We start from the raw sequence: 72,089 nt of genomic DNA, 5'->3' as shown, positions 1-72,089 counted from the left end.
TGGTCACTCGTTCCTCTTGAGCTGCGAATCCGGGACTTTCAGTTCGAATCCATGGCAAGACAAAGGGGAGGATCCTTTTCTATTTGACTGCCTGGCCAGTTCATTGCCTGCTTGGTTTCCTCAAACCACTTACCGGTAAAAAGAACATAGCCAAGCCAATTCGGCTATTTGTTGGCATTCCATTCCGAGTGAGAGTTCCTTTCCATCCGACACAGGAAAGCAAGTTCCCTTTCCATCTTAGTTACGGGAGGTCACGATCCAACACAGCTGCATTTCTCATTCCAGGAATGAAGACAAGGAACCATGGACTGAGAACTTCGTTCCTTGCTTGTAAGCTCGATCAATGACTAGGCATCTTCTAGAATTGATTGATTGGGAAAGCTGGTTAAAAGCAAGGATTTCTGTAGGACGGCCAGTGCTTTCAATTAGTGGTTTCACTTTCAAGTAGTGGATCAACTCTTTCCTAATAATCCGAAAAATCAGAAGCAGAGTAGGAAAGCCCTTTTTCTATGGTATGGAGAAGGAAGCGGAAACCACCATTCGAATAAAGGGCGGCGGATGGCAATAGATAAGTAAGGGTTGGCTAAGCACTAGCTACCTAGCTAGAAGAAGAGAGCTAGGAGCTAATAGGATAGGAAGCTACCTAAGAACCGAGCTACTAGGAAAGAAGACAGCTAGCAGCTAGGAGAGGAACTCTAAACTAGCTACTAGAGGAAGTCAACATAAATCCTAAACCTAAGGGAAATAGATTCTCTCACTTGCCCAGATAGCCATTGATCGGAGAGAGGGACGAATACTTCAGTCTTTCATCAGGTGACTAGTCATGCAATGAATAGTTAGCCTTTTTTATTTTATACGAACCATGTCGTATATCATTCCCACCTGAGATATTGAGGTTTCATCGGGATCGATCATGGGAAGCGGATAAGTCGAGTTGTCGAAGCCCTCCGTTTCAAGTAGATTTCGATATGCAGTTATTCCCCATTCATCCAGCCGGAACTAGTCCCGCTTACTCATCCATCAGGGGTCAGTCAAGTGCTTGATGACAGGTAGAACCGGGAAAAACACTTTGCAGTAGCAGTACACAGGTCAGAACCCAGCTACCAGCTTACACCTCACCCGCTACGGTCACGGGGATGAGGCAGGGACCAAACCCGGTTCACTTATAGGCGGGTACGGACTAGGACTCTAACCAACTTAGCGATTTCCCGCCGAAACGCTCTCTCAATGAGAGCTCATACTAAAAATAAAAATGAAAAGCAGTGATACAGGTTTTTATTCCAGTGGAACTATTGACCGAAGAGCCTTACTACCAGAGCTAGTAAGCTAGCGGAAGAGCTCAGCCTACGATAAGCTGATGAAGAGCTACTATCACCAAGAGAGGGATTACAACCTTTTCCGACAGACTGCTCGAATGGACAGACTCATTAAGAGAAGTGCGACCTCAGCACCGCATCTATCGACCGGGCTAACTGCCCCCCGTTGACTCCCGTTTCCCGATATACTTATTTTGCATGAGCCTATTCCTATCTATAAGTGAATTCCCTTTCTAGGCCTAAAAGAAGGTCTTTTATGGAGGGTTCATGTCCCTATAGTGACCTATTGCACCCCTTGAACTTGGGTTTCACACTAATACTAATGAGCTCTAAAATGATGCTTGGGGATTGCTTCTGCCCGTACTGTGCTTCCAAGCCCACTACATCAGTCTAGTTTAAAAGCAGCAGCTAGCTTTATTGACTCAACCAGAGGAAGCCATCCTAATAAGGAGTCATACCTCGTTGCTCATGTTCCTACGCAAAGCAAGGGATCACGCAAGCTATGAGATGGAGCGGATGGTAGTAGGAAGGATCAAAGTATACCAGCGTACGAGTAGAGATCCTTGAAAGCTCTACCCGGAAGTTTTCCCCGAACTCATGAGGTTCGGCCCACCATTCCTACACTACCTCCCTCATATAGGGAACGCACTGTCAATTCAGATTGAGAGCAAGACCTTTAATCAATGCAATTCATTGGTTTGACGATGAAATGAGAAGATCATTTTTGTGGATTGGATGATGGGACCTGGCCGATCAATCGCTGAAGCTCCTTCTTGGAAGCGGAGAAGAGAGGCTCATTTGCCTTATTCTATTAATGCGAAGCCCTCCATTCCTGACCAAGGATCGGAATTCGCTTTTTTCTTTCCTAGTATAGTGTGCCGATTAAGCATCCCGATCTCCAAATTAGACTGTTATCTCGGATCCCGGAAGCTCGGATTGTGCTTCTATATTCTATGTTAATGACAGAGCCACCAATCAGCCCATGAAGACCCATCCCTGGTTGTATGATAGACAGATTCTTCTGTAAATGATACGAACTGATGGCCTACACCTACAGACCGAGCTGACAGAGCTTAGGCGATGATTGAGAACCTCCGCCGAACCTTTACAGAGCCTGCACCGGACTGGTGTGAAGCAGTGGCAAACCAAAATACCCGAGAAGTGTCCATCGCGAATTAGACCCTTACATTTCCTCAGATGGGAGTTCTATAAGGTAATACTCATTAACATCTAGTAAGAGATTATTAAGGCCATTAGCTCCTTCCATCCCCAACTGAGATGAGACTACCCACACTGTGCCCTCGATTCGAACCAATACCGCCATTACTGCTGTCAGCCAAAGGACCTAACGAAAGCTGTTCCATAGATAGAGGAAAGTGAACAATGCCTCGATATCTACCACACATTAAGTACACAGACCGATGGATGATCAGCCAGATCCCTCATAAAGACCGAATGAAAAAGAATAGAACGGGGTCTTTTTTTGCCACTATCATTTTTAAAATGAACCTTTAAATGACCCTCAAAAGTCAGTAAATAGATCCACCCGAAACATATAAAATGCGGTGAATCCTGCTGTAGAACAGGCTATTATTGATTTGTGAATACAACCAACTATCATTAAGAAATTCATCTTTGGAAAAAGAAGCAAGAAGAAAGTGACTTGCGAATGAATGGAGTAATAAGTGAATGGCTCAGATAACTCTGAAATGGGAGATCTTGTCTTGCCCTGTCATATGCTCAGCGACGGTCAATTCTCTTTACAAGAAATTCCATGATCTACGACCAACCTTCCTTCTTTGCTAAAGAGTAGGAGTCCAGACCTCCTTCTGCGTCACATCTCTCCGCTCGCTAACCAATAACAAGAAATGAGGAAATTTATAAGATTGAGTGAGATCATCTGTGATCGACGCAAATGTCGCCTTACTGACTGGGCCAATATTCATGTTCAAGCAAGATTCTGTAATAACTTGTGGTTCAAAAGCCTAGTAAAAAACTTGTAAACTACCAAACTAAAAAAATGACAAACTTAGGATGAGCGGTATAATGTTAATATGAAATAACCTGGGTTCTTTTCACCTCGATTTATCTCCTGACTCCGCTCATAAAGCGTTCGTGAAGAAAGGCTAGCGTGGGGAGAGAGGCCAACGAGCGGCGGATATGCGCTGATTGACTCAGCTGCTGGTCATGAGTTGCTATCCTTCATGGATGGGCACTCTATATATAATATAACCAAATCTTCATTGCTGAAGAAGACATCCACAACTTTCAGATGCCCTGGTCAAATCGGCAAAGGGGAAGCTTCCTTCTCTTTTCTATGTTCGATCTTGGTACCTTAGTACCAATTCGCACCAACCCAATCTCTTTTAAATTTAAAGGATGCCATGGAATCTCCTCCAACAACATATGTGAAAAGCGGATTTCGAAGTGAATTACCTTCTTATTAGAATAGTTACGGCAAGGAGGAGTACTTGTTTACCTTACTGGCCCCTCAGCATGAGACTGGGAAAATCCCAAGATCCGGCGGGTCTTATTTTAAATAAATTTGGGTAAGACCTTATTCCTTCTTCTATACAAAAAATGAGAAGTATAGCTCCAATCTTTGACCGGTGAGTAGCACCCCCGCTAAGCCTAATCGCAAAGATTTTGACCTCCCTATTCTACGTTAAGAGCGAAGTGCATGGGACTGACGGGATCCCTCGCTCTCTTTCAAATAATCCAAGTTTCGGAAATAAAGGCAATGCGGCGTTAAGAAAGACAGGCTCGATAGACCTATAGCAAGTAGAGAGTCAGATAGTGGATCTTGCACATCGGCCTTGAGATCATCCAATTTGGGTGGCGCTCAGCTTCTTCTCTATCTGTTCGAAGATCAGCCGACCTCTACCAATCAAGGGATTCGTCTTGCTTATGTGCTTCCTTATCGCCTCCCTTATCGCCCGCCCCCTTTTTATAGACCCCCGACGCGAGACTCCCTGCCCGATGCGACCCCCATTTCCGATAACATTTTTTTCGCGTTGGCAATGTAGGGCGGACTGATTGGTTGGGGATACATCAGCAACTACAGGTTCTGCCACTCTCTGGTGACCGCAACAGGTTCCGTTTTTCCAGTTTCGCTTTACTCGATCAAAAAAATCTCATTCTACTCCTACATCTTATTATTGTGCGCCTTGTGAGCGCCTTTAAATGTCTTCTTCCTGTCCCTTGCCCGAAAGTGACCCATTTCTTCAAGTCATTCGACCTGAGAGATCATCCATATGGTGTCTAATCATGTTAAGTCATATTTATCATTATTATTGATAGGCTTGTGCGCTATAAAGACCCTTAACTAACCATCTCATATAAGACGAAATGACTGGAGTCTCTCAACAATAACCTAGGTATAGTTCCTGCTCTCTTCCCTCTTTAACAAGTAAACGACTGTCGAGACATCCGAGAAGAAAGACAGGTCTGAGACAGGTTGTGGGAGACAAGACCTCGTGAAGAAGTTTGGACACGCTTGTGTGCGTATGTACCCAATTTCTCACTCACTTGAGTACTCTCATGCCCTTCTACCGAAACAAGAACATCCTTAAGAAAGAAAGAAGAACCCATGGGAACCTCCGCTCTTTTCATTCTACAGCTAAACAACTGATCGAGAGCTTTGACGATGTCGAGCTCATGCATGTCCCAATACAAATGTAATTCTCCGTGAAGATGCGTAGTACCAAACAAAGATTGTAGGTAGCATGAGGGGTGGGCACCCGGGTGAATCACAAGTTGCCTCTCGTAGGCGGACTGGATCACTAAGTTCTCTTCTAAATATGAATATGAATGATTTTAACTATTTGCCGTTTTTCCCGCAAAAAAGCTCATTTTTACCGACGTTCCCATGTCGGATAGTCTTCCTACGCCTATTGATGAGCAGTGAGTGGAGTTGCCACTTTCTTCAACAGTAATAGAAAGTCCAAAGTAATAAAGCGAGAACGCAACAAGGATTCGAAGTTTTTCAACTTCAACATTACCTTCCCTTCCTTCAAAAGCTGGTGGGAGTATGTATTGCCCTAGGACAGGAGTTGATGAGCTAGTAGAGAAAGCGGGCATCTCAGAGTTGCCCCATAAGGAGGAAGGCTGACATTAGCCCTACAGAAGGCATTCGAGACTGCTTCACCCGGTCCCCGGCTACCTTAGGGCAGTTAGAGCATACGAAGGAAATCAGATCTGTTTTCCACAAATATCGTATATATAGTTGCCCCTTTCCTCCTCATTCTATGCAGGTAGGAGTGTACCCCATGAATCATTGATGAGATTCTGTTCAGACAATTCGCTTTGATCGTAGGCAGGGAGGTGACACACCAGATTTTTGACAGCTGTTTCGGCTGATATTGGTTTGAGTTTTGAGATTGTGGAACAGGGCCCACACTTACATATTTTAGGTGACCTAGCCCTACAGCTGGCACTACGAAGTCGAGAGCTGCAGATCGACAAACCTCTGCCCGCTGCCCTACACTCGATCTATGGTCAAGGTATGTGTCGTAGTGAATACTCTTCTCTACCGTGAAGTGATTCATACCTAAAAAAAAATGAGAAAATCCAGTTGTGGATGCCACTGAGTAAGCAAGCAACCTGCATTTCTTGCCGTTCACTCCGGTATTCCGCTTTCTGATTCTCCCCCGCCAAAGATAGAGTCTCCATGGTCGCGCGTTCGAGCTCACTAAGTTGGATTGCCTTCTTTCCATTCCGCAGGGATGGTGTCCGTCCCCACTCAATCCCCTATTGCCTCAAGCGTGCTTCCGTTTCCTGGTCTTTGAGTTCCCAAAGTGGGTTTGGTCTGGTCTCTCAAAGTTGTGGTTTTTCTATCGAAATAGACGAACCCTGGCCTATTTCGACGTTGAGAAAGGGTGCTCCCAAGCCCAGTAATAAGAGGTTGGATAATAGGTTATCGTACTGTGACCTAGACCCCCAGCCTCCTACCTTCTAGCCCCTCCTAGCATAGTTGAAACCTCACTCGAGCAATAAGGATATTAAAGAGCTGCTTTACCACAGGCGAATCGTGGAAAAGCGCGTGAGAGAAGGAACTACGTGAAGACTTGATCACGTAGGTTGCTTGGATTGGAAAAGAAGTCCGGGTTCAGTCAATCAACAAAAAGCCCGGTCAGAGGAAGAAGTCAATGATGGCATTGTTGATCTTATCCCTTTCCGTCCTAGAGGACATAGTAAACCTCCTACTATAACTATAGGAAAGGGCGGAACTTAGCTCAGCACTAAGCAATCTAGGGAAAAGAAAGCTAACTACCACATACAAACTACCTAGGCCAGGAAGCTATCCTAGTCAGGTCTTCTTTCCTCTCCTTAACAGTCGAGCTTTAACTATTTCCTTTCAGTCTATTAGTTACGAATATTCTTATCCTATAGTAAGAGTGATCAATATCAATGAAGGCTGCTTCGAGCGGGCATCAGTCCTATCCCTGGAGGGAAAGCATACTTAGCATCAGTAGAAGAAGAAAGAGGGGAGTTGGCTGATAACATTAAATTAACTATTTTACAGGTTCAGTCATTTGCCTTAGCCAAACCTAGGAAAGAGATAGCATCAGCTCGGCGACTAGAAGCAATATTCGAGTAGCTCTCAGGTATTGGAGTCCAGAAACTACCGCATCTAGCTAGGAAACAGCGTCTTTTTCTCCTAAAGCCCGATTCCACTCATAAGAGTGACATAAAAAGGATCAGACTTGAGGAAACACCGTATTTTGGGCCTAAAAAGGCGCTCCCAGAGGCTATCATCACAAAGAAGAAAGCAGTTAGTTCCACTAGTGCGCAGGGAAGGTATCACCCTTATTCCCATTCACAAGCTAACTCCATAGGGAATAATCTTGGGACAACCATAAAGGAAAGCTAGCTAGGCAGATAGGAAGGAAAGAAAGAGCGGATAGGGTCAGCAGAGAGATCGGGGGCACTTCACGCTGTTATTGACGATGCAGAGCTTCCTACTTCAGACTAGCTCCTAGGATAGCTGCCTAATGGAAGATAGGATACGGGCACATCCAGCTAATAGAAAGGGCAGCCCTTATCCCATGCCTTCCTAAATCCTAAATAAAGGCATAACTAGAGTCATTCCTCTGCTAGTAGGAGCATATCTGAGTACAGAAATGATTGTGTAAGAGAATAGGTTGTTATTGGTCGGTCCTAAAGGTAAGAGTAGGTTGCTCCTCTGTTCCCTACTAATTGCGTAAGAGCCTAGTTTTCTCTTCCCTCTGGGTGAGTCGCTTCTTTCTCCAGCAGCTATTGCTAAAGTCGGGTTTGGGTCTTCCCCTGGTGGACGTAGGGGCATCGATCGACAGGGTGCTAATCTAATAAGGGCTGGAATAAAAACCTCATCCTCCATTCCCTCCATGTCTTCAATATCAGTTACCACAAACTGTTCCATAATAAAGTAAGTATCCCTCATTGCACTCTGTACTGCTTCCTTCAGCTCACCAACTGTAGCATAGGGTGGAACCACTATAAGCTCACCAGGCTCCCTCGTCAACTCATATTTTAGCTCTCTTGAACTTGGCATCAATCGGCAAATGAATCTCAGAAATTGATCATCTTCATCCTTAAAATAAAAGGTCACTCCTTCACTGCTTGCTGTCCAAAATTTCCCGAGTCGCCAACTCAACCAATTTTGATTCCGGGTAACCCAATACAATAGTAGTACATTTGTATACAAGTAGACGACATCACTGTAAACATCAGCCCCAGGCACTAGAGCAGGTACTGGAAGTGGCTCAGGAACTATTTCAGGTTCCGGTTCATTGATCAGAACACGATTACCAAGCTCATGAATCGTGTATTCCAAAACCCGAGTGGATGGGTTCACAGCACGACAGACAATGTGACTTCCAACGATTACATTGTTCATTGATTTCAGCACATAGTCGAGCAAACCCGTATCACCAATGTGCAGCCGAGCTGCGTCTCGCACTTCCTGCCGACTCATCCCGCCATGGCTAAACTTGTTTTCTTTCTTTTCTTTCAATGCATTAAGAATGATTTGTGCTGCATATTCGAATCTTCTTGCAGGCCATCCGCTATCCATATTAGCGATTGCAGTAGTGAAATTTCACCGATTTTTCTCTCACAAGATGAAGATGCTTGTTTTGCAGGGCTCTTCTGGTTGAAAGTCTTGAAGAAGTAGAAGAAGAAACAGCGGTAGCCATGATCGATTTCCTCTGCGCAGGAGCTGGGGATTTGAGAGTAAGCATGACTCTGAGAAGATCTCTGATTGTGATCAATTGGGTCTCACTCAAATCTTCGTAATAACGAATGGCTTGCTTGATTTCTCTGCATCGGTTCGTGTTACTGAAATCTTGGATGATCTTATTATGAACTAAGAATGTCGATTGCTCTGTCGTAATTGTTTTCGGTCACTCCAAAGCTTCCATGGCAGAATCTGTACCCCCATCTAGCGAACCACGGATGCCCGTACGCAACCCCATGAAGCAACCGAAGATCCATTGATCGCTTTTTCGACACATCCTCAACCGTAATTTGACTGTAAAAGAAAGAAAACCCCGGATTCTTCATTGTTGAAAAAGATTCAAAAAAGAAGTCATTTAGGTCTTGTGCAGATTCGATCCCAAAGATCCATTCTATCTCTGCCGCAGAGATACCTAGACCCTCCTTCAATTCCATTAATACAGAGTAGATGACCAAACCTATTACAGTGAATCAACCCATGCAAGAGATGAAGATAAAAAAACCATCATCCAGAGGCGAGGAACTCCCATCATCGACTGGAATTCTCAGATGAGACTTTCGTTTCGACACAAAATTCTTACTCCAACCTACATCAAAAAATGCAGAACACCCCTACTAGGTCAAAACCCCATTTTCCCAAACCTATATCTCTAATATAATAGGGCATCCTCTTATGAAGTTCGTATTCTAGTTAAAACCTCTTCTGATAGGTAGGTTCCTCTCCTTTCTCAGTAAATGGATGAAATTCACTCGTCAGAATCAATATACGGAACTACGTAAAATCAGGCCATGGTCGCTGCATCTGAAATCGTTCGTTCACCCGAAAGTCCTCTCTCTACGCTACGCTAAAAAAAGAAATTTGGCTCTTTCACACAGGATATAGTGAATAAGGAACTTCCTTCTCGGTTTCGCATGCCTTTTTCTTTTTTTAAGAAGATTGTAGCAGTTATTATACTTCCCCATCAGAGTATTCTTCCAGATAAAAAGAACTTATCTATGAAAAGCATTATTCAAATGAAGAAACCTCAGACTATTACCCAGATGGTGCACAAGAAGAAGACGTAGAGGAAATAGGCTTCAGTCCAGCTCCTTTCGGAAAAGAATATGGAGGCCAGCCCACAATTAATGAGCTCGAGTAGGCCAATCTGGGCACACATGATGACCCTCAACCTACCTTTATTACTAAAAATCTTTACCAGCACCAGAAAATAACTATTGATTGGGTTGCTCAAGCAGTTTAGAGCTTGCATCGACATATTCAGAGATGCCAGGATTGGATCCAGAAATAGCCATGCACTGCTTTTTCATCACAAGGAGCAAAAAGCCAGTTAAAAACCCAACCGAAGGTATCGCCCTGAGTTAGGTCAACAGATCGAGGATGAGGGAAAGAAGCTCATCAGTGCTGATTTTCCTGAGCGAGTAACTCGTTTTCCGGTTGTGGTAAGGATTCGGTAAGCAGCCCCGAAAGCATTCCATCCTAGCTTTAGAGTCGGTGCTAGCTTCTTCCCTTGAGTTGTTTGCTGTCTTCTTGTATTCGTGTGTGAGGCTAGCCTCCGCCCGGGAGTCTTCGAAGCCAGTGCTCACTCCTTTTGATTGGAGTGAGCACTGACTTCCCACCCAGAGTCATTTCCTGATCATCTTATTTTATTCTTCTGGCCTTTCCTTTGGGAATAGGGAATCGCTAGTTTTTCAGGGAAGCTCTGTAGACTGGCATGTTAGAGTCGATTTGATTAGCGTGATTTCCTGCTAAGGACAACCTTCTATCTCTTGGACCAAAGTGAATCTTTCTTCGAATCTCCCGATTTTTCTCCTTATAATGAATGGGGATTCCAAGGTGCTGGATCGGTTCCTTAGAGTCAAAAATTTGCTTGCCGAACCATATAGTTTCCTATGAGTTGCGGGATAAAACCTTGCTCTTTCTTATTTTACTACATCACAGAAATTCTAGCCTAAAGAACCTAGCCTCAGACTCGCTCGCTTCCCCCATGAGAATGATGTCATCTGCTTACTGTCCGTGGTTGATTGCTTGAACATTTGGGGCTTTTTCACACTTGTTGATTGGCCTAGGCTTAGACCACAGATACTTGCTGATAGAATCTGTGATAAGAATGTGAACAAGTAGGGGGACAGTGGGCATCCTTACCTGAGTCCACGACTCACCTTGAAGAAATCTGACGGTCTGCCGTTGATGGGGCAATCCAAGGCCCTTTGATACATGCTTTGATCCGGAGAAAAAAATGAAATAAAATATGGCAGCGGAACTTGTTTATTATTTATTTATCTATACTGGCTCTAGTGCTAGTTGTGTTGTTTAATCAATGGAAGTAACATAGTGCGGTAGCTCAGCCATTTGCAGCGAAGGAAGGATTAGTTGCGTAAGAAAAGGTGAGCATTACAGCGGCTTCCCCCCAAAAAAAGGGGGTTTTTCCGGTTGATTATGTCATTTCTCTCTCTCTGGTATGATGATTTTCTAGCCATATTTATAGAAGGCGAGTGCGAAACGGTAGGCGGCTAGTCACGCCACATTGGGTACTGCCAAGTACGCTTTTTGAATAAAAAATTCTCTTATTTTCCTGATATTACTGTAAACAAATTGATATTTGTTTTTTACCATGCCCATGGTTGAGGGCTGTGATCCCTAGGTGTCGTAGAAAGAGGAACTACCACTGACTCTGCCGTGGAATCAAAGACTGACTCACCACTTCGAATTGAGGATTTATTAACTGAAAGGTGCTTCCTCAACCAGATAATTAGGATCTACCAATCGATTGGCTTGTCAGGAATGGGGATCAACCCAATATCCATTTACCGGATAGTCTTTCTTAGCAGCTAGTAATCTACGATGCTACACTTGAAGCTTTCAGAGAGTCCTACTGTCGGCTCATCTTCTATCTAAGACCTCCGGATGCCTGAAAGCTGCTGTTTTATCAGGTCTAGTTGCGGTTCGCTCTTTCACTTATTCGGTCAAGCAGCTTCACTCCTCTCCCTCTGGTCGAGCTGCTACGCTCCTTGGCAGTCAGTCTCCACCCCTGACCCCATTCCTTCTAGCTCAGGAACTTCTATTTTGAATCTGAGTTTCTACCTTTCCCCGTTCCCGTGTAAGCTATTCCATGCGATGTCTTTCACAAAGGTACAGGGATTTGATAATCGATAGAGCTGGTGAATCTTTTCTTCCCTCGTAGGAACTTGGTCTCTCTAATACATCAATCAATATGGTAGATAGATCAGGTAGAAGATCAGCTGCTACTCTCGCTGTCTTCGATCGGCTTCAAAGCTTCTTCACTTTTTGCGCTTAGCACTTCCACCGATGCCTGACTTTCGTCTATGTATGGGTTAGATTAGAGAAGGAATCCTCCTTCTATCCTATCAACTAAGCTCTTCTTCGTCTTTCCCCTGAGGAGGTCAAGAATTCGTCGATTCCACATCCCTTGATTCAACTATTGGAAGTGCTGTTATGATCGATTTGGCTTCTCCTCTTCATGAATAGCCTGGGCACTTATATTCTTAATAAGAGTATACAGGTCCGTCTTTGACCGGTTCGGGTTCGGGACTCGTTCTATGACCGTACTCCCCTCCCATGTTTGAGGAGTCTGAGAAAGCTCTTCGTCCGACGCGGATACGAGCTTCTTCGATTGGACTGTTACATAGTAAATGCGGCTCGGAACAGCTATGAGGCACTGAGCCCTTTAAACTTCGCTCTTTGAGCCGTTTTCTGCTCAAGTGGCTTTTTTGGTTGCTTTCTGGCTTGATGAAAGATAGGTTGAAGTCTTAGAGTTAGACCTAAAGGCTGCTCCTGCTGATGAAGAAAGAAGGCTTTCTCCTACTGCGCGGACCCGTCCCCGAATCCGAAATGGCTACGGCTACCTAAGCTTGAAGTCGAGTGTTGGGGCAAAGAGCCGAACTACTGATAAAACTTCGGGCAAGCGACTGAGGAATGAAAGATAATGTTCTCCGCCCTGAACAAAAAGATCTGAAAATAGAGTATGTGAAGATGTCTACTCTACTCCCTTCTTTCTATCGACATCCCTATCTGTCATAGAATTTCATTAAGCATATAGCTCGGGCTCCTTCGTTCCGTAACCGTAACCTTAGGAAGTGCGGGTTAACTTGAGCTAATGGCTGGCGCCTCTGAAGCCTCTGAGCTTCTAGCTAAAGACTATTCTCGGTACTCCATCAACTCAATGAATTGCGTAGAAAACGATCAGGTGCTCATCCGCCTCTCGGCTTCCTGATCTTCACTGGTCGGAGGCTAAGAGCTTTCTTTGACTCTGAGTCATATGGGATGGGTCCCTACTCTCACTATGGCATAGTGGCCCAACGGTTCCTATGAAAGTCATAGCCGGACCTACTCTCCTCTCGCCGATGGTTTGAGAGTTGCGTTGGCGTGACGCTAATCTACTGATATTCGAGTGCTTGAGTTTCACTCATGTAGAGATAACGAAGGGAAAGGGCATTTGAGGGAGAGCCCAACCCAAGGGAAGGGGCAAAGAAAGGACCTGAGCACATTGACATCGAAGAAAAGGCCAATGAAAATAGGGAAAGTCCTATTCAAGCCGCTTTACCGACGAGGTTAAAGAGCGGTAGCCCCTCCTTCGAGCAAGCAAGCGGCACTAAAAGCAGGATGAAAGCAAGCAAGGAGTGTAAGCCACTTGCCCGATAGGGTAAGGAGCGGAGACCCTTCCTTCATTCATTAAGTTTAGGGATTTGAGTCAGGGATAACAGAGGAGCAAGCCCAAACAGAAGCAACAAGAAAAAACAAAGCAAGAAAGAAAACAGCTCTTTGTCTTACTGTGCCCGAGGAAGGGAAGAAAGAAGATGACAGACAAAGCACAACGGAGGAATGAACTTCAAGCATGGAGGGGGAAAGTAACGGCACTCAAAGCTGTCTTCCATCAACCAAGCATGAAACAGAAGCCATGGACTAAGATGACTGGACAGGAGCGATAAGCAGCTATCAGCCACTCGAACCAAGTTAGAGGTTTTTTTCATGAGAGTCTTTCTAACATTCTTCACCTGAACCCGGGAACAGCTTTGACTTAGATACTCTATTGTCAGATAGTTGAATGGCACCGGGAATGGATTAGGGAGCAAAGGAGATTAGGGAAAGTCCTCTGAAAGCCCTTTTTCCAACTGAGAGGGGCAGGAGAAGGATAGAAAGGTAGTTTCCTCCAGCAAGAGGGATGACTTCTTCCTTTCCGCAAATAACAAGCGCTTTTCTTCGCCACATCGCGTATAACGGGAATCGAACCCCCCTGCTGCTGGCGGGCGGATGGAGAATGTTCTACTTCGATCTTGTTAGGAGTAGGTTTTGGCTTTCCCCTTTTATGTTATTAGTAAAGCGCTAACGCCCTATCTATAGTAAGGGGCTTTTTCAATAAGGCTCGCGTAGGGGCGCTCACGTTTTTTTGGCTCTCTTCGCTCCACTAGCCTTGATTGGTGGATGGAAGTACCGAGGATAGTCTGGTGGTATCGTATAGTTGATCACGGCTGCATTTAGGAGTAAGAAGTTCCTCACACTTTTCATTTCATAAAAAATAATAAAAGTAGCCTAGGGCGGATCCCAGATATGCCAGTTGATTGATTCGACTCCATTTTAAAGATTGGGTGAGTGTTAAGTGTACCGGTGTAGCCTATGCGAAGCAAGCCTACATAGGGATCGAAAAGAATGCATTGTATTCTAAATGAGATGCCCAAGAGAAAAGGAACGAAGGGATGAATCGGCGAAGAATTAGGATGGGCTGCTGGTCGAGCTAGCTCTAATCGAACTGTGACATCACGTAAAGTAAGTGTCAAGCGAATATAAAAACTAAAAAAGAGCGCCGTGCTAGAGTGCAGGCGCTTCAGCAACGGGAAGGACATAGCTTTTGAATCAACGAAGCACTCTGTCAGCAGAGAAGTTTGATTTCATAAGAGAAGAAGGTCCAGTCCAAAGAAGGTTGGAAAGGAATACGCCCGGTTCCTGAGACAGGAAAGGGGTCTACGTTCTGGCATGAATGTCAGTTCAGTTCATGTTCATCCCAATCCCTCTTAAGGAAGAAGCCTTCTCAAGCGCCCTAAGATGAGGAAGAAGCTACTTTCAGACTGTGTGCCCTTTCCTTTTCTTTGCTAACCACGCTGAGGGCTCGAACCTCAGTTCTTCCTTATTGCCTATCGTGGCCCTTTTACTTTTATAGTCCTATCAAGATCATTTGGCTGACGCCGAAAGCGTAACTATCTTACTAGAAGTGAGGACTGCCCTCCACCTCTTATTCATATTTCATATCAGGTTCCATCTTCTCCTTCTCTTTCTCCCTAAACTAAAGGTCGATCCTTGTCCTTGGTACAGTGTTCCACCCGCTCTCTATCCTATGGGTCCCCCCTTTTCTCGCGAAACTGCACTCTTTTACTTGGACTTGACTTTGAAGCCTGATTAAAAAAAGAGATCTTTGGGTAAGACTGCCGGGTCTTGAGCACCAGTACTATCACCAATATCTAATATCTAGATTCGTCTAAGATTACTCCCGCTTACCAAAAGACTTAACACTGGATCTGATATTCATCGAATAGAATGAGAAAAAGCTCTCTCCGGACCATGAGGCATTTCCCTCTTTAGAATTCTTTATAAGAAGTGGGAATAGCCGGTTCCCAATGGGAATGAGAGATGGGATCAAGGCAATAGCTACCTTTCTCGCTCCTGGTATTCGGAGATAGGATAAACAAGACTGACTTGACTTCAAACTCTTTCAGTCAGTCCATCAGATTGACCTCGAGATTCGCCTTTTGCTTTCATTTGGTCAACGGACCGTACCGAAGTTAGTTGAAATACAGAATGCAGGCCTAACCCATTAGAGAGATTTCCCAAAAAGTAGAAGCATTCCAATTCTTTATTTAGATTTAGGAGTTTCTTAGGAGAAGAAAGAAGCTAAGACTCTTTTCTTAGAGGAGACAAAGGGCTAAGAAGTGGAGGGAAGAGCGTACTGAAACCGTAACCGTCATGGGTGAGCCTGCAAAGTCCATCAAAACTCCAGACCCTTCTGCTTTGAGGCGCATAAGCGCACAGTTTTCTATTTAAAAAATAGAAGCGGATAAAAAAAAAAAAAGGCATTCATTCCGGGCAGAGAATTACCCTCGAATGAGTACTAGCCTATCTACGAAAAAGCCCTTTATGTTAAAGTATCTATACCCATAGGTTTACCTCACATCGATAAATCCACTCATCAAAAGGGGTCAGATAAAGCCTTGAGATGAATAATGCTTCCAGTCCCAAGGATTCATTCAGTTAAGTCGATGAGCAAGTCCTATGCGCTCGTCTAGACCAATAATCAATAGAGACGGAAACTCCCTTACGAAAGCCACTTGAAGGCGAAATGAACTTCTCGATCTAAAACAAGTCTTTGGGGACCTATTCTTCTCATACTTTATTTTGACCAATGGGTCAGTGCTGGTCGAAGAAAAGAAAACGAGACTTAGCTTATGCGGCACACATGCTCTGAAGCGTGCTTTTACGCTCGATGATTCCCTCTTCAAGGTGTGTTCAGTTAGAACGTTAAAAAGAAAGAGAGCGTTCAAGTTCAGGTGGTCGAATGCATTTTTCTGTAGCATGAATGTCTTTCCTGGTCCCTACTTTGTTTATGTATGCGTACGTGTAAACGCATTTACTTTCTCTGAGGGTAAATTGACTTCGGGAGCGGTAACGGATTCGCTTAGAAGTTCTCGATACTAAGTTTGCCGGAAAGCACTTCACGTATAAGAGCTTGGGTCCCCGTATCCTTTGTTTGCCTTTTTACCTTCGGTAGGAAACCATTATGGAAAGTGATCACACGAAAAGCAAAAAAGCGCTCTTCCTTCCGGCTTCTGGAAAGACTTGAGCCGATAGACGAACATTGGTCAATTTCAATTATCAATTAAAGGTCGGCTACTAATTACAATTGTTGGATTGAAAGCATCTCTCTTTCCGATTTCGTTTTCGAAGGAGTTTTCTCGTATTCTGTATTAGCTCCTTCCACGAATGAATAAGGTAAGGCTTCGATCTTTCGCTTTTGAGTTCGTCCGGAAGCTCTAGTATGAGCCGGTGATTCCAGTCCGTCTCGGATGGAACTCCCACCTAAAAAGTCCTTAGTCTCTTGTCGAACATCTCACCCAAGCGCTAGGTAATCCAATTTGGAGCATCGGTACTCGCCAGAGTTACAAGTCGTTAAGCGACGCGAAAGAGTTGATCCATCGGATTGGGATTAGCCAGTCTTTGAGCTAGCCCTAATTGAATCTACCAAATAGGCAAATAGGCTAAAGAAGGGAAGCACCAACCATTCATTTGTCGAATCGAAAGCTTCGCCTACGACGTAACTCAGCGCGGTAAGCTCCATTTTCCTGGCGCTTGTTTAATTTAAAGTGGTACGGTATCCCCATTTCTAACTAAGTCAATTGAAAATGACATCGGCTAGTGAGCAAACGAGCTTCGGAATTGGATCAAAGCCAAGAACCGAGGCGAGGTCTGGAGTGTGCGGATCAGACAGAGAAGAAAGATAAGGTGTTCACGATTTAGAAAAAGTAGCATATGCTCCGGCCGGCTCGCTTAGTCTTCATCGTCAATGGCTGCTAACGCCGCGACGAGGGCGCGACGGGTTGCCAAAGGAGAGTCCCAAGAGGCCTAGGAGAGAGGTGATGTATTTATCTTTACATGTACTGAACTTATTGGGTCCCCATTAAGAAAATAAAGGCTTTGCCCAGCCTAAAGCGCTTTTCCTAACCAAGGTGATATTACCTTCTTCCACTACTGAGAAGTCTTCGAAATATTTCCTTCCATCGTTACCATGAGTACAGGCCCGGTCCTCATTCCGTAATTCTGGTTAAGAGATCCCCTATCTAACTGATCACACACTGACCTCCTATCCGGGGCCCCCGCCTGGGTTCAGCACCTAAGTTTCCTTCTTTCATCTCAGGGGTCGACGGTCTTTCTCTTATACGGTGGATGCTTGGTTCTTCTTATTACAGAGTACGGAGTGGAAGCATTATATCTAGTAGCCTAGCCGATTCCAGTGTTCAGTACCGGCACTCATACCTAATAAAGCCAGCATCCTCCGAGAAAGGTAACTGCCCCCTTCCTCTCATTCCAAAGCTGGAATGAAGCTCAGTGCTTGGCTCGATCTGGAAATTGCGTAAATAATAACTGGGTTGAAGCGAAGTCATCTCAGTCAGTTCAAAGTAGTAGGAAAAAGTAAGTGGTAAGGGAGAGGAGAGACCCCTATCGCTAACTTCTCTGTCCTAATCTCCTGTGTCGAAGACATCGGAAAAAGCTTGCTTGTTTTCGTGCTACTACAGGTCCTAGGGATGGGACTTTCAGGCCAAGTGCGGATTCGTCGAAATCGAAAGATTGCCTCTTATTTGCTAAGATTGGCGAATCAATCAGTCGTGGTTTCGGCTCATATCGGAAAGAATTAAAAAAGATAAAGTAGCGCATGGGCAAGGTAATACGATAACCGATTTCTTAGAGCATTTAGGCGACTCCTAAGACACCAAAAAAGGGTGAGAAAGACATGAGCCAATAGGCGAACCGAAGAAGCAGATTGACCTACTTTCAACGCATAGGCTCGCCCGCGAAAGGAAGACAATCGTTGCGTGCAATGCGTAACGCCTCTGAGCCAGAACTATAAGCATCATATAGAAGATCGTTGGCCAATTCCTTGCATCACGAACCTCTCGAACTAAAAGGAAAAGATCAACCGACCGAATCTTCGTTATTTATTCTCCACTTTCGACACGAATGCAATGAAAGCGGGTCAGCTGAGCTGCAAGTGAGATTTTGGTCCGAATTCCGGCTAACTCATGGGCAAAGTCGTCTTTTGCCGCCCCTCATGCAGCATATGAGCGGATCTTCACTAAAACCGGCTCTATTGGCGGATGGATAGCGCCCCTCACTCTGCTATGAGAACAAAGAAAGGCACACTATCTCCTTGCAGCTTTGCCCGTCGCCCTTCGGTAGTATAGTAGGATGGATAGCAAAGCCGCTAAAGCGCCCTTCGCTTAGTATCTTCGAGCCTCTACTGAATTCCGCTCGCCCCGGTCCGCGTTGACAAAGTCAACGACACAAGCAAGGAGTTGACAAAGGAGAACAGCCCCCTGTTGTTGATAGAGAGCTTACTGCCCCGCCCTTTATAGTATAGTCGCGACTGTTGTCATGGAAAAAGACTTTCTTTTTTGTCAAAGAAGCATGCTTAACACAGCCTATAGCGTAAAGGCATTCGAGCTGCGTCTAAACTAAATTAAAGGTGAGGGCCTTTACTCTTTCTTCTGTAGATACGCTATCCCTTCCTTCCGGCTATGGTATGGGGGAAGGGAAGTGAGATCTACCAATTTCTTTTTAGATGAGTGGCCGCACTATGATCGTTCGGGAGACATGGTCCCACGCGCTACACAAAAGAATGAATTGTTATGCGGTCGGAAAACTCTTTCTGCAGGCAGCCTATCCAATCAGATCACGTATTTTTGAATATGTCGTTCTGTCATATACATGTATTCGATTCGGTCTTCAATTTGTCCTGCTCGTGCCCGGAGAGAGAATGGGCACGACTCCCCCTCTTCCCGTTCTACTGTCCAAAACACGCCGGCCATTCTAAGTTCTGGGGTTGGGTCGGATAGGACCAGACCAAATCGGCTGGATCTGTGGAATCTGAACGGATCAGATCCAATCGGATCTGATCGTAGCTTCGAGTTCAGGTGCCGTACCGCGGCCGGACCGGAAAGGAAGGAAGGGGACAGCGAACCGCCTGCCAAGGTAGCTTGCTAACTCTCAGCCACTTGTTAGAAGGAAGTGCAGCTTGATTGTCGGGGGAGGGAAGGAAAAAAGAAGGTAGATTATTCGATTCTATTTCCTCCTTTGGTGACGGATTGGCTTGGAGAGAGGCGACCAACGGGAGGAATTCGTCTTTTTTTTGTTTGTATCACCGAGACACCCGAAAGGCCGGCCATATGTACCTCGGGAGACCCGGCCCATTCAAATCAAAAAAAATAGAACGAGCACCTACGACTAAGGGGAATGGAATGTCGACCACAAGGTGAGATGATCTTATAATACGAGGGCGAGTGACTGGTCAAGTCATGAAACTTAGTCATTTTGATCAACATGGCTGCAAGTGGACTGGGTTTATGTGTTTGAACTGACTACGACCAAAGTCGTGGCTGCTTCAACCAAAAAAGGGCGACCCCGAAAGAAGTACCTCACCTCACTTACTAAGAAGTAGTTGGAGCTGGGCTCCGTGAGAGTTTGCTTTTCTTTCTAAGAGCGGTCTGTCTGATCCTGATCAGACCGCTCCTGGTGTTCGAACTAGTCATTAATGGTCGGCTTCATTGGTACCCTTTCGGTATGCGTTGCGAACACTTTCATTTTTAGCGTCTCACCTTCTCTAGAGAAGCGAAACTCGAACGGATAGAGCACATGGTCCAACTACATAACTTTTTCTTTTTCATTACTTCCATGGTCGTGCCTCGTGGCACGGCAGCACCCGTACTATTGAAATGGTTTTTCAGTAGAGATGTTCCCATAGGTGCCCCTTCTTCCAATGGTACTATAATTCCTATTCCTATCTCTTTATTCCCTCTTTTGGTCTATCTACATTCCAGGAAATTCATACGCTCCATGGACGGAGCAAAAAGTGGAGTCTTGGTCAGAGCAAGCCGCCCCATTCTATTACCAGACAAAATTCGGAGAAGCTCACCCGAAACTAGAGCTAGAAACGCCTTATTTCGTTTCGTTCCCGTTCTTCATTTCCTTCTTCTCGAATCCAAGGGGGACTTCTCATATTTAGAATCTTTCTGCGGTGTGCTCTGTTTACTATTCTTTCGTACTTTCTTCTCTTTACCACGCGATAGGTCAGCGAAGCGTGAGCGGGCGCGGAGAAGGAAACGCCAAACACTTCGGCCTAACGGGAATGAGCAACGACGAAATGACAAGATGAGGTGCTCCGGGCACCCCCATTTAAAAAGAAGGGTCGAAGGTTTTGGGCCTCTAGCTTTCCCCGTCCCCCCTTCGTCGGGCGGTGCTTGTGTGGGGGGGGTGCCACCAGAAATCGGGGTTGAAGCTCTCGCCTTACCAACGAGCCGACAGCTGATGGCTGTTGGTCACGACTACTACCAAAAAGCTCCAATGAAGATGAATATTTCACATGGAGGAGTGTGCATCTGTATGTTGGGTGTTCTTCTGTCGTGCGACCCGGCGGCTTATGTGCAACCTGTGGCCCACGCCTCCTATTTGTTCAGGGCGGGCGGCGTGAACTCTGATTCGATCCGGGTATTCAATCCCGCCGCTGAGATGCTCAGTTGACTCCTTAACCTTGATAGGAAGATGGCTTATTCAATAATTCGTGCATAAGGGTAAGGAACTTTGGATGAACTAATGCGAATGGGTGTAAGCTTCGCTGCTCGGAAACACCCAGTGCTGACCACACTGAGAGACACGAAAGCGCAGGTAACGCCAGTTGGCGAAGTGGCGTTAAGCATCCCTAGCGGTACGAAAAGAGAGGTCGTGATGATATCATCTATGTCCGTACCGCTCCTCGTGGAGTAGATCCCGCGTCCACCCAAGTCTTTGACCAGGGAACGGGAAAATTCCCACTACCGCTGGCAGGCCAGCCGGGCCGTGAGCGCGGTGGGAACGGACTTCCCAAAAAGCCAGCCCCGGGCCGGGGTCAGCATAGAATGAAGGGGATGGCTCTAACTAATGTTGTGTCGGCTTTGCCAACTTCTTGGGTTACGGGCGGAGAAAGAGCGGACGTGGGGACTCGGGTCGGGGCGCAGCCTAACTAAGAGAGCCATTCCATTTTGGGCGAGACAGAATGGGCGGGCACGAGCGGTCTGGTGTCCGATGGTCAGACGACGACTACTTCATTTATTAGATTAGTCTTACCCGCCTATCCCGGAATGAAATGGAATAGAAGGAACGCGAAGCGCTATAGGATTGGTTTTTTTTTTTGGGGGGGGGATAAGCTTGCTTCTTCACAAGCTCCGCCCCGACCGGCAGCTGCTGGGTCTCCCCATCTCCTCTAAACTTCCCCCGGTCTTCGGCCCGAGCTGTATGAGGCAGAAACTCGTCTCACGTACGGTTCGGAGGCCGAGCCCCACCCCAGCAGTAATGGTGCGGCTTAGGTCAACTAACACAAAGAAGATACAGTTCACTCAACGATTGCCTTTGGGTTCCGAACTCCATATGGGGAAGGAACGTTGTTGTTTGCGAGGTCTCGATCATTTACATGGACCCACTTCTCATTCCATTTGTGGGAATTTGATGATCTATAAACCGTCCCTAACGAACGATCGGCTCATGTTTGAGCATGATGAATCACTTCGTGCCGACCTGTTGCTAATAAACTTTCCGGCCTCATATGAGAATGGAAAACTTGAGCATTTTCTGCATCGGTGGATGAAGAATCGCGAACATAATAATTTCTGGTTGACCATGTTCCCAGAAAAAAGATACTTTCGAGAAACGACGAGCACGACTGAAGTGGCTATACATACAAATCTATTTACGGATCTATATGCTTCGATTGGAACTGGAAGTTCCAGAACAGGCGGCTGGTATACCACCATAATGAAACTGCCTTTTATTTTTTTTATTCGGATAGGATTTATGTTGGCTTCGTTAGGGGGCTCGCGTAGTTTGTTACGTCAGCTCAAAAAGGATAAGTTGCGTTGGTATCGAGAAAGTTCCGTGGAGTTCATAATTGCAAAAAAGGAGTCAAAGTAGTGGCTGCGGCGCGTCTAGGCACTTCAGAGCGGGCCGGCAGGCGGGCGAATGGGTGGGCACTACTAACCAAGCCAAGCCGTCTGTCACTATCTCTATCATAATAGAAGCAAGCGTGAGGCTAGGATGAATTAGCTAACGAATTGACTAGGAGAATGATTCGTCGAATAAGGTGAAACTTTTCCTATTGCCCACTCCGCTCTCTCTTTGACCACTACTTACTGATTAGCTGGGAATATTCTTGCTTCTTGCCAGTTAGCTCTCCAGGGAGCTAAGGCAGTTACTGATTCAATTCTTTCGTAAGGGCAGGCTCATGGCGATAGGTTCTTTCAGTAGAGTATCTATAATCTAGGTATCAGTAGACGGAATGAGTCTGGTAAAGCTCTTTTGGCTTGGTCTGGGGAAGCTTTTTACTAGATAGGTATAAGATCTCAAATAATTAGCTTTGGGTCACGGCTAAACGTTGTAGGCCTAAGCGCAGTTGTCGCTCTTGGAGTCTGATCAGTAGGGGAGAAATTCACACCGGGAAATCTCTTTCTTAATAAAGAAGCAACATCCTAATCATACCCAGCCCCTGGCCTTAAAGAATCAATACCCGGAGAATGGTAAATGGCAAGAAAGAAAGGGTGTAAGCGGCGACGATCCGACTTTCATGTACGAGTCTCAATGGGCTATCAAGATTGAATTCCAGAAAGGTATTGCTTACAGAGCCAAAGAAGAATGAATTTCATTTTTGCCCTGAGACAACTCAATCAAACTAGTGGTATGCGACGTGACTTGGATTCGACTTCTTAACTCATCAACTAGAATGAGAAGTTGCAGTTCAAATGAATGCGGGGCTTTACCCAGTTTCACCGAGGGTTTAAGCGGTGATTAGGGACTTTCGGAACTCTAAGCCTTTTAACTATAAGGGAAATCCAGCCTTTGAAACTAACGAGAATCGAACTGTCATTGAAAGCCATCAGATCCAGCTCGAATGGAATCTTTGGACCGGCTAAGCGAAGTTTAAGGAATAACTGAAGCTATCGGCGGAGAAGGATATCTTGATGAAAGGGAAATGGCTATTCCGGATTCGACGTCTTGCTTCGACGTTTTGGAGGAAGGGCTGTTAGGGCAAGGGCTTCAGTTAAATTAGCTTTCCCGTTCGGCTAAGCCGGAAAGAGTTATCTCACTGGCTGAACGAAATAAGGAGCAAAAGCCGGATCTTCGAACTTAAGAGCAGAGAAAACCTACTTCCTTCAGTACGGGAAAGAGTTGCTCTTTCTGCTTTAGGTGCAGCCAGTGACGGGCCTTAGCAATAAGATTAGGAATGGGCCTAAGCGCAGGAAGGGAGCAGGGAGAAGCAGCGGGGAGAAAGAAATCGTCTTGAGGTAGAGGGGTAAGTTACCGACAGTCTCGATCCTCAAAGGAAATAGGCGCTACCATAGTCACAAAAGAGATTCCATATGCACCACCTATCCATCATCATCCCAGTTTTGTTACTCAAGATCACGATTGTCGGGGCACCCTTCTTTAAGACCCAGGAGCGGACCAAAAACAACCTATCTTGCTGCTCCGAGTGCCTACCCCATAGCTGATTTCTTTTTTTTATGCTGATATTTTTTGGGAGAGACAAACCGCATTTTTGGAAGGATTTCCCCGGATTCCTACACGACTTGTTGAGGCAAATCTGTTTTTTATTGTGCCATTAGGCTTTAGGCTGTAGTATGTAATTTTTCGCAGAACTCGAAAAGGAGTGTAGCACTTTTATTAATAGTCGAATTGATCGCCTTTGAGAAGTGGGAAGAGTCTAGGTTGTGAACTCGCGAATCATCTTGCTTTATTTCATTTCCGAGTTCGGGACAAGGAGGGTCATTAGCCATAGGCGCCTTACCACGATCGTAGCCCTCCAGCGCGACGCATCTGTCCCGAGACAGTCTTTCTAGAGCTCTCCTAAACCTTTAATTGGCTTTCAAAGCAGTTAACAGAATCCCTCTCCGAAGCTGCGAACGGACCTCCGCTTGTCAGCTCTGCTGTAATCCTTCTACCCATCGCTTTCAGCTCACCTTGAAGACCCCTAGCCTCTCTACGGACTTAATCTACCCATCTTATCGGCTCACAACCTAGACGGTTGTCTTCTGTACGGGAGGAAGGCTGTCGCAGGGGAGGAACCATTTTGAAGGGGAGGGGAGTTCCACTATCTGAGTTAGGCCGATATCATTAGATAGGTAGGCTGATCTCCGCTTCTATCCTCCCGGGATCAGAAGCAGGCGATGGCGCAAGTGGAGTGAAAAGCTTTGAGTGGAAGGAAGGTCCTTGTTCAGCTCCGCCTATTCATCTCTTCTTTCAAATAGTGAAAGCAAATTACCCTTTTCTAGTTCTCACTCTGTTGTGGGGACCCACCAAGACTGTCTTTCCCTGTCTTTCCTAGTCTATAGGTCCAATCTCATCTGCTAGCGCTTCTTCTGGTCGGGACACATTCATAGATTTCTCATAATTGTTCCTGGGCTTGCAAGTGACTTACTGCTTTTGGCCGTTCTTGCTGTCTTAAGTCGTCCTCTTTCTTTATAATTAATTTCTTTCGTGCCTGCCCGGAGGCTAAGGGGAGAACTGCATGTCCTACTAGTCGGATAGAAGCCTACCCACCTACCAGCCTACCTTGTTCATATCGAGCCGGACAGGAGAGACACTCTTTAAAGTTAATAGAAGCAATTCCTTTTATAGAAAATAGGTGCGTGATTCAAATAGGGGAGTTCCGAACCAGCAGCAAGCCCTTTCTCGCCCTTTCTAATGTCCTAGGCGAAGGCAGTGCAGGCCCGGAGAGATCCCATTTTTTTTTATCGCTCCACATAGCTCACGACCCGGCACGAAGAAAGATCTTAGATGGGCGGATGCGAATCTGGATCTATCAACGGAGCAATGGAATTCAAGTCGTAGCCGTGTCTGACCCCCGTGATCTTTCTTTCCTTCTTTTGAAGCTTGTTGCCCTTTAGTGATAGTGATAAAGAGCACACCTCTACCTCTAATCTATCCCGCTCACGGTTTTCTTCCTGCTCACCAGGAATGGTAGAGAGAGCTCCTTTCTTATTCCATTTCCGGTGATCACGAACTTGGAAAACGTCCTGCAATCAAACTAAAGAAGAATCCACCCATCTCGACGTTCTTAGGCGGGGACAGGATTCGAACCGGCTTGTGACACCACCCCAGTAAGAGATCAACGAAAAGCATCTTCCGACTAAAAGAAAGTAGTTGAAAACCGAGACCAAAGGAGTGTACTTTACTTAATTAAGGAAGTGTACTTAACGAGGGGCTGTTGAGTAAGGGGGGGGTCGGTATTAGAAGTCTTTTTTCTTTCACGGGCACAAATGAGTAATGGAAGATCCATGTCCCCACCCTAGCCATGGGTGAGAATCTGACCTACCTTCCTTTTCCCCTTATGTCCTGTCTAGCTCTAAAATCGAACTTCTCTAGCGCCTCAAAGAAAAAAAATGGGCGTAGTAACTCAACCTGGAAGGAAGATCCAACAGATATAAGAAACAGATAGAACAGGAAGAGTCGGTGGTGCTGCTAACTGAAGTACGTGTGCATCCCCCTCCGTTCAACCAACGACGTAATAATCCTAATCCGGCATGTCCGGTCTATCTCTCTCATCGAGCTTACGCTTTCGAAGGAGAAATACAATAGGTTTCATGCGGAACGAGAACATTTTTCTTTGGTTACACTCCTTGAAATCCAATCTCCGGTAAAAGGCATAGACCAGATCATCTTTTGATTCTTTCATCTTTGCTTTGAGTTCTCATCCAGCTGTAAATCCTCTACTTGTTGGCCTTGGGAGAAAGAGACCACTTCGGGAACTCTTCGAGGAGGATAGCCACTCTCTTTACTTTAGAATCATCTTTTTACACGGCTCAGTGCAAAGCAAAGCTCTTTCGTCGAGATTGGCATTAGTGAGCACTTATCTCAGTATAAGATCGAAAAGAATGGAATGCATTGGTATTGCCTGGGGTGAACTGGTTGAAATGAAAGATAGCATCTTACCGAGCTCCTACCCCTAAGGGTAAGGGTGATCAATTATCCCAGAACCTGATTCCTATGTGTAAGGAGGAGCGGCTGGGACTCTATATAGAAAGATCATAAGCAGTTCTTTCTTTTCCCGAAGCTGGCTAGTCTTCTATTCTTTGCGCTCTCCCCCTTCAAAGTTTCTCATTCTTTCTTCCCTTTTCGCCCGCTTCGCTGGAATCTTGTTCTCTCCATAAGGAGGTTCTATAGTCACCCGATCTCTACACGATGCTGCGGAGCACCTCTTGTAGTCTTTGGCTGACCTGATTGGTGCTTTCGTAGCGGGGAATGCACTTCGACTCCCCCTATCCCAGACAGAATGAAGCTTTCACACTCCTTCTCTATAGTTGATCCATAGCTTGAACAAGACAGCTGCACCAGGATAGTCAGAAAGAAGTAAAGCGCATCCACAACTGCCGCAGAAAGAAGAGGAGCATCTATACTATCTTCCGCAACTTCCGAAAGAGCCACATCAAGAACAAGAGCGGGTACCGCATGTGCCGTAAGACAGGCAGGAATGGGATATATATTTGAAAGAACAATAGCAAGGAGAGGACCAATTCTTCCAGATGAAAGATGACTACCAATGAACCAGGCAGGGACTAATCAAAATAAGGATTCTATTCCATTAGCCGAGGAAAGAAGTAGCAAAGGAATCTCGCTATCGTGGGAGGAAATAAAAAAGTAGGATAGGAAGCTCTATTTGATCTAAGGGATGGCTAAAAGGCCAAATCCAGCTAAGAACAAAAAGAAGAGATCAAGGAGAGGGATATAGCTCTTTTTACGGGAGCTAGACGAGCACTCGCAAGAGAGCGACCGGCAGATCTAAAACTGCTCTAGTAAAGTAGAACGAAAGTAGTCTAGGCACACGAGAGAAAGCAATTCAGGGCATTTGAATCGACGATAGCGAGATACATAGCCCGTGAAGTCTCCCTTTGGACTAAGAAATCGGCACATAGTAGAATCGAACTGATGTAATGGGCGGAACGCTCCCCTACCGATGCCTTAGGCCCAAAAAAGCTTTCTTTTTCCTCAGGGGAGACCAGGAGCCATTGATTGAATCCTTCGAGCTAGTCGGCGAAGGGACCAATGGGTATGATAGAATAGATAGGAATGCCAGAGCGTCAATGAAATTCATGTTTTCCGGTTCTCCATTTATGAATAGAAAAGGTCTTGAAGCCCAAAATAAAGTTTTTTTGGAAAGGAGTAAAGTCAGGCTTTCTTCAACATCTGTACTTGATCTAACCCTTTCTTTTGCTTGACTTTAGTTTTCAATAAGGCGCCCTACCCTATCGCGATAGACCACCTTACTCAAATAGGGGGCATCTCGGGCATTGAAAGCAAGGAGACTGGAAAGGGCTGAGGTAAGGGATCGTGAGCCATAAGCAGCAAGCACAGTATTCAAGTAAAGGCCTTACTAATCTAATATAATATATAATATAAAGGAGGAGGATTTGGATCAAGCTCATATTACTATCACATTACTATGTTAGGAGATAAAAGCCATTCAATCCCCGGGAGCTCTTTTTCCCTAAAGCGAACGGTCTACTCAAGCTCAAGAAAGTAGAAGTTGTGCAGCAAGTCGGGACTTCAATTCCTATCGTATCAGTTCGAGACAGTCAATTGTATCCCCCTCGACGCGAGGCCATCCAAAAGAATGAAGACGAGCTCACCCTGCAAGAAAACGGATGCAACAAGCAACGATTGAGCAGGGCGAATCCCTTACCCGGAGTCAAAATGCGCTGCGATCTAGCCTCTCTTGGCGCACCTACCTAATAGATAGAGATAAAGCTGAGGTAAGTAGTTAACTGACTAGTGCTTCCAGTCCAACAAGTCTCCTATTTCCGAGTGAATTAGCAAGAGCACGACCCGCGACCTGTTATTCAGCGACATAAGACTTTTGTCGCCTAATCTTCCGTTCCCCTCTACCTATGAGCTCCCAAGTCGGTCATTCCAGGAACAGCACGTCGTCGAAGCGGGAGTGGTGAAATAAAGAAGTCGGAGCTCACTCCTAAGGGTTGGTCGGCTGGCTTGTCATCCCGTGAATCGGGCTAGACGAGTGAATCTAGCCATAAACACTCTTTTGTTGCTTGCGTATCGTACCCGATCCCTCCTTCAAGCATCTCTATTCCCCAGACCGCTTGAAAGAGTAGAAGTCGGCCAGTCCGTAGTCATAGGGCAGCTAAGCTAAGCTTTCAGGCAAGGGAGGTATAGGATGAGATAGAGAAAGTCTTTCCAGTCCTACAGCTTGAGCAGTAAGTAGTCTTTACTAATTTATACGCGTCAGCGATCAAAGGTCAGCATAGTTGGGCAAGCATGAGGAGATCCAGTTTAGTCCGAACAGTACTATTATCCCGAGTCAAGTAGTAGCCTCATGGAGGAAATGAATATTGAGTGGATGAGATAAGATGTTTATTGAGGAGTAGGCTTAACCCTGCGGAGGAGAAAGACCAGTGAGGAGCACCTTTAGAACCGTTATATGCCCGGCAAGTCCCAGGAAAGCCTAAGTTGGGTAGGTCATTCCGGTATGGGACAAGCGAAGCGATCGGCCGGTTGGTGAGTCTGTCCATTTTGTGGAGTGAGGAAAGTCAGTTGATTCCGTTCCTGAGGTTCTTTCTTCGCAAGAGTCAATGCTAATAACGCAAGATTGGATTAAATACCTGAATGCCAGGCAAGCTCGTCAATCCCGATGCTAGCGAAGCGTCACTTCAACTAGTCCATTCTCGAGGCAAGCCGGTAAGCCACATGAGGCGGCGGCACTTCCATTCTCGGAGGGAGGTCCCGCATGAGTAGAGGCGCGCAGGCAAGCGAATAGGAAAGTAGTCTTTATCCGCGGCAAGCATATAAAGTACCGAACAGCCCGAGGAGTAGGCTTCCCGATGCGGAACTCTATTCCTTTTGCACTTGAAGTAGAGAATCCGAAAGAGTGGGGTCAGTCAGATGAACATGCTTCTCTTCCCTGCTGTCCCGTGCGGGGGATTATCAAACATCCCTGGTTAGGCCCAGTAGGAAAAAGTTGGCGATGATTGAATGATCGGGAAAAGAGGCAGGTGGGGAGGTCTCAGCTAGCTGGCCTCCTGGGGGAATGAAACCAATCAGTGGTGTGGATTCTACCCGGGGTTCAACTCAACTAGATGGGGATTCATATCTTGTTTTGAGGTTGATATCGCGGGGAGTCCTATTTCATGCCGGGGAAGACGAAGTTACATAAGTAGTTGATTCGAAGGCTAGAATCTCCTGTTTTGAAGCAGTTAACGTTATGGCGCTCCCGCCCTTGTCCAGTAACCATTCTGAGGGGGGAGCAAGAAAATATCATCAACTCATAAGTCCTTATAGGAGCATACCATATTATCTTTCTTTGCGAATATGTTAATCTGTGAAGCCAACAAGCCCTCTATACTTCACAGCATACATCAAGGATGTTCCGGTTCCCAGAGTTCAGATTGACCATGGAGCATCTCTTAATCTCATCACTCTTCCTGCTTTAGAGGAACTTGGGATTTCTCCAAGCTCACACTGGAGTATCTATATTTGGATATGACGGAGGGTACCAAAGACCTGTGGGCAAGATCAGGATCAGATTGCAAATCGGTGATCTAACTTCGGAAGCGACATTCTACGCTATCCGAGGACGAGCATGCTACAACCTTCTTCTAGGCGGACCACGGATTCATGACAATCATGTGGTCCCATCTACTCTTCATCAGTGCTTCAAGTATGTGGATACAGACAATAAAGTACGTCGCGTGTTCGCAGACAAGAAGCCGGCAGCGAGATCTACTATGCAGACTCAAAGCTATATGTAGATGCCGAGACAGAAAAGGAAGAACCTATCTCTCTCGCCGAGACAGACTCGCCCCCCCTATCGTCTAAGGCTTTGGCAGCGGGAAGAAAGAAACTCGAAAAAAGCCGGCTCCAGCTACCTTTAGCGGCTGTGGGGATCGCTACCTGTGATCTCAGTCGGTTCGGCTGAGCCGTCTCTTCAACTTCTTTAACCGCGGACTCCGGAACACATTCGGTAGGCTGTGTCCCTTCGACACTCTGTTCAGCAGCCTTTTCTGGATTACCAGCCGACTCAGAACCAACTTCTGATCTTTCTAGTTCCTGCCTAACACTAACAGGGGAGGGGACTACCTCTCTTCACCCATATCTTAAACCTTCACCAACGATTTCCAGATTCGACGATTGGAGTATGCATATGCGTCAAAACGACCTGGTGTGCTGAGTTTGAAAGCAATCCCTTATCTTTCTTTTATATTCTTTGACTCCCTCGGTTGCTATTCGACTGGAATTCGTGGTAACATATACAACTCTTAAGAACAAACTATAATTCCTGTTCTTGATTGAATGGAGATGGAATGGAAACACTAAACAGCTGTTTAAAGGAGGTTTACCCAGCTGTAACCTGCTGATTTCATATGAATGGACTCATTTGTGTTGTTGAATTCTTTAATCTACTGCTGGAAAACAAAGGGGGGTGCTGTAATAGAACTAAGTCGTATCACATGAAAGTAGGGTTTGCCTGAAAGCCAAGGAAAATGGCCATAGGAAGCTCTTTAGCTATGGTACAGTCCAAAGCGAGTCTATGATTGGCTTCATTCCATGGTGCCAGGTTTGAGCTACTAACTGAGCTACTCTTTCCAGACAGACAGGGATTCGTTCATTCGTTCTGACTGCACGGCATTCATTCTTGCTATTGCCAGGCCGTTGCTCCGCGCTTTACGACTAGTGCCGTTTACCAGCTCGTTACTCCTAAGCCGGTATCCCCCTCAAGGGAAAGCAATCCAATGCTGTGTCAAGTGCGCTACTGCTTTCTTACCTTCCCTTATACTTATATAAGTAGTTATAGATGCAGACGATATAGCGTCTTATCGTCTTTATTCTTGAATTTAAATATGAATTAGCTGCCTTTCCTACCTTCTTTTTAACTGGAAAAGGGCATTCATATTTGCGTATGAGCCCTTTGTGAACCTTCCTGAAGGTTTTGAATTGTTGTGGCTGGAGATTGACCATTACTAGGTCTCCTTGTTTGTACTCTACAGGCCGTCTCTTAGTGTCTGCCCATTTCTTTATTTTCTTAGCGGCTTTCTCTAGGGCTCTTTGAAATTCTTGGCGAACTTGTAGGCGGCCGGGCTTCGACCAGTGGGGATACGAGCTAAAGTGTGAGGCGTAAGGGGTTGCTGTCCCGTGACCAACTCGAAGGGGCTGTGATGCGGCGCCTCGCTGTGCTGCAAGTTGTAACAGAACTGGGCTACATCCAACAAATGTACCTTACGAAGTATCTTAGGTATTCTTCCAATTCTAATAGGGCGTTACCGTCTGCCCATCCGTTTGTGGGTGGAAACTGGTGGAGAAGTGTAGTTCCGAACCCAAAAGACTTTTGTCCTGTGAACCGCTCACTGATGATGTTCCGTGGAATCCCCCAGATGACGTTCTTTAGGAAATTTCTGCCTCTTCAGCCGTGCAATCTGTCGGGGCTGCTATGAACGTGGCGTACTTGGAGAACCTGTCTACTACCACCATGATTGACCCAAATCCATCCACTTTAGGCAAGGCCGAGATAAAGTCCATGGAAATGCTTTCCCAGGGTCTCCCTGGGATTGGATTGGTAGGGGTTCCAACAGGCCTGCTTGTTTCTGGTGGTCTACCTTGTCTTGTTGGCAAACAAGGCAGGTTCTTACGTACTCCTCTACCTCTTCTCTCATATGGGGCCAAAAGTCTCCTTCTTCGAGTAGGGCTAAGGTACGCCGCTGCCCTGGGTGTCCTGCCCACTTCGTGTCATGGCATTCTTTTATCAATTCTTTTCTTAGATTGCCCCACTTTGGTACATAAAGTCTTTCTCCCTTAGTGTGGAGTAATCCGTTGCAAAATCGGCGCCTTTCCTTCTCGAGCCATTGTCACGAGCTGGATTTGAACCAACACCTCTGGGCCAGCGAACTTCCTTTATTCTAATCGTGACTGACATGACACGGTCCCTCCGAAGAGTACGATGTTTGGCTTGCTGCTCTCCCGGGACACACCACACGAAAGCTTTGAAAAAGCTATTCCCACTGCTTCGGAACAAAGGTGATTCTGTTCATGCTGAAGACGATCTGTCTAATTCTATATACTTCTATATAGACTCAACTTCTATTAGAAAGGCGAACCTAACCTATAGGCCTGTTTTAGCGCAAAGAAGGAAAAAGGAAGGTCAGAGGGTGGAGAATTGCGAGGGGGAGGGCGGCGCCCCTTGCTGGATAGAATATCGAGAAGCACATGGTTTTTGAAGGGTAGCAAACAAAGGAAACCGGTTCCGGGGGGGAGCTTTTGACCTTTATTATTTCATTACATACTCTCTTTCTATGAACCAACTGGCGATCAAGTGGAAGGAACGAGGCACTTCCGACCAAGCAATATCGATTCTCTTCCATTGATCCATCGATCCCTATGCGGAGGAGTGATATCTGGTGGGCCTCTCCTCCTGGGGATTATGAAGCATCAATTTCAAGCTTTCCCTCCTTCTTCTTATCGCTCTGCTTCTAGCTATTCGGATAGACCACACCTCAGAAAGAAAGTCCGCTATTCTATTAAATATCATGGCAGAAATCCCGGAAACGGACATCTATTATCATCTGTCTAGGCACAAAAATAGAATAAGGATAGATATGCCAGAAAGACACGATACGGGGAGCCATACTCTACGGGAGAAGGGCAAAACACTTGTCTCTTCGGGTGGTCCCAGTCGGTAAAAGGACTATGGGGATGGGATTGGGCACGCTGAAAACCTAAGTCCCCTTTTCCCTTCCTTATGATCAAAGATATTTTTGAGTCCAGGAGAAGGATCTGTCGTCTATGCTTTCAACTGATCCTGAAGATTTGAATCGTTTAGCTAGTGTCCATTCCGTGTCTTCTTGTGAGGAGAAGCCGTCATATCCGTTTCCCTGGTTTCTAGATCTTTGTGACGGTTCTATATCTATAGGTTTGATGATTCCGTTTTCTCTCTTTCCTAGGCCTGTTCCAGGTGTGTACCCGGATCGTCACATTTTTTGCCATCCTCGAGACTGTTCACTCGGGAGTGGTTCCCTAGGTCGTTTGAGACCTCTTCGATTCGCATGGGTTTACTGTTTGCTTCTCTAATGGGAACATGTCCATGAAATTGGTACTCGGGGGTTGGGTATGTTTTTCTCTGTTCTCACTATGGTTCTTCCTCCTTGGAATGGGAATTTGACACATCTATGATAGGAGGACGGGACGGCACCGTGATCGTGTATCCACATGCGTCCTTAAAGTGGGTGGAATGTGGTCTTGCACTGAACTAAAAGGAAAATCATTGTGTCACTCTCTCGATTGCATCCCCTTAGTTTAAGGCAAATAGTCCCTAGTGATTCTTGGGTTGACCCGGCATAACCCTTGATGTGATACAAGGGGTAAAGTCTTCTTCGCTTATCCCTAGGGATTCGTGCTTATCTAAGAAGGGAAGAGTTTTTTGGGGGTCTTGCTTGACTAATAGGGGCCTAGTGCTATTGGCTTATTATATTCCCGCATCTGTTCGATTGTTTTTATAGTTGTCGGAAGTCAGAATGGTGCTTTTTTAATGATTTGTCACGTAAGGGAGAATCCAAGAAATGGACTTAGCCATTTTTTCTTTTCCAAATAGGGGGGAAGAACTAAACCCCACCCAGGGACGAGAGTTACTCAACTGCCGCCTAAGGTTATACAATATCAACGCTGCGCCGGCTAAGGAGAGGGCTTGAAGCTCTCCTGTTGTCCCCTATGGTGAAAGGTAGTCCGAGTGGCCTTAGCGGCTACCATTTTATGGAAAGATTGACGCCAGTATAGCGACGAAAGAGGTTCCCGAATGACTGACTTGAGAAGGCCTTGGATCCTTCCCGAATTACTAAAGTAGTGGGCTTGAGGAAGAAGGGCGATCGCCTCACTAAGAGGAAAGCTAATCCGGCAGCGGGGCTCACATTGGGTGGCTTTGGGGAAGCATTCTCCTTTTCTCTTCTCTACACTATCAGAAAGCTATACCCGACCAGTAGTTAAATAGCTTGCTTGCTCCTCCCCCATATCCTGCCTAGAGGCCCCAGGCTTCAAAACCTTATGCCGTGACGAAGAAATTCCAATTTTCAAGGCACGAATGATGAAGAATGAAGAGCTTCGGATGAGTATAAAGCTGCATGCACTATCTTGCATAAGCAGCTTTCAAGGTCTCGTCAGGAAGACTCTCATAGATCACTATTTCCCAACCGCCTACTTCTCAACTGGAAGGCTGTTCCTCGGAGCCTAGTGAGATGCCAGCTATGCTATGAAAAAAGAATCTCGAGTTAGGTATGCTGCAGAGGAGATAAGAAAAGGCTCAGCAGAGGGGATCCGGTAACTGTGTTGAATGTGGAGGAGTTGGGCATTTTGCTCGTTACTGTCCCAATGTTCAGACGGACGAATGCTGCTGGGGGAGTGAAGAATAGACCAGCTGAAGATGGAATAGTGAACGTTGTGGAGCCTAGAGCCGGGGAAGCGGATTAATCTCTGTTCAAGTAGGAAACATAGCGGAGGTTCTGAAGCTTAGGAGAGGAGACAGTTTCGCTGTCCTTAGATTGTGTGGCAACGTGAGCCAACGTCAGCAGAAAGGAGGAGGATACGGAAGGCTGTATTCCGAATCTATGTCGGAATTGGCCAGTGCAAAGATGATCATTGATGCTGGGAGTTCATAAGATAGCGTCCACGGAGATGGTGGATTAGTTGGGGCTTCAGCCCTTTTACTTTTAAGTAAGGGCCTCATCCAGAGCCCTATCGAATCAGAAAAAAAAGGGCATGAGCAGCGGGCCGGGTAAGGGGTTATAAGGTGCCCCTTCCGCTATGTTGGAGCTGGGGAAGTTAAAGCAGGACGTCTGGTGTGACGTCGTCCCTATGGACGTATTACATATCCTACTCGGAAGACCATGGTAATAGGAGTAGGGTGTTACCTGCGTAGGGAGAACACCGGTTTCCTTTTGGCAAAGGCGGTTATTGCCATCAGAAGACTTTGGTTGGCTAAGGAGAAAGGTGTTGGCATACCATTTCTGGACGTGGTGGAAGAGTCCATAGAATGCTATGCCTTGATAGCAAAGCCAACTAGCAGAGCCGATGCAAGGATCGGTGGGATGCCGTAGCTTTAAGAGATAGGGGCGGAGGCAATCGGAAAGGCTTTTTTTAGGAAGGAGGCCCCCTCATAGGCTATACCTAATACCCAACCTTGCCAAAGGGCTCTATCTGTTCCAATAGAGAATTGGGAGAATACCTTTCATGAATTCCAACTTCAGCATTGATAGAAGATGGCTGCGGTTATGTACAACATGCGTACCCCAGCTTTGCCAATACGACTGGACGTGACTAATGAACAAATCAAAGAGTACAACTCAAGTACAATTAGTACAAGTACATGAGACATAAGTGACACACATACGCTAACACTCCTCCAAGCGAATGGAGATTGATCATTCCCAGCTTGCTCATCAAAGAAGGGCCCTGCTAAGTCCCTTAGTTAAGATGTCGGAAATATGATTCTCACTAGAGATGGTTGGAGTCCTTATGATGCTTGCCACCACTTTCTTTCTTACAGAATGCCCTTTCCCTTGATATATTGGCGACCTCTAGATCTTTGGCTCGCTCGTGTTTCACCGGAGCTCTCGATGCTCCAAATCCATTTCCTCCAACAAGCTCTTTGCCCACACAAGATTCCCAGCTGTAGTGGGCATCGCCCTATACTTAGCGAAAGAACTTTATTTCACCCTATCTTGCGAACTACATTACTACAATACTACAAGACAATCTTCTGACCGGGGAATTGTCTTCTCCTACTAGGGAGGGGGATCTGATAATGGCCTGGCGGGTATGAGTACAACAATCTTAGCTGCTAACAGCTGTGGGAGCAATTGTGATAATGACATTGGCAGAGGACTGAACTTCCTGGGTGGATTAGTAGTTGGAAAGGCATTGGCTTGTGTACCCCCCTAAAAAAAGTGTGTGGTACTGATGTGATCTGAATAGAGGGACTTGCGTAAGGTCTTTGCTGCACTGTCGGGTAACTCTGCTGTGGAGCATGTTGTGGCAGTATTGGATAGCTTTGCTGTGAGATACGCTGTGGGGGTCCTGTATAAGACTGAGGAGCTGAGGGTTGTTGGGCGCAAGGGGATCTTGAATCAAAGAATTCCTGTTCGGCAAGCGAAGTAGAAAAAGTATGATTCTTGCTCTTCTCTAGCGGTATCGGCTTTCGGGTAGTGGTGGGTTCAGTCAGTGAAACTCGCATTTAGGCTCGCTTAGTAAACTCGTATCAACTACTCGCCTTCTTAGCTTTGAACTTCTAGCCGCTTTTAAGATTTAAGCACAAGTGCAGAGAATCTTGTTGGGTTTCGGTAACTAGCCAAGCGCTAGTGAAAGTTGTTAAAGCTAAATATTGAAAGCCTAAAGTAGGAACTCACACCCTTAGTCAAGTCAAGCGAGACGCTTAGGTTCCGGCACTTTCACCAGTACTTGAGCCAGCACCTGAACCGAGACCTAAAGCGGAACCGCTGAAGGAACCTCTTTCCGTTGTTAAAGCAAGTACGCTTTTCAAGCTTTTTCCTTACTATAACGCGCAAAACTCTCTTTTCACTGAAACCAACACGCCTAAACATAAGGTAGGTGCTTTCACTACGCTTTCGACATTCCCTTTCGCTTCCGGGAAAGCGCAGTGGTCAAAGTAAAGTAGTTCAAGTCAGTGCTTTCCTTCCTGTCTGTGAGTAGAGTGTGGCTAAGTCGATTTGGTTCTGGTATCCGATCAAAGGCCAACTGTCTTAGCCATAGCGATCTGGCTGGCCATATTCAGTAGCGTTCGCTGATCTTTTGGTTAGAAAGAAAATAATGGAAGCAGGTGTCGACTCACGTGAAGAGACATGGTTCAAGTACGTTGAGTGAAGAATTGGCTTTAGGAAGAAGAGAGCGATGGGGAATCTAGGACACTGGGAGGAGAAGATAGCCGAAAGGCTGAACGAAGAACTCGCAGTGAACCATTTCGAAGAAAATAGCTTCTGACTGGGCTGATGAATTCAGAGTTGGAAGAATGGAACTCTTGGATGGTAAGACAGGGCTTGGTGCAGCTGGGCTAACTGTGCTTAGTGAAGCGGAAGCGGAAGTTTCATATGCAAGTTCTATATTGATGTAATTACAGCATACTTCTTCTCTTTTAGAAACCTCTATGTATATACTTCTATAGGACAAAAGTACACTACACATCATTTTCGGATTGGGTGGTTTGCAGAGCACCCTGGAGTTCGCTTCACAAGATATGCAGTACTCGGTGATGATGTTCTCATCGCTGATACGTGTGTATCCCAAGTGTACGAGCAGGTACTCCTAAAGTTAGGAGTCACGATCTCAGCAAAAAAGTAGCTGATATCTCATTCCGGCTCAGCCGAGTTTGCTAAGCGGTTCCGAGTGAGAGGGTTGAGTGTGGACCCCAGTCCTATTTCAATTGCTAATCTTGTGAATAGCCATCACCTCTGTCTTGCTATCGCCCCACACTAAAAGTATCCAGTCAGTCTTGTCTTATATACGTATTTTATTTCATTTCGCAATGAAACTCTGCGTGGGCGCCTATCGGCCGAAATTGGATCTCTTAGGTTCGCTGCGCTTAGGATTAGGAGCTGGCTTGGAAGTCTTTAGAGTAGCGATGTTTTAAACTTTTCTCCACTGGTTCTCCTACTCGTATGGTTGGCCTATAGTCTCTCTCGACTCACTGGTTCGCCTAAAGGTTCAGAAATTGGCATTGAGGGAAGGCTATTGCCATTGATTTTCCGGCCTATAGCTTACTGAAAAAATCGTAAAGAATGGGCTAAAGTGGCTCTAGAGCAGTCATTGAATTCAGTTGAAATCCGAGAGAAACTCGCCTCGAAGTCTGAGTCTGTATTGGGCCTTCCTTTTATTTGCCTAATTTGTTTTTGGCTTAGGAATGGAATGCTCAAAACTATATCTGCTTTTGTTTCACCTGGGCGTAGGGTTCAGAATGGGATCAATCAGACCCTGCGACTCAGTGCTTTGATAAGAAGAATGAAATCTCAGGTTTTCCGCTTCTTTGGCTGACACCGGCCGATAGCCCATGATCTGAGACAGCCTCTTCTTCGTAATCAAGCCAGAGCAAGGGATAGATATGATTAGAGGAGGCGATCCTTAGGCATGGACGGACCGGTTATAGGTTTTCTCAACAAGGGAGAGAGATCGAAACCCTCTCTTTCTCGAGATCCCCTCTCTTCCGTAACGGGGCCAAAGCTCAAAGTCCTAAGTGGTGAATCGCTCAACGGTTCTAACCTAACTAGGCATCCAAGTCGGCACTATAGAAAGAGATAGCTATGATAAATTCAAATGATAAGACACATTCTCGTTTTTTTTTTGGCTTGCAATAAAGCTAGGGTCCTAATCGAGCTTTCATAGAAAGCCTATCTATCCACCTCTCCAAAGACAATATCTTGAGTACCTATGATGGTGACCACATCCGCTGGCATGTGATGTTTGGACATAGAATCGAGTCCTTGTGAATGGGCAGAGCCAGGTGCTCTTATTTTACGACGGTAGGGACGATTGCTTCCATTACTGACCAGAAAGACACCAAATTCTCCTTTAGGTGCTTCAACTGCGGTATAGGTAGAAGAAGCTGGTACGGAAAAACCTTCTGTATAAAGTTCGAAATGGTGAATTGAGGTAGAGTAGACCGATGATCCTGTAGTCATTTGGCCGGCTATTGAAAGAAAAAAGCTTGCATTTGCTCCCCCTATTGTATAACCGGTCCCATCTCTCTCCAAACCTAACGTGGTAGTTTCCCATCATAGGGCTTTCTATCTATAGATTAAGCCATTACCAAGGAGCGGAGTCGTTCAGAACTCAGTTGACTGCTTCTATAGATAAGGCGGAGCGTCCTTGGCTCAGCATTATAGCACATAGGGCTTCTACTACAGCGCTTCGCTAACTCGAAGCGCCTCGCTATGAGAATCTAGCTTCGCTAACGCTCGGCTAAGTCTTGAACCTTCGCGCTGACCGTTCGTTTTCTCAGTAGCAAAAGCGCTTCTCTTTGCCCGAAAGAAAGAGATTTTTTTTATTGCTCCACATCTGCACTCGTCAAGCCAACCTTGCTTTTTGGGAGGTGAAACAGCGGTTGAAGCGGTCATTTCGAAATGACAGCATCGAAGAGAAATATACATGGTCACGGTTATCCTGGACTGTGTTCCGGGAAAAAGTGGCCTACTTGAAAGAAAGGGCGGGCACTCTCGTGTTTCAACTCCACTATACTATTAATAGTTATGGTGTGTACTTACAGCCTCTACGATAAGCAAGTGAATGGGGCCGGTGCGTGGCGAACGGAACAGTTCATCAAGCCATTTCTCGCCGTGACCCCCAAAATAGGAAGAGAGGTACTTTACAAATAGGGGCTAATTGCTTCGCACCTGACTGCCCTCTCGATACCTTCTCAGAGCTTTGTAACTAGTGGCCGGGTCGCTGTTTTCCCAGTGCGCGGAGCCCCAGGTGTTAGTGGTTTCTCATTGGGTCAATAATACTAATCCCTCTTTTTGTGCTCCTAGGGCGGGAAGAAGAAAAGAAAACGCGAAGCGTTCTCTTGCTTTCCCAACCTCTGGCTTCTAAAGGCTGCCCTCTCTTGGCTGGATGTTGGTCCAGCCTACTACGAGGATCCCGTATCCAGCAACCAAACCTAAAAAAAGGGCATCCAAACCCCTTCCTTGTATAGGTTGGAGCTATGAAGCTTACCTTATTATTAGAGAAAGGGGAAGGGGCTTTTTCAGCTGGTGCGCAGGTTTGGAAAACCGTTTTCCCTTAACTTCCCCGTAGGGGGTCCCGTGGTTCCTATGCCGCCGCGTTTCCCGGTCTTTTTCTTTTAGTGCTTCGACCCGAAGCGATAGCTTCTAGCTAGTTCAGTGGATAAGATGACTGCGCTCCAGCTCACTCAAGAATGGGACGGCAGTGGTCCGCCGGCAAGCTCGTTCTAATCTTGGACGCAGTACATTGGAATCCTGAAGCACCACCACGAACGCTACCGCGCGTTCGCCTGCGGTGCGGTAAGGCACCACCCTGTTGTGCCAGCAGCCAACTCCGACGTGTCAGCTTAGTTATCCTCATCAAGCCACTTACTTGATGTCTAGCTTCCCAACTGGTAGACGGTTCCTTTTCCCCCAGATCAATGAAGAAGGAAGAAGTCAGTTGATTCTTCCGAAGAACCGGAAGCGAAGCGCTATGCCGGGGCGGGGGGACGGGAAAAGAAACGGCTCCGAAGAAAGAAATTGGGGTTCCCAATGCTTCTCCACGCCCAACGAGATGCGTCAACCTCGGTATGCTTTACTCCTAACCCCACAAGGTTCCGAGACGGAGCTTAACCTGAGTCTCGGTTAAGAACGACGATGATCTACGTTTCACACGGCGCACGATTCCATGGATAGTTTCATTCGACATCGTGATGGAGGACATAGCTTACGATCATCGGCTTTGATCATGCCACTAGGCATTTGATTAGGACATTGCACAATGATCCGAAGACTTTGTCGCATCTCTTCAATACGGATACAGTAACGATCATAGCGATCTCCTCTGGTACCTACTGGTACGTCAGGATCCAATTGGTCATGAACATCGTAAGGTGCTGCTTTTCGCAAATCCCAGCATACCCCTGGTTGGGATGGGTAGGCCCACCACTTCACTTTCACTTAGGCCCGGGCCAAGTCAGTGGGGGGACCCTGTCGGGCTCCTCCCCCCCCCAAAAAAAAAACTGTACGTGAGAGTTTCCCTTCATACAGCTCGAATCATTCTCAGATGCCCGGAGAGGCAGCCTATCCTTGTTTGTTGGGTTGGTTCACGCGCGCGCAAACGAGTACCAGCCGCAACAGCAGGAAACTATGACCAATAGAGTCAGACACGTCAGCTACATCCGCACGCAAAAGGAATGTGGTTCTGGTCACGGCTTTCTTTCCCTTATTAGTAAAGGGGGCGCGGGACGTTCGCGGAGTCCGTGCCTTCCGTACCACCACATGGTCGTTCTTGGACGGATCCCGCCCCTAAACATAAGGGATAGGGGGAAGGTGGCCGGGCCCTATCAAAAGGTAAAGAGAACCCGGCCACCTATTTCATTCGACGTTCGGAGGCAGGGGGTTTTGAAACCCGATTCGACCTACTTTTGGATAACAAGAAGGCGAGCTGATCTGCTTTGATCCAGGAAAAAGCCCAGTCAGCCACCAACTCGGTGCAGGTCACGTAACCTACAGCTCGGCCTTCGCTTTTTGAGGCTTCCTCTACCCACATCTCTATGTGCCTGCAGCACTTCCATATGGAGAAAATAGGCTTACCATGTTCCATCAATAGCACCTAACCTATGCCGATTTTGGCGGACCGTGCTCCACCCCGGTGAACTCATGCGGTGTAGACGTGCCCAGAGGCCAGAAGCGAAATCCGTTCACGGTCCGTAGGACCAACACCATTCGAAGGTGGGCGGCCCGCCCCGCCTAGAACAGTCATGTTTGACTGGGCTTACACACATTCGCTCACTTACGCTGTCCCCCCTCAGCTCACCCTAGCCCCGGGCCTTTTGCTCTTCTAACGTAAGCTCCAAGGCTTCACACCAAGTCTTCACTGACAAAATATGCATGCTTAAGTAGGGTCAGGCAGAACCGTTGTTGCCTGATGGGAACTTCCCCCATATTGCTATCAATGTCTTCATGTCGCACGACCTCTTAACATTACACCACTGAATCCCCAATCCTTTGCTTGCTGTGCAGTGACAGTACCAATATCCACTAATCGTTGTTTCCAGATACGGTTGCCGGTTGACATCTCTTCTAATTCGTCGATACGAGAAGAAAATTGTTGTGTGGAGGAATCAATATCTCGACATAAGCCAAGAGGCAGATCTTGTGCCACTCCACCTGGTCGTATGAAACTGGCATGCATCCTGGCTCCCGATACTCTTTCATAGAATTCCAACAATTTCTCCCGCTCCTCAAAAGCCCACAGGAACGGAGTTAATGCTCCCACATCCATAGCATGAGTAGTTAAAGCAAGTGAATGATTTGAAATTCGAGTTATTTCACGGAATAACACTCGTATATATTGAGCTCGTAATGGTACCTCGCAATTCAAAAGTTTCTCTACGGCTGAAGAATAAGCGTGTTCTTGGGCCATCGTAGAAACATAGATAGGGTCGACGACGGAACGAACAACGAAACTTTACGACAGCTTTTTCGTACACGTTCACTTGCATCACATACACAAGTGCTCTCTGAACCGTGCAATAAGGTCACCCATAACACGGCTCTCCCACTTGAGTTACCTTAGCCCCGGGCCATGCTATTCAATGATATTGGAAAAATGGCAGTGTAACGTAACAACTAGTATTGAAAGCTGGTCGCCTTTTGAGGGAGGGAAAGCGTTTCATTTCAATAGGAGCCCTACTTCCCTCTTTGCGACCTCATCAATTCAAGCGCAAACCAATTTCTTTCTTAGTCACCGGGCTCCGCGCACCAAAGGCCTACCAAAGGTAGGCCGAGCTCTTTGATATTCTTTCGGGCGACGAAAGGCTACTTCAATCTAGGAAACAGCCGGAAACTCGAAGGGGTCGCCTTTGGAAGCGTTCGCCGGTAACCAAAGCGTCTCGTTTCCGCAACCACTTGGGTACTTTGCTTATAGCTTTTTTAGGTTATGCAATAGAAGGGGCTCTGGATCCCCTGCTTTCAGAAATGAATGGATCAGAAGAGGGCTGGGTTCTATTTCCGGGCCGGGCGGGAGGTGAAGGCCATAAGAGAAGATTGCCCTACCGGTAAGGAAGAGAGGAAAAGGACGCTGTCATCTATCTCGACCAGTTTCCCGAGGCGTTGGAAATCCAGACCGGCTCAGAGAATCACTTAAGCCGAAGGCGCCCTTCGTTTCGCCAACAAATAAGTCATCCTTGACGAGATTTCCCATTCCTTCCCTGCCGAGCCACCTCTCTTCGCCATTCGATATACTACCTCTGCCTTCCTTTTCTATAACATACCCAGGCGCCCTCCTTTCCAATCAAAAAGATTAAATCAATACCAATCAAAGCCCTATCTAAGTAAAGCTTCGTCTGTTATTTTTCGGGGAGTTTACTCGACCCATTCCCCAGTCTCCCGCACTGCTCTGGGAAGTGTGCGACTCCGTATGAGGACCTCCTTCCCTTCTGCCCACTCTCCGTTCACACGGTTCTAAAAGCAGAGAAGGAAGGGTAGGCAGCAGGTACCACGAGCCCTCTGTCCCACACATCTATCCAGAAGCAAGTGTAGTTCACCGGTTCCACCGAATGCTCCTATCTCTCGGCAAAGATCGTGTGAGTGTGCAGTTATGCTTCGGATGCTTCGCCATAGAATAGATCGACCCAGTTCCCGTTCTTTTCCGGTTCCGGTGCACTCGCTTTATATCTCCGACACACAAGGAAGGACGCGGTGGGAAGGAAGCAGCCCTAGCCTCTGTCCGGCCGATCATTCCGCTGGCATCTTGCATTCACGCCTCCGTTTGACTGCCGCTCGGGGATGTAGTTGTAGATACGTTAGTTTTAGTGGATCGTTGGCTCCACCTGTTATCTCCTTCTACGACATGCTGTTGTCGTCGCCATATTCCATATGTCACTTAGTCATCTCTGCCTCGCTGCGGGTCCTCCGAAAGAAACGGAGGACTTCATTCAGTGACTCCGCGATCGCCCTCTGAACGATCAGAATAAGGTAAAGCTTGAAGATAAGTTTTGTACTCTATTAATTTCTCAGTCCCTCTAGTCGGGTGGGCGTCGGCCGGTCTTTCGACCCGATCCCCCTAAAAACCGTACGTGCGGGTCTCCCCGCATGCGGCTCACGCCATTCGAGGTGGCCCACCCAGCCCAGCATTCATTCGCAAATCCTGTAGTGAAATTGAGACTGCTCGACCTCGTAATTCGCGTGTAGGCAGCGCTATCTGTCCTACCCTTGACTCTATCTATTCATTGAAATGACTTTATTACATTTTATATAGAATTATATAATATAGGCTCGCTCCCTCTTTTTCCAAGAATTCATGCGCTTCCCTTTACTTCATAGGGCCTTCTAGGTGAAAAGCCTTCCATTTCCGTCAAATGACCCGGCCTCCCCTGGCTCTTCCACCGTCCGGGCTCCCTTTCCTCCCTATGCTCCCCCGGCGCAGGCCTACCACGCTTCGCGCCTGCGGCGTTTTCGCCAGACGGTCTTGGCCAGTAGTGCCATCCTCCCCGCTGGATGTATGGGCGGGTTGTCCATCGCTGCTGCGTTCTGTTAGGCTATAGATTACAGGAACAAATGTAGTTGAATGAGACAGTAGGCGGGTTACACGTTCCACTGTGCCGAGATGTGAGGTGCAGGTGGTGATGATCACCCCGGGGTATGCGCTAGCGCCCTTGACAGGCACTCCAGGACCCGCCAACGCTCATGAAAACCCGGATCGGTCGGTCCTCCATTCATCCGACCGAAGGTGTGGATAACGAGGCCACCTTCACAACCTTCTCCCTTATGTCCCTATGTTGTAGTAAGGTAGGGTGGTTTGCTTGAGTTGCTCAACCGCCCCTTAGCCCGGTGCTCATGCCGCGCTACGGAACCTCCACCGTGCCGGGGGACCAAGCAGGGCATAGCTAGCGGCATAGGAGCCGACTCGGCGTCAGCGGCTTCGTGCCGCACTGGAGTAATCCAATATGCGGATCCGCACGTTCCACCACTTCTCCGTTCATTTCCAATACTGATCGTGAAACACCATGAGCAGCAGGATGTTGAGGTCCGAAATTCGAAGTGAAATTTTTGATTTGCCCGTTCTTAGTCGTCATGGGAAAGAAAGGCAGAAATAAGAAAGAGATTATTCCCTAAGAGCTTGTACAGTACTACCAGTACCATAAATGCATCTCCTTCGCCTAGCGCGTCTACCTGGCGTGCCCGCCTTGCATCGCTATTGGCGGCAAAAAAAAAAATAGCTCACTGAGCGATGATTGATGCAGCCCCCACCTCTGAAAGCTGAGGGAAGGCAGTGCCCTCGATTGTTCCAGAGAGAAGGAAGGGAAGGATTCAATCCAGCCCCAGCCATAGGGTTCCTTACGGCTACCTTGTTTCGAACGAAAGCTCCCCTGGGCGGAGTAAGTCAAAGATCCAGTGCGCATTCGGGTCAGATTGCCATTTTGATTCACTACTATGTTGTCGAATCAGATTTAGCAGATTATTTCTTATTTATTTATATTTATTAAGGGTCCGCGCCATCATAAAAAAAAGAGTTTTTGGCGATCTCATGTGCGGCTTCGAGAAAGTCCAAGTCCTCTCGGCCCCTCGAACAATACTTGCCACAGAAACCCATACCTCTACAATACTGGTGGCAGTCTTTCTGGAGAAGAAGGTATAAGCTCTACGAATTTTTTTTTCGTAGGCTTGTTCGGAACGCTGGGCTCGGCTGGCCCGCATGGAGCCGGAGAACCATCGGTACCAAACCATGGCCCGGTCGATCCATGTAGAATTTTCGGAGCAAACAAAAAAAGAGGTAGATAGACACCTAAAATAACCAAAAAAAGAATGAGGAAGAAAAAGATATCGTGATGTAAATCCATTATCATCCACTTTCAAATTCGTGTAAAAGTTGGAATCCAACTTTCTAATAGAGTTGTTAGTTCGGGAGAGAATTCCATGATTCAAAAAATGGATGTAAAAGTAAAGGGAGAATGCCGCTGCTGTAAATAAACAAGAAAAGCGGATCCGGGGGTCGGTTCGCCCGACCAGAAATGCATCCCCCACCGGAGATTAGACTAACCACCCCCTGCCCCTGAAGAAAGAAAATGGAGAAGATTTTAGGCTTGATGAAAAGAATCACTACCATATAAAGAAAGATCCTGTAAAATCGAAAAAAAAAATGATCCCAATGACTTCTGTTGTAAATTGTGGAAATGTCCAGTCAGGTGGGAGATTCAAATTGTGCGTGTCCATAAGCTGTTTTAGATTCTCACCAGCTCGCATCAACTGTGTTCTTATATAGAGGGTTTTCGACTGGGCAGGTAGTTTGAACTTGCTTTGCTGACTTTGATTTCGAATCAATTGACACAAGTTCTGTATAAGGTGAAGGAGTGAGACTTTCTTTTTCATGCGAAAATTCCTTCTTTGCTTTCTTTTTAAATTAAAGACACATCGGCAACTGGCGTATCCCGAAGAAACTTTGAAAGCGTCCTGGTGCGCTTCTTAAATTGTTTGGAATTGGAAAAGAGGAGTGGCCTCCCAAAAAAAATGGAAATGGGATTTTCTCATTGTAACTTGGGGCTTTAGGTCTCTGTCCCACTGAAACTTATAGGTTTGGATTTCTTTCTTCACTGACGCAATTAGTGAGTGAAGTGAGCATGGGGCACGAACGCTTAAGAAAAGTCTTCCTTCTTTCTTTTCTTTTCTTAGCGAAGGGACCAATGGAAGGATTTTGCACGAGAGAGTACTCTTTATCTTGGTAGATAGGGTATTCTCTTTTCTTATTCTTAGCGCAGGATCTCCGTTCTTCCCGGAACACTAAGACAATCGCCCTTCCTTGAAAAAGGAGAAGAGTGAGTGAGAGAAAGAGCGGTTCGGTCAGAAGCAGATACCACACACTCAAGCCAATGAAGAAGCGCATAAGCAAGACGAATCTCTTTCTCTTTCCATATTCAATTACGAAAAAAGGGCTAAAGCGCATACATATATAGAGCTAACATAAGTCATATGTCGTTATTTGCGACTCACATTCGTTAACAAGTTATTATGCAAAACCAGCCATAGGAAAGCTGGAATCCGTTGGGGCCCGGGACATTTCCAAACTATCTCCCACCGCCCCAAACCTGCCCCGAAAAAATAGCATACGCTGACTTTGTGGTGAAGTTCCCTTGACCCCAGATGATGCGATCATTAGGCGCAAAGTTATGCGGGGGCTTAATCCCAGCAATCAGTAGACAAAGATGATGAGGCAGGAACGGAACATCTGAAACGCACTCCAATTCCAGCCACATTCTGATGAATAAGCAGCAACACAGAGATTCACGGCACCCTTGTGAACTTGATTTATTGTGAATAAGTGGTCCTTTATTTTCCACCCATGGGTCAAGCCAAAACCTCGCTACCCTACCGTTACCTATAACCCATCTGCATCCTTGAAGAACCAAAGGCCATACTTTTCTATAAGGGGGAAGCATTCGGTTTGGTAATTACCACAGGAGGGTGCCCCTTATCCTTAACATACTTTCCTTTCAAAATCTGCACCCAGAGTTTATCCGGTTGTGTTAATAAACCCCATCCTAGCTTCATGATAAGAGCCTCGTTATTTTCCTTAGCTTTCCTAATACCTAGACCGCCGTTTTTTTTAGGCCCTATCCCAACGCACCAAATGAGGCTTTTTTACACCTGATCCAAAAAGAAAAGCTCTGGTTTGCTTTTCAATCTCTTCACAAACCGTATAAGGAAGAGCTGCGGTCTGCATTGTATACGTTGGGAGGGCAGTGACTATCGATTGGGCCAAGGTAGTACGCCCCGCCATCGACAATTGGCTGGTCTTCCACCTACTTAGTCTCTCATGAACTCGATTAACAATATCATGGTATGTGGCTCTTGTCACTCGATCATGGAGTGACGGGGACCCCAAGAAACTTCCCGACGGTTCCTTGTTTTGGTGAAACCGAAACCTCTACTGATTGCACAAGAGAGACCATCAGAGAGGTTTTTTTAGAAATGGATCTTGGATTTAGCAAGACTAACTTTCTGACCGCACAAAAGGACTCCAAGCAAGCTTTAATGACCGGAACTTGATCCATTCATGCTTTAGCGAAAAGGAGCAAGTCATCCGCAAAAAACAAATGATAAAGCTGGGGACCATTCTTAGATAACTGAATAGGCTTCCATAATCCTTGTCGAACCGCTAGATCATGAGCTAATCTTTCCAAGAAATATATATATATAGTAAGAAATAGAGGGTATCCCTGTCTAACTCCGGGAGACGGCAAAAAGGCATCTGTCACCTCTCCATTCCAAAAAACCTGCATACTACTCGTAGAAATACACATCATAATGAGCTCCAGCATCTGACTAGGCAAAAAAATCTCAAACAAGGTGTCCCGAATGAAACCCCACCGGATCCGAGGCCTTCTCGATATCAACCGTCAATGACCATGAATCCCCGCTTCCCTTTTCGATTTTCATTTTTAGAGTCAAAGATTCATTTACAGTCCGAAACCCTCGACAGACCAAAGTTCGGAAGGCTAACTACATGCGAAAGTAAGACTTTCATTGGAAACTGAGAAAGACGCTTCCGAGCGAAGTCTAACAACCACCTTTTGATTCAAAGCTTTCTGAAGGGAAAGCTTTATACCTTAGGACATACCCCTTCCAGGAACATCCAGTACTTATGATACTGAACAGAGCAGAACGACTTCTCTATGTGCCCGGCGACAGCAAAGCTTGTTGGACTATTGAATGACTTGGTTGACTTGACCCAAGACAGAAAGCATAGCAGGAAGGTAGCTCTCGAACAATGGAAATCAATCATCACTTTGTTTTTTACCTCAAAAGCAGATCAAGATCGCATTTCAGGGACTAAAACAAAACATCGATAGATTGGCTGGATGAAAACTAGAAAGCAACAGTGTAGAAGGTTCCTTGCAACTCTCAATATGTTAAAAAATGACTATACCTTTGCCTAGCAAAACACGACTTTAATGATCCTTTCGTGTCCCTCCTTGGCTTACTTCAAGCTGGGGATTGCATACCTCTCACTCGCTTTGCCTCACTGTGCTTTGAATAGCCCTACTTTCGTACCTCTCCTGGGGGCAATGATAAATCACCTAAGACCGCTAATGCCCCATCTAATTCAAGAACAAGCCCTTCTCGCCTTCCCCATGTGGAATAAGTTCCCGCGCATTCCATGTCCGATTCTTTACTATGGATTCAATTGGGGCCAATCCTGCTGCCTTCCTTGCTTGCATGTGGTTTTGGAATTGGCATCTATCCCGCCTACTCCTGCCCTGAGACTAGTGAAATCAGGTCTGCTCTTGCGCGATGCCTATTCTTTTACTTTTTTGATTCCCTGCTTGTAGATTCACTCTCTCCTGCTCTAGGAAAGTTAGGGGAAGTAGCGAGATTCCGATTCCTTCGTGGGCGAAGGCAGCCGCTCCAGCAGCTTTAGTACTTACCAGCCCTTATCCCGGTTCTTCTCCGGCTCCACCAGCAGCCTTTATCAGCTGCTATGGTTCCCTTCCCGAATGCGAATCTCTATCTCTTTGGGGCTATAGCCTTCTAATAGGACCCATATTAAATCTCTTAAATGACTTCTGAACACTAGCTAGCTCTGGACCTACCTATATTAGCCATGAGCGATCACCGAGCGGAGTTGAAAGAAAAGAGACTTGACATGCCGCTCGCGAGTTCGGAACGAACGGAGCGGAAGGGATCAACAGTTCCAGGGAGAAGTGAAAAAGACGAGCACTTGGGACCACGGAGCCACCGTTTAAGACAAGGCTAAACGAGGCCATACTTGTAGTAAACTCCTCTCTGAAGAGAGTGAGTCTATAGAGCCAACGAGCCGAATCTATTTTGTCTCTTAATAGCCGATCCTTTAGTTCCGTAGACTATTGTACTAGTAGGGCTCGCCCATTTTCCTCCAACAGTCAACTTAACTTTCCTCCACTCGCCTGAATTACGAGGAGTTATTATACCGAATCCCAGATCCCGGCCCCTTAACCCATCGCGAACTTCGTTCACTGCGGGATAGGAATCGAAAGGTATAGCTTTTACACGGGAACGGAACGAGCCGGAGCGAAGGAGGGATTGTACCACAGCTTGCTTCGAGACTGAAAGGAAAAGTGATCCTATTCCTCACTGCTCAGCTGTCTTGGTATCCGTGTTAGGAAGTCAAAAACGCTCCTTGCCGCTGCCAAACATGTATGTTGAAGTCTCGGAAACATGTTTAAGTCATTGACATTTATCGGAGAATCGACAGTTCGTCTCGTCTCGGGGAATTCTAGATCAATCATAGATCTGGGCAGAAGCGCCCTTCCCTAAGCCATAAGATACCTTCTCCTAATCATCGGCGTGACACCTATTCTTTCTTTTTCTCGAAAGATGCAGCTACGGCCTTTTTTTTCGGTTTCGAATGGCATTGTTGAAATTACACAGCGAACTCGACCAACAAAGGATGGCAGTACTTGAACCTCACATTCGCGAAAAACCTGGTAACATCACCCCCCTAGCAAAAAAAAGGGAGAACCCAATCGGTCTGCATCTGCATTTAGCATTGCCTTCACCTTTCAATGGATTGGCTGCAGTAGCGGTTCCCTCTTAAGAAGTTCGATCCATAGTCTTATGCCTCGTATCCTTCAAGTGTTTTCCGGCAGAAAAGGAAAAGGCTTCATCTACACCTTTCAAGGGCCTGATTTGACATCTTTTGTCTTGCGTGTGCCGTCTTGTTAATAGCGAATGAAGTAGAACCAGAATGAAGGGGCGATGATCCGCCCACACACATTGGTAGTAGGAGAGGCAGCCACTTGGGGCCTATCCATTCCATACCCAAACGCAACTCAGAATGCCTATGATTAGTATAGTTAACCGCCGGTGCTACTTCCTTAGTGAAGTATCCCATTCCGACTTCTGTAGGGTTTGTTTACCGATCACAGTTTCAGCATTGCACCTCACTAGGACGGCTTTCTTTCTTCCCTTAGAGTCCTTCTAGCGGGTCTTAGTGCCTTCCTCTCTTCCACAAGAGGGAAGATCTTACCAAACTTCAAATACATACTTTTCTTTAAGAATTGGATATAACAAACTACTTAATTAGCATAGAATTATCTTCAGTCCCTTCTCTTCTGGGCTAGGAGTGGAAATCGATCAAAAACCTCAGACGAAATAGCTTCCAAACCCTTAAGTCCATCAGCTACCAATATCTCGTTCTTGAAAAAACAAACCTCTTTGCCAAAGAAACACCATAGGGAGGAAGGAAAACCCATTGAGAGAGAATCTATCAGTTACTTAGCGTGACACAGCTACCCACGCCGACGGCTGCCCCAAGATCGCTGGAAAACGTCCTTCCTACTTTCTTAGCGCTAGATCCGTCCTGAGCATGCTTGGCATCGCCAACATTACCAATCAGAGTAACATTCCTTTACCAAAGCGGGACGGCTGGAGAATTCTGTTGAGTTAGAGTTCTATATCTTAAAGGGCTTGCTAGAGGACCCCTTTTAAATTAAACCGGGTTCTGTCACTCCTAAATAAGGTTTCAGAATCGTAGACTTGGGAGTGTAAGCTAGAGCAGAGCTACCTATCTTTGGCGAATTTGTCCAACCGGAGATCGTAGTCTCGTCTCAATCCTCTTTCTTATTCGAAGAGGAACTTTTCCTTAATAGAATAATAGCCTAATCCTGCCGCTATCGTCTTTAGTCTCTAAACCCTCGTAAGGCCTCAAATCTGAAGTCATCCTCTTTTATTCTTTCATCCGAGTTTCCTTCCAAATTATAAGAAGAAATAAAAGCAAGACAGTCAGTCTATCGACTTCCTTTAGAGGAGAGGCTTCATTCTTCTCCAGCATACACCTGTCCGATAAAGAAAGAGAATATAAGAAAAATCCTTCCCAGTGCGAGGAGAGGAAAGTTCTTATCCTTCCAGCTCTTTTTCGTTCCAGTTTTCTAAGCCAAGTTGAAGAATCAGTCTTTTTCAGGCGTATCCTGCACCTCGAGCATGAATGAAACTATCTTCCCATAAGTCGCGTATGGAGCGAGCCGTGTTGGCCGTGATTTCGAACATCATCCTAGGACAAATTAGAGCTATTAGATGAGAAGAGACTTCACGCCATGGAACATGTCCAGGTCTACCAGAGAAGGCTTTCCCTTGCATTCCACAATAAGGTAATATAGATAAAGTTCAACATAGGGGAGAAAGTCTTGAAAAAGATTCTTTCCGGACGTGAACCTCACCCTTAATCTGCTTAGGGATTCAATGTGCAACAGGGAAACTCCATTTTGTGCTCGCTCTCTTCTGTCATGCATCATGGCTGGGTGAGTTGGCCCATTGCGAATTAACCTCGGTGCTTCCAATCTGGTCATGCACTTCTTTAAGATTCGGAACCTGGGAGCTTTCCTCTTCACTTCAAAATAGGGGTAAATGTTTCGTAGGGGGGTAAGGAATATGCCGAGGTCTTAATAGAAAGGGGTGTCCCGTCTGCTAGGCTTTTCCGAACTTCCCTTCGCCTTTCTGCCCGTGAAATCCTTTTATTCTGCTTTTTCCCAACCCCATTATTTATTTAGTATTAGTATTGAAGCATCTATTAGTTAAGGGGGTTCCAGAGAATCATCCGAACATTCTGAGATAGGGTTGTCAAATGGGGGAAGAGGAACGAGAGGAGCCCCTAAGCTTTCCGGCTCACTAGTAGGTGACGAGGGGATTTCAAAAAAGGGGGTAATATTCTGCCGATGCATTCGTTCGGATACATTCTTCCTTCTTCACCTTTTCAACCCACCCTTCCTAAAAAAGCGAATTTGCCTCTTCCTGGTAATGAATTGAGCGGCAGCGAGGAGGTCCGGTTCCATAGTGATTTCGTCTGCTTTTGGAACTTCGATTCCTGGGGGTGACTCCGGAGTTTAAAATTCTCAGAACCTCCTTCGAATTACAGAACTGGAGGGGGTCTCACAGGCATCTCTCTTCGAGCGGCAGTGCAAGCTCGGATGGTGTTAGCGCTGGCAGAAGGTCCTGGATTAGTTTGTACCGGTGTAGGTCCCTGAGTGGTGACTTGTCCCCCTTGATGTTGTGGCATTGGATTAGTATAGATCCCCAATAGCTTCAGTGACATTGGCGGCTTTAAGGTATGCCTTAACTTCGTTCCAATTGATACGATTTTCATCATTCATGTCATAGATGACATCACGCAAAGTATGACACTCTTCGATGGTATGGCCTGCGTCTCGGTGAACTGGACAGAACTTTAAATAGTCGAGACCAGGAGGCCAGGGGAGTGATCTCTGGGTAGAGAAATGGCTTTCCAGGTCAGAAGGATGGAGAATAGGTAGGAATGGGTAGGGGTCATTTTGGTAGTGAGCTCCATTGGGTTGGGTCCCCAGGGTCGCTTGGGAGCACCTTGTTGCTGCTGAGGGGGGGGGCGCAGCGTTGAGCGGGTCTGGGCGGAGCTTGCGCTTCGTTCACTCAAAAAGAATGGAATCCGGATCCGTAAGTGACTTCGATAGGCTTTTAGTTAAGACTGATTTTCTTCCTTACCTTATAGAGCTTTGTCTGATAGGGAATTTTCTGGTATGAGCTTAAAAAGCATTCCCCTGGAGCCTGAACCACGTGAAAGCTAGCCCTCCTCAATCCCAGTCGCATTCGATCTAGAATTCTTCTTCCCCTCGGCGGAACTACCTTAATGGAATTCCGGCTTCGCTAAAAGCACCTGGGCTATGCCTCGACCTCTTCGTTGCTTAACTTGAATTGAAAGCTTTCAGTCATCAAGCTTACCTGCCGCCTAAGTGGTGTGTCAAACAACCGAAAGCAGCCGGTTATACAGTCCCTAGCGCGTGCAGCAAGGAGCATGGTGAAGCGCTGCGCAAAGGAAACTAGCCTTTTGTTCCACTTTGTTGATCGAGAAGAAAATATGAAATGATTGAGGTTGAGAAAACCCTGCCGAGAATCGAGAGGCGGGAGGGCACCGAAGCTACCACCAGACTAGCGAAAGGTTTCCCGACGAGGAGAAAGATGAGCGAATGGAATGACATCATGTATGAAATTACCAACCTGTTGATTCCGGAAGTCAACTCCTCGCTACCTATGCCAAGTTCCTCTTTCTAGCAGGATTTTCTCAACAAATGTCATGGTAAGTTGCTTTTGAGTTCTATTTTCATTACTCCGAATCTTCTTAGTTCGATTCTGCCTCTGCTCCCTTACTCACAGAATCCCAACCGAACAATTATCATTGCCCTGCTTCCCATTCTCTTGGCTACGACACTGGTTCTATTCAAACTGCTAACTATGATTCGGATTTTCTGCCAGACTTCAGGTTCCCTCCCCGTTCTAAAAGCAAGAAAGGCAAGTCGAATCCCAGGGGTACTTTACCTTTACAGATAGAGAGATCGTGGAATACTATTTAAATATAAGGATCGGCCTCGTCTTCCTTCACACCCCGAATAGGACTTTGCTAGGAGAAGGAGAGCAGTCGACTTGGTCACAGCTCTGATTCAACTGGGAACAGGACCTCCATCTCAGAAGGGAAATCCCACGGCACATCTTGACTAGGCATTCCCATCTCTCAATCAACAGAAGTAGCCCGTCCGATAAAAGATGCAATAGCAGTCCTTCCTCCAACAGATGCGGATTCATTAGCTGCTTCTAGTCCGATAACAAGAACTGGACCTGGTGAAATCTTTCAAGCTGCCCTTCTTCCTTCCACCAGATTACTTTACAGACTGGAATTCATTCAAAAAGAGTACAGGAACTGGTTTAACAAAAAGGGTCGAGAACTACAGTGATCTGATACCTTCTTGTCTGGAAGGTAGGTTATGTAGGCAACAACTCTTCCTAGGTTGTTTCGATCACAAAAGACCAAATAATCGATGAGTAGTATGCTTTATATTGCCAAAAGACCGATGAGCCTTAGCAGAGCGCATACTTTTTTTTTGAAAAAAAGACTATTCTATTTCCTTCTCGCACCTTCCCTTCAGTCTAATTGGCCTAATTGCCTTTTGAATGGGCGTGCTGAACGAAAACATCGCCACATCATGGAAACTCTTCGTGCCTTACTTCTCCCCCTATCTAAGGTAAGGTTAGGCGGGAAGCTTCATCAGGGCTAATATGGCATCTTTCTTCTGTCAGTGTAATCCGGTTCAAGAAAGCAGGAAATCCAGTAATTTGGGCTTAGGAAGGCATCCCTTGGGTAATCCTGCATCTATTGATTCAATTGGGATCGTTCTTATCGATTCATCTCTTTCCCTTGAGCCAGTTCCGACTTGCTTCGCATAGGCTACACAAGCCAGGTTTGAGCTTCTTTATCGGCTTGAGCTACCTATTGTATTGAGTTGCCTCCCCACTGAACTAATTTGGGAAAATAAGAACTGAAGCCCTATTCACAGCTTTTTCGATCTATCTAAGCTACTACGGTGATTTGTGATTCAATCGATGCTAATTCGGCTATTTGACCTGGAGCCGGGTATAGTTTATGGCCTTTTTTTCCTGGTCTTTCATCTGCCTTGAGGCCAGGTGTGGGATCGATCAGTAGGTCAAAGACCCGTAGTATAGGAGTGAAAGCCAGGGATGCATAGGAGGATGTGATGAACATTGACAAATAGGAGAATGACCTGCTCGCTGGGTGTGAAAGAGGAGGCTTGGAAGCGGAGCATTATTAAAGGTCAACAACTTCTTCCCTCCAATCCAATCGGCGGCTGGGCTCGTCACATCGAAATCAGGTATGGGCCACCTTTCCTTCTAGACGAAGATCACAAAACAAGCATTTTCTTATATATACGTTATCTTTAGAACATGATCTTCGAGAAGTGCTGTGATATGAGGCTTTCTTTGTCTCCAACTAATGATCTGTCCTTCGACAACGGGGAAACCCCTCCTCGGCAAAAAGGGACGAGATCCGCTCCGCTCGTATTTTTATTCTATTTCCCGCTCACGCAATTGGTCTATCGCGATGTAGAGCAACAGATGGTACTAACAAAATTTTTCATATTTGGTTGGTAGGCAGGCTGCCGTCCCATGATCAGCTTTCGTATCTTGAAATGCCACTTCGTAATATCTGCTTTACAGGGCAGTGCTTCTTTCTTTTGAGCTTAATAGGACTTTGGAGACGAAGTTGCCCTATACTTTAGGGTCGTATTCTTACCTCGGCCTCTTCTTGCCAGCAGAAGCCCAAGCCTTTAGCTCTCAAAGCCCCCCACCTCTGCCTCTATGTCCCACCCACTCGAAATGACAACATGTTAGGTACTGTAATAGCAATCTTACCCACCTATTGAGGTGAGGGAAACGAGAGAACGATCCCACGATCGGAACTAGTCATCGTATATTACGTGTATAATACTCCCATCTATCCATTCAAGATATTCCCTCTCCCGCGTATGATTGAGCAAAAGCTGCAGTTAGAAGAGATTGGTGGGTAAAACTCGCATGTGCTTCTAATCATTAACTCGCGAGTCCGAGTTTGAACAGCACGGCATTCTACCCGATTCTAAGATGAAGAATAGAAGTTCCGAGCCCTCACTATTTAGTGATTCGGGACGGGATCCAAGTACAGGTACAAAAGCAATCAACTGGAAGGGACGTGATCTAGCCTACGATCCCATCTCTCTTCTCTTATGAAATTGATAGTTACCCGGCCTTCTAACAGGACATTCATTGATTCACCCTACTCGGACATTCACATTGATCCAGTTTAGGAAGCTTTCAGTCCTGGGAAAGGAAGAAAGGTCAAGAGCGATGCCTACTGCCTACATTAAATCAATTGATTTAATGTAGGTATCGCTATAGCAGATTCTCGAGGCAGGATTAAATTCATTTTGAGTTTAAGTTCTCGTTGCAGCAGTCCCTGTCCCTTTACCAGATCGAGTTGCAGTGCTAAGTACACGAGCGAGGGAGCGAGATTTTGAGGCTTATTATGCTTTAGCTTCTTACCCTTGGCTTTCTTCCTGGCTTGGCTACGAAACTCTTCTTTCTTAGCAATGATCTGTTATCAATTAATTTCTTCTTTACCGGAATTCGGAGATAGGACTTTTCCGGGTATTTGACTTCAGCTTAGCTGCTTAGCGAATGCCCTTGTGATGAATCGAATGAATGAAATGAGTAACTCACTAGCCCTAAACCATAACTGAAAAACTCTCTTCTCCAACCAAAGCCGCCATCCAGATTCAGAAGCGGAAGCGGAAAGAGTTTACTGAAGAGGCTTTCATCACCTGTTGATCCAGTTTCCCTTTCGATGATTGAGTTCGAGATTTAGGGAGCTGTAAAGGTTGGGGCCAATAGATAGTCAGTCTCTAGTCTCAGAAGAGTGCTTACCGCAATGAAATTGTTTTGCTGCGTCGCAGCTAGTTCCTACCGGCTCTATTCGTTAGGGATTTGGAAAAATCTCCCAGGCACGAGACCTGCTCTTCTATTTCGGTCAGAAAAGGGCAAACAGCCGTCAAAGTAACGAGAAAGACCGCCTTGCCCGATTATTCCTCGTGCGTCTTATTAGAATAATATATTTTTTTTGACGACTTCACTATTGGTGGGAGGACTCACGACTGCTGTTGAGAAGAAGAAGAATCATTCACAGTCAGAAAGCTAGATCAAGAAAGCAAAGGAAAGGAGTAAAGGAAACCAGAGTCAAGGGATTCATTGAAGCATGAAAAGCGATCTTTATCTTTCAAGGGCTATTCCCAATGAGAGATTACGAGAAATATCATAAGAGAAGAAAGATCGTATAGCGTAGAAAGTCTTCCTTACTATCTCCTCCCTCCATCTAAGGTAAGTAGGCTTTCTTATAGAGTAGGTAGTAGCTTAAGCGCTAAGAAGCTAAAATCATGCTACAACAACGATATGCGATAACATGCAAGTCGTATTCGAGGTTGAGTATTGGACTTTTCCTGTCAGTCACGAGAAGGATTCGAACCTCCATCTCTGGGAAGCATGAGAGGATCCCAGCGAACTACCATTTATTCTAATCGTGACTTTGGTAACCCGGTTCACCTTTCAGCTACGTCCGGGGGAGAATTTGAAAATGGTGGTCTGAAAGTCTTACCTAAACTCTAAATAAAGCCTATAAAAAATCCTAACTACATACCTCCCAGAACATAATCAAGAGCTTGGGCAAAGTGGGGACTCTGCGTGCCCTGATTGACGAGATCTACATAGATCTGGTTTAGACATTGAATGCTTGCGTCGCTAAAAAAAAGACGTTCGGCTACCTCTTGGAGATTGACTCCTGTTGGTAAGTTCACATCTACAGCAGTATCCCTATAGACTCTCAAAATTCTTTCTAGTTGGGAAACGATTTTGTCTTTCAGTGCATTTATCGTTAATTCATTAATAAGTAATAGCAAGGTCACTCTAAAGAGGTATTTTTCTCCTTTTCTTGCTGCGCGTATAATGGGAAAGCGAGTTTACGAGCTAACTAAGAGCTCTCTTTACTGACAGCATGCAAGCTTACCTTCAAGCCATGCTTACACAAGCTGATTGCTTATATGCCCTAGTTTAACTACCTCGGTTCACTTAACTTACTCCCATCCTTCTCCCGTCTGACTCTGTATTACGTAATGATCTGTCTTACCTCTAAAACCCCCTTCTCTTCACCTGATACAAGGCAGTCGAAGTCCCCGCCACCCTGCGGATCTCAATCTAGCGACGGCACCCGGAACCACACTGCTGCCGCTGCCCTTCGGGCACACCTCCTACGCTTATCACTGACCTACGCTCTTGCAGCATGCCCCCTTCGGGCAATACGGCTTTCGTAATACGCGAAGCAGCTGAGCGATAGCTCTTCGATCGTCTTGCGATAGCAAAAGCCTTAAGTCTTATTCTTTTGTTCCCGAACAATGATCATTCATTAGGCCGGCCCGACCAAAGACTGAAAGCCCGGTCCGGGCAAGCTATATTATGGAACTAATCTGACCAAACTGGGTCTAATGGAACAAGATCTCGATCTCAATAAGGAATTTGAATCTGGAAGGGCCGGCAAGAATCAATGCGATAGCGAGGTTGAGCAGTAGCGAGGGGCGATAGCGAAGGCGTGGTTCATCCTCTAAGAGAAAGTAGATGCGAAGGTTCGGATCGAAGATCTTCGCGAGACGGCCCATGAATCTCGAGAATCGAGCGTGGGGCTTGAAGACCCTACCGCATTCCGGCCCCGGGGCAGCATGCCGGGAATGAATAAGGGGGGACATACTGGATCCACTCCCTTGGTTGGGGGCTGTGCCCCCCCTATCCTTTCAATTTATGGATTCCCTGGTCTTTTTTTTTATTCTTTATCTCTTCTCGTGACCTTCTTATGCGAGATAAAGTAACCCTTTATTTATTATCTTATATCATCAGGGTAATGATCCATCAACCTATTGCTGCTTTTTATGAAGCACAAATAGGAGAATTTGTCCTGGAAGCGGAAGAACTACTGAAACTGCGCGAAATCCTCACAAGGGTTTATGCACAAAGAACAGGCAAACCCTTATGTTATGGGTTGTATCCGAAGACATGGAAAGGGATGTTTTTATGTCAGCAGCAGAAGCCCAAGTTCATGGAATTGTTGATCTTGTAGCAGTTGCATAAAAAATAGCAGGAATTTAACACAAATCGCGATTTGAGATTTTAGTTTCTTACCGTATTCTATTAATTTGAATTTTTTTAATTTTAATAAAATAGAATATGAATATAGAAAGAATTCATAATCATCCGGTTAGGATCGATCTAAACCAGCCCATTATGCATACGATTCAACATGCCAACTATTAAACAACTTATTAGAAACACAAGACAGCCAATCAGAAATGTCACCAAATCCCCCGCTCTCGGGGGATGCCCTCAGCGCCGAGGGACATGTACTAGGGTGTATGTGCGACTCGTTCAGATTTCAGATTGTGGGTTGGGACAAAAGAAAAGAAAGAATTTTTCCACTATCCGTGATCAGTACCGATGAATAGGATAGAATGGAAGACTCCCCTTCACTATCTAAAACGAAAAAAAATAAGATCTAGAATATCCTTCTATTGTGTATCAAATTTATGGTTTCTATTGGTGCAAATTCAATTACCTCAATTTTCAATTGAAAATGCGAAAGAATTCCCCATTGGTAGCAAATGATTATCTGTTAAGCAGGGCAAATCTTATTTAAATTAAAAAGCCGAAAATGGATGCCTCTACTCTTGCAAGAACGGACTAACAAGGTCAGCTAATCCGCATAATTAAATACCGTTACTGTAAAAACGGATCTCGTTGTGAAAGACCTACTACTGGGGAGGGTAGAGCCAAAAAGTTTAAACTTTACAAGTTAACAATAGCATTGATTCGATCAAGTAAGGGGCTCCGGTGTATAGAGAGGACCTCCCCGTTTAAGAAATAACCATAGAAACGATGGAACCCACTATTTATTTATCCATTTCTATTTACTACTACTTATTTATTTACTATATTCTTGTTTGATACCTAGTACCAATAAAATTTCTTATTTCAAGGTATAAAAAAAAAGAAAAAATCGTGGTTGGGAAGGTTAGAGTAGCAAAAGCCGTTGGAATTCTTATTTTATACATTGGAAGAATCCGTTTTGTTATGGGAAAAAGAATAACTGAAAGAAAGGAAATCAATTAGTTATTTATCAAAGTTTCGTTTATTCAATGACCAGAATTAGACGAGGATATATAGCTCGGAGGCGTAGAACAAAAATTCGTTTATTCACATCAAGCTTTCGTGGGGCTCATTCAAGACTGACTATTATTCAACAAAAAAGAAAAGCTTTGTTTTCGGCCTATCGGGATAGAGATAGGCACAAAAGAAATTTTCGGTGTTTATGGGTCACTCGTATAAATGCAGCAATTCGCGAGAATGCAGTATCCTGTAGTTATAGTACATTAATAAACAATCTGTACAAGAGACAGTTGCTTCTTAATCGTAAAATACTTGCACAACTAGCTATATTAAATAGGAATTGCCTTTATCTGATTTCCAATGACATGATAAAATAAGGAGATTGGAAGGAATCCTTCGGAATGTTTGACTTTGACATGGAATTCCTTGGAAAATGAATTCCGGGAAGGTAGAATAGAAATAAGTATGATAAAATATGATCATAATATGATCAAGTAGTCAAACTGAACAAAAACATTCAATAAAAAAATATTTATTCTTTTTACTTTACCCAATTCGTTTTTTTCAAATTGTCTTTCATTATTAAGAAAGGGTAATGAAGATAAAATACGAGCTTGTTTTATAGCAATAGTAATTAATCGTTGTTGTTTTAAAGTCAATCTATTCACCCGTCTAGATAATATTTTTCCTTGTTCACTAATAAATCGACTAATTAAACTCATGTTTCTATAATCAATTCGATCCCCCGATCCAATCGGGGGCAGACGCCTACGAAGAGATCGCTTGGGCTTAAGAAAAAGTCGCTTGGATTTATCCATGGCTTGTTTATTTTAATTTTTTTCCTTTTTTCGAGAATCCTATTTCCGATCAAAAATGCTAATGATTTCGAATTAAGAAATAGGATTTTGCTTATTTCTATTAACATATCATATATTAACATATGATATGCTAATATATGATATGTTAATATGTCATTTTTCATCTTCCTTGTAAAAGTCACACGCAGTTGATCGATTCCATCTATTTCTTTATCTCCCCTTGAATTGTATGTTTGTAACAATAGGGACAGAATTTTCTCAACTCCAATCGACTAGGCCTATTGTGTCGATTCTTTTGAGTAATATATCTAGAAATGCCTATTTATTTCTTATTAACACTGTTTCGAACACAACTGGTACATTCTAAAATAACCCTTATTCGGACGTCTTTACCATTGGCCATGAACCTCCTTTTGGTTTTTATTCACTCAACTCTTCTATTTTCCTATCCGAAACGAAGAAGAAAAGAAGGAAAAAATACAAGTTACTAACTCGAAATCAAATTATGAAAGATTTTGTTGCAGCCTTTTTATATAGTAAAAATAAGTAATACAATGATTTAAAATTCAATTTACATTAGAAGTTTAGATTAGAATAGAAGTACAGTCTTTCTATTTTATTTCAACTTCTTGTATGATACTGTTGCCCTAACCGCATTTCCACTTCTGTTCTCTTAATTTAATTAAAGTAAATTTACTTGAAGCTTGAACCCAGTTCCGAGTTTGGCTGAGGTTGAATCCACTTTTATTCTTTCTCTTTTCTAACTTTTTCGAATTAGAAAAAAGGGGGTAGTAGTCAGAGATATTTAATTGTGTCTCTAATTTTCTTCACCCCCCCGTGTTAATAACTAGAATGAAAAAAAAAGGGAATGTCAAAGCATCCGGGAAAAAACGATTGATCTCTATCAATAGACCTGCTAAAGACCCGAACCATAGAGTACTTATTACTGGCGCTACGGATAGATATGTTTTTAGATCTCGCATAAAAAATCCTCCTTCTGTATTCTTTATTGTAATACATAACGGCAATACATATATGATCAGATGTATATATGTAGTTAAATTAAAGGACACTCGCATTTGTTTTGTACGCGGAATTCTTAATTCAAATTGAGAAATGTACAATGATTTGATAGATAAGATTTTCCTCTTCTTTTCTTAAAAGAACAAAATACGTCTCTTTCCGTCCGGGCATTCACGAAATTAACGGCGGGTTTCATATTTTTTTTTTATACCGGATTAGGGGATGTACCACATTTCTATATTTAGTATTCTTTTAAGAAGACTCTTTGACTTTATCCCCCCTTTTTTTTACTATATGAAATCCACACTTTGACACCTGAGATTCCGTAAGGAGTAGATACTTCCGCAGGAGCATAATCTATTTTCTGGTTAAATAGATTACAAGATGTTTTTCCATACTTTCCGCATTCAGTTCCAGCTATTTCTGCGCCTTTTAATCGACCTGAACAACATATACGGATCCCCTCTACCCATTTATTCATTAATAATGAAAGATCCTTCACTATTTTACTAAAAATGGAACTAAATGATCTTCTTTTGTTGCTCAGTTGAAAAGAGATGTCTTGAGCAATCAGAGAAGCACTTTGATAAACAGATTGAATCTTGACCGACGTGATTAAGGTATTAGTGTTTGTTCTATTAGACAACAAAGATCGCATTTTTTTCATTTCGTTCAAATAAGAGTTGTACCCGTACGGAATTCTTATGTTTCTCAGTATGATAGAAATCATCATCTCTATTCCCTTTATCAATTCTCCTATCCCACCTAGGTTTATGAATTTATCTCTCAATTCCATTACCTTATCCTTACCCAAGAGGTAAAAGCATTTTCTCCTTAATTGACCTAGGAGTTGTTCCCGGGCATCCTTAAAAAAAAGGTTATTATACACCCCAACCCCATCCCTTAGAAAGAAAAAGGTAGCACCGAAGAAAGGAAAGAGCGAGATGGTGGTTTTTGTTGTTCCCGCGAAGCGAAGATCATTCGCTTGGCGAATGAAGTGAGTCAACCTCTTTTTGGCTTCGGCCAAACACTTTTTCTCGCTGGTCAAGCTTTCTACAAAAAAGGCGATGCGAGAACGTATTCTCTTATCTAAGCTTCTTCCCTGTGCATTCGCTCCCCCCATCGTAAATGGTTCAGCCACGCCCGGTGACACGAAATGATTGAGAACTCCGACGGGGTCGAAATGAATTTGGTTCTTTGTATTCAAAAAATATTGCATGACCAAATAATTCAAGGAGAGGCGCACTGCGGGGAGGGTCCTTTTACTTTTAAGTAGATGACTCGTCGGGCCGTCGGAGCGGGACTTCTTTGGGAAAAAGAAATGGAATAACTTCGTTTTTCTGAAGGAGTCGTCATTTTCTATCAGGAAGGATATGTCATTTACAACCCCGGCGTCTTTCGGATGCTTGAAGGCCCCGCTGACCAGAAGTAATTTAGAAAGATTCTTCTTTCTCGATGGTGATCGGTCATGGTATCCATAGCCTTCCTTCTTTTTCGGCCAAATCCTGATTTCGTTTTCCTTCTCCCGGTCGTCGAGCCTGATCGACTCGACTCTTTTCCCTGCCCCCCGGCCTCTCACTTTGTTTCGTTCTTCTTCTGTATTGTCGCTTGAATGAAGACACCTGATCGGCCCCACTTTCCCGAATCCCTTCCCCTTTCCGGGTCTGGTTTTTTTGCGTCGTTTCAGTCGTCGTCGTCCATGGGGAAGAAAAAAATGAATGAATGTTCTTTTGGAAAAATGTAGAATAATACACCTACCGAGACTCACCTTTGTCGTAGGTGGCGAACCGAAATAAGATCTCAGATTGACATTTTGATACACTAATTTACCATAATAATAAATAGAGTCAATGGTGACTCCGCCGTGGAAAGAGCCGCTTCTTTCTTGCTTGATAGGGGGGGCTTCCATTCACCAGCGCAGACTAAAAAAAAAGTGCTCTCCGAACCGTGCTGGATAGTCACCTATCACACGGCTCTCACTCAAACCCAACCTGTGGTGGATCCCGGGGGACAAAGTCAAAGCGCTTGATCCTTTGCCCCATATTGGAGATGCTCCTCACCGCCGATCAAGCAGCGACGCTGCTCTAGGCTTAGCTTTAAGCCGCTATCGTTCGGTTTGGATAAGTCAAGTCCCTTCGGTCGGTTCGCTCAGGTGGTCTTCCCTCCCTAACGTTCAGAGTTGTTCTGGTTTGAGAAAGGAGCACCGGCCGAGCACCCTGAATGAATAAGAAATGGACAGCAGAGGGTGCCGCAGGCATGATTCTTATTCAACCGAGTTGAAGCTAGCAAGATGTCGATTACACACCGGAGGTTGGTAAGAACTGAGGGACAATGCCCCCCCTAACCTAAGTGGGCCTACCAGCAACTGGTACTTGATCGGGCGGGGGGCGGTTTGGTTTCGTGCAACGCCCTCGCAGCAGGAAGAGGCAGTTGTCATTTGAAAGGAAAGGCCCATAGGTTTCCAATCCAAAACTGCACACCCTGATAAAAAAAAAAATAGAGAAGGGGGTAGATTTAGGCTCCTTCCCTTCCACTGCATAGCCGCGCTAGCAGGTACTATAAGCCCTCTGTCCCACGCATCTAACCAGCTCGCGTGGTTCACCGGTTCCACCGAAAACTCTCATTTGTTGAAGCGGAGCATAGTGCGCTTTAGGCGCCGAGCGAGAAACGTCTCTTCTTTCGTTTCGGTTTATTCACTGATCTGAAACTTAGCACTTGTTTTCGGGCGGCGGCGTTTTTGAATGAAGTCTATCCGAACCGAATTAGCATTTATCAGAGCAGGCTAGGCCTCTCCAGCGGAGCTGGGCGCCGGGGCCCTGAATGTGCTAGCGATCGGCACATAGGGGGTGGTTGCCCGGGTTTCTCGGCCTGGTATCCTGCACCTCGCGTTTATGATTATTCAACTGTGCCCCGGAGACACGGTCGAAGCACGCCCGCCCAGCGTGCTTCTTTCACGACATGCTCTGGTCCCGGGTGTTTTCCAGTGGTCTTCTAGCCTTAGAAGAAGTCGTGTCCGGGACGGACATCTGCAACGTCCTCCCACGCTTTATTTAAAATAGAGGACAAACTGAAGGAAAAGACTGACCCATTCGGTGACTTTGGCGGTCGCCCTCACTGAACCGACTTGAATCTGAACTACGATTAAGATAGAGTCTGACCGAAATCGGATTTCCTTTGCGTGCCATATGCCCTTGCAGTGCTGTCTTTTTCCCATCTCTCTTCCCGGTCCAATGTGTAAAGTAAACTCTCCATGTTGACCAAAAGACAAACTTCTCTCTCTCTCTTTATCTACGTTCTGCAATTAGATAGAACCTGTCGGTCTGAAACTGAACTCTTAGTTTCAATAGGAAAGTCAGATCTTCATAAGATGCTTCTATTCGTTCCCTTCGCGGATCACGATCTACTTTACTTTGACAGCAGTCACCCTTGACTTTCATCCAACCTCTCGATCATGTCGGGCCCGGAGTCAAGCTCTTTTGGAAAGGTGATGTCATCATCGAAAAGCAAGGTGTGTTACGCATATAGCTTAACCTCGGATTCTGCACAATTGAAAAAAGAAAGAGGATCATCAGATCAGAAAAGGGCTCTCTTCCAATCTCAGAATAGGATCTTAGGCATACGGTGACCGGCTAAGCGAGACCAAAAAAGATAGGTCTACACAAGGCGAAGCTCTATTGGGCGTTGCTTTCTAGATCGACTCTATGAAGAATATGAAGAGGCTTCTTTCTACGCTTTCTTTTCTTATTCAATTGAGAGTTTGAAAGGAAACTCAGTCCTTAAGTATTAGGCTGATCGGCTGATAGGATTGACTCGCGGACTGGATGAGACCATTCACTCACGGAAGACTTGCTAGATATCGCTCCTTCAAAGTGAGCCTCTTGAATAGGAATTCCCCCCAGCAGATCAGGGGGTTCCTATAGGGGCCGGGTACACTCTACCTGAAATGAAAATGAGACAGAAATGAATGCAAGACTTCGAAAGCTTGCAATACGGAGAGTGGGTGTATGATAACGAAAGGCTAAAGCAGATGACATCGGCTAGTGAGCAAACGAGAAGGCCTTTTTAGAAAGCCTTGTTAAATTAAATAAACCCTAGATGCATCTTCCGGTTAAGATTCCCTAACAATGTACCAATGAGAAAGCAAAGCCGGACGCTGTAAGAGGTAACTAAGATCCTAATTTACTCTATTATGCCAAGGTTCTAAAAATTATCTATAGCTTTACTCTTCCTTTTACTCGCTCCCTTTTTGCTATGGATTTCACTCCAAGCCCAAGGTTTTCGGGAACCTCTAGTGTTAAAGCCTGAAGAGGAAAAAAAGAAATATAAAGGTTTGATCAATGAATGAAGCCACCAGAGGTTTAAGAGATGCTCGCAGAAGCTTCGATCTTCGCTAAAGACTTTCCCCTAGGGATTTTTACACCTTTCGGAAGTCCTAGACACAAGTAAAGGGCAGATACGTCCTTCCTTCTAGTCCTTCTGGCTTCTGCAATTAGCATGTCTTAGGCACTCATAATAATAATAGACGACTTGCATTCTACTCTTTCCTATTAACTTGGAAGATAATAAATAGGAGGTCTCCCAATCATAAGAAGTACTGCTTGGTCTCAGTATTATCCTTCACCTTAGGTTTCGGTTCTTAACTTAAGACAACTAGGGAGTCTGTTTCCTTTAATGGCTTTCTATCCGTACGAGTAGGATAGAGAGAAGCGGTAAAGGTCTTTCTTCCTACCTACTTTCCGGGCAATCCATATCAATAAAAGAAGAAAGAAAGCATTCCTAGGGCTAGGAAGCAATCCATGCTTGGACTTCAATTGTAATTGTATGTGTAGCCTTTGCCTTTCCCCTTTGCTGATTAAAAGACTTCCTTTTCTTTTCCTTTTCATTAGATAGCAAAAAGGAAGAACCTTTCTTGCCCGGTTTCAGTCCAATAATTAAGAAGAATCCGGTATGGAAGATACTGTTGGGACCGAGGGAAAGGAAGAACTTAACTTAGTAATTGAGATCTCTTAAGTTCTCCTAGGGGAATACCCCCTTCTTATCTTCCCTTTAGGCTATAGGATCTTGAATACCTTATAAAGATAAGAGGTAGACATTAGGGTAAGGGAGAATAGAGACAGTCAAAGTGCTTCTGGTTTTTAGTGTTGTTTGCATTGGCCTGCTGAGCACACTAAAAAAAAACAAGAAACTAGATCCTTACGTTACGCTCCTGGGACTCCTCGGCACAGGGAGTACGGGCCTTCATCTCCAGGAGAAAAGCATCGAGTGCGCGGGATCCTTTCTCTTTTTATTACTTCAAGGGTCTTCTATTCGACATTCTTATTAGAAAGGCTTCGGCATCCAGTTTCCTATTTTGGATCGCATCTCGCGAAAGAAGATCTACTGGCAAAATAAATATCCAATTCCTCTTGGACTTTCTTTCTTGGTCAGACGAACCACCTTAAGCAAGCGACTTGGGATGGGAAGACTTCTTGGCATCGGTCTCTCTTTCTATATATATTGATTCAAGGCGGGGAAGATAACCTGCCTCATCGTAATAAGACAGCATGCTTCACAGCCATCGATCTTTGAATTCAATGAAAGAAGCTTTCAAAGGCCACAAACGAAAATAGAATGATTGGGGCGCAGAAGCCCTCCAGCTTATCTTATGCATCAAAAAGGCTACTTGACCAGCCTACTGATTCTTCTTATGGGGCAGTACCAAAAAAGATATGAAATTAAGGGCACCCGAGTCCCTAACTGGAATCACGGAAAAAGCCTCTTACGCAAGTATACAAACAGCTCTCATAGTTCAAAAAGACGTGTGCTAGGATTATTATTGTACTTGTACAAAGGCGAGGGCGTGAAGAGAGATTAATGAAAAAAAGAAAGCAAGCCCTAAATCTTAACAGTCCTGGATGCAAAAAGCCCGATTCGCGGGTTGAGGCCATGGCGAGATCCAATTCGACATACCAACTCTTATTCTTTTTGAAGGGGAAGTCCAAGTAAACCATTACAAGGAACGTAGTAACTCGACTGAAAGGATAGGGTAGAGGAATTGAGTGGAATGGAAATCATATGCTTTGAGGAACAAGAGCACAAAAGAGACCTGCGGCGGGGTAGACACGGCAGGCGTTTTGCTTATAGGGCTACGGGAACTTTTTCAAGAGCCTCATCGACTATCAGCATGACGAGGGGAAAAAGCAGCGGATTCCTGGTTCGCTCGAAATCTCTTCCCCGGGCATAAGCGGGGAGTATGAGCCCTAAGAAAATCACGCAGTTCCTCTTTGACTTCCGCCTGTATTACATGAATGTTTGGGGCAGGCGGCGCAGCCTCTGGTTGGGGGGCGGGCTCTCTCCTGGGCTGTTCCAAGTCCCTAAAGAGAGACTCCCATAGAGCCCAAATTCACCTTTGTTACTTGCTTGCCCTACCCTCGATTAAGATAACTCGTACTATAAGTAGATGGGCTGGATTGAAAAAATGCCCTACTTTCCTAAGCACGATAACTCACCACTTGCTCAAGAATTGGCCTGCTTTAGCCCTTGACCTACCTTAACTCCTTGGGATAACTAAGAGACTTGTTCGCTTTACTTTACTGACCTACCATAATGAAAGATTAGCGACAAGAGCTTGACTTGCGTAAAAGAAAGAACTCAAAAAAATCTCGCTTTCCCTCCCTTTGTTCTCTTTTGCCTTATCAAAATAAGGACTGAGAGTCTTAGGGCTAGCTGGCTAATAGATTTTCACTCAAAGAGGCTCGAAGGCAAAGTAAACTCAAACTTAAGACCTGCCATTCAATGGAAAAAGTCAAAAGAGGGATTGTAGGAAGAGGGACTTCCCCTGACCTAAGCATTTCTTACTCTGTTGGCTTAAGTCATTGCTTAAAATCTGATCCTTTTTTATTCGGTATGTCGCTCTGCGATCAGAGCAAATGAACAGACAAAACTAATAAGTAAATGAGAATAAGCCAAGCCTTTTGATTTGAACCACATTTTCTTTTTCTTTCCCTTTCTGCTCCCACGGTCCGTGTGAAGCACCACTTATTAAATTATAGATGAGGGGGGTCTTCGGCCTAAGACTGGTTTGGCTCCTCTTATACGATCAATCTCCTTGGGAGTCGAATCACAGTAAAGTCAAACGAGCTCTGCCCGGGTCTATGTTGGTAATGATCTGGTCAACGGCTGAGGTAGAATCTATAGTATGTACGATACCCTTGGAGTACCTCGTTTCGAGGATTGGATAAAGGTCTGAGGTTGACTCTCAAGAACAAGAATAAGAACTTCCTCATGTGAAAAGAATGCGTAGGCCAAGAAAGCTCAAAGGAAGTGAAAGAATTCAATTCAAGCTGAAGCAAGGACGGGGGAAGGGGAGATTCCTCTATAAAGCAAATGCCGAGACAGGTGCTAGATGAAGTTTCATCTTCATTGGCATTCCAGAACCCAAGTCGTTCAGTCTTTACCAGCCCTGAAAGGGCTTTTGCACGTGAAGAAGAAAAGGACGAAGCTTCTCAAGGTGAAATTGAGAACAGACTTATAGTTCTTTGGAATTTGATTTGCTTTTCTAGAAGAATCCCTCGCTCCTGTATGGAGCAAACTAGGGTGCTCTCTTCCCACCCGGTGTCGCCTCTGACTCCCTTTCTTGGCTAAGCTCTATTGGGCGCAGCTTTCTCGATCCTTCATTCCGTGCCATAAGGCTATCTAACGTAGGCGCTACCCGCAGGTACCGGTGCTTTACTTTATGCGTAACAAGCTTGATTCCAAAGATCTCTTGTCTTATGCTGCTTTATTCGATTAGATCCCTTCTCGCCTAGTAGTTTGGTAGGCTACCGAGCAAACTCGGTGTAACCGCTGGTGGTTCTTTTTCTCTTTGTCCGGCCCGCCAAATTCTTTTTCTGCATCTATGCCCTTTTCCTTGGAGTTCAGTTCTAAACTTGCCTAATAATGTGAATTTCTTTCTCGAAGAGGAGGCCTGAGAGACGGCCAAGGTGTGACACTTCGTTCACTGCTGGCGCGGAGTAAGACATGCCGCCTTAATGCACTAGACAGTTAGAAGGATTTGAACTATTACTGAACCGGCCTTCGAGACGAAAGGAACGAAAGCAGGCAACATGAGTATGCTACTTCCTGCGAGAATGCATTATAATGGTTTGTCATGTTCCTACTCTAACTCCTGCGAGAATGGCCCTCCCTACTACAGACTACGCTCGGAAAGTCGGTGATAAGCAAGAAGAGAAGAATTTGAAAGAAGAAAAGAGAAGTCCCGAGAAGTACTTCACTTAGCCTTTCTCTAGTAGTTCTTCCCCTCCTTCCTCACTACGCTTCGCTTGACTTGAGTCATATTCCTATTAAAAAACTCCCCGTAATGCTTGTATTCCCTTACTGAACGGAAGGAACGGTTCCCCTACTCGCTTGCTAATTATAGCCGGAACGAAGGCACGGATTCTATACCAAGTCTTTCCTATTCTCCTAGTCTCGCAGTTGTCAGCTCCTTAGCTTTGTTTGGTTTTTGCCCCTTTCCCCTTTCTCTAATAAGAAGGTAAGCTGTGTTCGGGCTTTCGAGTTGGATATCACCATATACTAGTGCGGGTGAAAGCCTCGAAAAAAAAAGGCTTAGCCATTTCCTAGCAACACAAGGCAGGTGCAAAAGGCGAGAGGATAGCGTAGCTACATGAAACCAAGTCATTCTTTCTAGAATACTTGCTGGCATGCGAGACAAGACTGGAACCAAGGCCAAGGGCAGGAACTCTACCAACAGGACCAACAAGAACCCTATCATCAACCAATAGGCCAGGAGCTTCAACTGAAGCCGAGGAGCTTATTGCCTCGACCTCCTGGGAGAGGAGCTTTTACGCGTAAGAATCCAACTAGAAAGCGGTTCTTGCTCTGGTTTCAGGGAATCCCTAAAAAGCCCAGGTCAAGGACTAGACTAAGAGTAGGTGTGTAAGCAGCCAATAGTGCTTCTTACGGAGAAGTGTTTCAAGTCATAGGGACACTAGCTACCCTTTTCTAGATTTGTGGCGGGAGGCAGGAAACTCCGTCTATACCACAGACGAGACCCGGGAGTCATAGTTCCAATAGCGAAGGAATTAGAACTATTGGCGGCCGCGAAGGATACGGAACGTTTAGGCTAATGGTACTACTAGTCAACTACACTAGCGGACTATTTATGCGCTGACTGAACTTGCTTCGTAGACAAGGTTCGTTCCGTAGCACGCTTCGGGCGAAGCCGGGGCCCGATTCCCTTGACCCCAAAATCTAGTTTTTATTCAAATCCCGACTCAACCCCTCACCCTGCCTGCACCACAACCACTATTACCCCTTACCAACCACCTCCCGTCTACAATCTTGATAAAGTCTCTTGGGAGAAAAGATACAGAGAAGAGAGAAAGGGAAGATTGTGATGAGATTGGGAACATGACTCGCTCTGGCAGATGTTTTAAGCCAGACAACCTGAAAACAGATGGAAATAAAGAAAAAGACAAAGAGAAAGGAAAAGGGAAGGAAAATACTGATGCTTTTCTCAAGGAAATCCAGAGGTCGGAATAGAATGCGGCTGAACAGTTTAGCAAAGCCCCTGCCCAAATTTCGATCTTAGGTCTTCTTTTAACTTCAGAGTGAGAATAAATAATAAATGATGGAAAAATTTCGGAATGCACATGTCACCCCAGACATTTCACCCAAGAGATTGGCCAGGTTAGTGGGACAGATTTTGGCT

At 45.4% G+C, this 72,089-nt stretch overlaps 2 long non-coding RNA genes and 1 pseudogene across 2 annotated transcripts; 1 reads left to right on the top strand and 2 right to left on the bottom strand.

Annotated features, from left to right (window-relative positions):
• Positions 1–5,925: 5,925 nt before the first annotated feature.
• Positions 5,926–17,548, bottom strand: LOC105138830 (uncharacterized). The gene is made up of 3 exons (XR_844867.1): positions 16,568–17,548; positions 14,865–14,869; positions 5,926–5,937 (listed from the first exon to the last, which is right to left on the bottom strand). It is a non-coding gene; the product is annotated as an uncharacterized LOC105138830 (long non-coding RNA).
• Positions 7,347–16,098, bottom strand: LOC105138829 (PHD finger protein MALE MEIOCYTE DEATH 1-like; annotated as a pseudogene).
• Positions 17,549–38,983: 21,435 nt separating the features above from the next.
• Positions 38,984–55,806, top strand: LOC105138828 (uncharacterized). The gene is made up of 4 exons (XR_844866.1): positions 38,984–39,935; positions 49,441–49,445; positions 50,251–50,262; positions 55,796–55,806. It is a non-coding gene; the product is annotated as an uncharacterized LOC105138828 (long non-coding RNA).
• The last annotated feature ends 16,283 nt before the right edge of the window (positions 55,807–72,089 follow it).

This window comes from Populus euphratica, unplaced genomic scaffold (genome assembly GCF_000495115.2).
Source record: "Populus euphratica unplaced genomic scaffold, PopEup_1.0 scaffold83.1, whole genome shotgun sequence".
NCBI classification, from domain to species: Eukaryota; Viridiplantae; Streptophyta; class Magnoliopsida; order Malpighiales; family Salicaceae; genus Populus; species Populus euphratica.
This window is presented reverse-complemented; position numbering and strand designations above follow the sequence as displayed.